The sequence below is a fragment of the Muntiacus reevesi genome, chromosome 4 (assembly GCF_963930625.1).
Source record: "Muntiacus reevesi chromosome 4, mMunRee1.1, whole genome shotgun sequence".
NCBI lineage: Eukaryota > Metazoa > Chordata > Mammalia > Artiodactyla > Cervidae > Muntiacus > Muntiacus reevesi.
Genome location: NC_089252.1, coordinates 147408353 through 147480441, shown reverse-complemented (window position 1 = coordinate 147480441; position 72089 = coordinate 147408353). Strand labels below are relative to the sequence as shown.

At 39.1% G+C, this 72089-nt stretch overlaps 3 protein-coding genes, 1 non-coding gene and 1 pseudogene across 4 annotated transcripts; all 5 read left to right on the top strand.

Annotated features, from left to right (window-relative positions):
• The first annotated feature begins 13532 nt into the window (after positions 1-13532).
• LOC136168133 (U6atac minor spliceosomal RNA) lies at positions 13533-13655 on the top strand. Its single transcript, XR_010663281.1, has one exon. It is a non-coding gene; the product is annotated as a U6atac minor spliceosomal RNA (small nuclear RNA).
• A 6069-nt stretch (positions 13656-19724) lies between these two features.
• LOC136167549 (olfactory receptor 8S1-like) lies at positions 19725-20654 on the top strand. The gene has a single exon (XM_065935072.1). The coding sequence runs from the start codon at positions 19830-19832 to the stop codon at positions 20652-20654; it is 825 nt and encodes a 274-aa protein (XP_065791144.1). The 5' UTR covers positions 19725-19829.
• Positions 20655-34865: 14211 nt separating this feature from the next.
• LOC136166099 (olfactory receptor 8S1-like) lies at positions 34866-35801 on the top strand. The gene has a single exon (XM_065932144.1). It carries the CDS (start codon positions 34866-34868, stop codon positions 35799-35801), a length of 936 nt encoding a protein of 311 aa, XP_065788216.1.
• A 7877-nt stretch (positions 35802-43678) lies between these two features.
• On the top strand, positions 43679-57452 carry LOC136167548 (ubiquitin-conjugating enzyme E2 E2-like; annotated as a pseudogene).
• Positions 57453-62842: 5390 nt separating this feature from the next.
• On the top strand, positions 62843-65525 carry LOC136167547 (olfactory receptor 8S1-like). Its single transcript, XM_065935071.1, has 2 exons — positions 62843-63615; positions 65363-65525. The coding sequence occupies exons 1-2, from the start codon at positions 62843-62845 to the stop codon at positions 65523-65525; spliced, it is 936 nt and encodes a 311-aa protein (XP_065791143.1).
• Positions 65526-72089: the final 6564 nt, after the last annotated feature.

Genomic DNA, 72089 nt, shown 5'->3' with positions numbered 1-72089 from the left:
TTTACTCATCAAAACTGCAAAGATTGAGCTTTCTGTTATGTTGCCTCTTCCTTCTCGTGCTCTTTGCTCTTGCTCAGTCGTGTCCATCTATTTTAGAACTCATGTCTCCCATGTCTTCTGCACTGCTGGCAGATTCTTTACCACTGAGTCATTGGGGAAGCCCCCTTCCTGCCTCAACACAGAGTCAAATAGGGTACACAAAAGATCCTAGAGCTTGCCTGAGTATCACATCTTGTTATTGAAAAGTCAGTTCAGTTCAGTTCAGTCACTCAGTCATGTCCGACTCTCTGCAACCCCATGAATCACAGCACGCCAGGCTTCCCTGTCCATCACCAACTCCTGGAGTTTACTCAAACTCATGCCCATGGAGTCAGTGATGCCATTCAGCCATCTCATCTTCTGTCGTCCCCTTCTCCTCCTGCCCTCAATCCCTCCCAACATCAGGGTCTTTTCTAATGAGTCAACTCTTTGCGTGAGGTGGCCAAAGTACTGAAGTTTCAGCTTCAGCATCAGTCCTTCCAATGAACACCCAGGACTGATCTCCTTTAGGATGGACTGGTTGGATCTCCTAGAGGCATATATTTTAAACTTCCACTTGAAAAGTCTATGTTCTATTGATTGGGAAAGAATATGAAAGCATTCTCCCACAAGCACACTAATAAGACAACAAATTAATTAGGGTGAAAAGTTAACATACATAGGTGGTTTGATTTCTCAAAAAAAAAGAAAAATAGAATAAAATTTACCAAAAAATCAATCTGAAATGCTTAATAATGAAAGATTCAAAACAGTCTTTATATTTCATTTAAAAATATTTAACTTTAATCAATAGCCCACCAGAAGGTTTGTGATCAAATCAGATTGGAGGAATTACAGCTACAGTAATTAGCAATAAAAGAATAATTACCATATTACTTAATAAGACCATGTAATTTCTCCCCACTGCAGCTAGATAAGGATAGATATAAGATTTAAATTTTTCTTGAGGAAAGAAAAATCTACAAATATTGGCAATGATGAAATTTTCTACCTGGAAAATCTAAGAATTCCATTAGAAATGAAAAATTAGTAGTACTCGAAGAGACTTAAATGATGCAAAAATCTTAATATATTGATACAAAAATTGTTATACACCAAAATCTAGTTAACAGACAAAAAGTATGTTAATGTAGAAAATTATTTATTGCTATTACAACATCAACATAAAATCCCAGGATTAAACTTAACAATGAACCCTTAAAACTATATGAACAACACAGCAAAACTGAACTGCTATTAAAGATACTTAATATAAGATTTCTTTATAAAGTGTGTTTTCATCTTCAAGTGACAAACATTAACATAAATCATAATATTTATCACTGAATTATCAATAGCTGTTGGGTTCCTTGGTGGCTCAGAAGGTAAAGAATCTGCCTGCAGTGCAGGAGACCCAGATTTGACCCGGGTTGGGAAGATTCCCTGGAGAAGGGAATGTCTACCCACTTCAGTATTCTTGCCTGGAGAATTCCATGGACAGAGGGGCCTGGTAGGCCACAGTCCATGGGGTTACAAAGAGTCAGACAGGACTGAGCAACTAACACTTTCACTTTCATGGAGATAGATAGTTCTAGAATTGGTTGAATATCTAAATAGAATCATCAGTGATTCAGGTTCCTTCCATCCATTTGCTTTGCCATCCTTATACGTAAGGTTTCATCCTCAGCCTTGTCTGTGCCATTTCAGCACAACACAAAACAAAGCTAAAAGGAAGGAACTATGAGTTTAGTGAGTTCTTAAGCTGTATTTAAATGAAACCATTCTAAATAGTAAAAATCTAAAACCCTCGAAGTCTTCAAGTCTTGATGAGGAAGTGGCACAAATGAGCTCACAAACATTGATAGCGAGAATGTGAACTGGTTCAATCATTTAGGGGAAATCTGTGGTAAATCAAAACCACATACTAAGATCTATTAATTATACTCCTACATATACATGAAAAGAAATGAGTTTAATTATCCAGAAGAGACATTATTAGAATGTTTGTGACAGTTTTATTCACTGTAACCAAAATATGTAATAAACCCAAATATCTACCACCAGCAGAATGAGTAAATAAATTCGTACATATAGTATATTTATACAATGGAGTACTCTATAGCAATTTAAAAAAACTGGAAACAACAAATAGATGAAGCTCATGGATATTTTGTAACAGAAGCCAGACAGGAAGAGTACATATTTTATAATTTCATTTATATGATGTTAAAGGGGCTTCCCTGTTGACTCAGATGGTAAAGAATCTGCCTGCAATGCAGGAGACCTAAGCTTCAATTTCTGGGTCAGGAAGATCCCCTGGAGAAAGGAATAGCTACCCACTCCAATGATCTTGCCTGGAGAGTCCTATGGCCAGAGGAGCCTGGCAGGCTACAGTCCACAGAGTCGCAAAGAGTCAGACATGACTGAGCAGCTAACACTTTTGCTTTCACATGATGTTAAAGACTGACTGGAAAAGTAACATTAATACATTTATTAGTGGAACCAGGATATTGGCTATCAATGGGGAATGGATTGACTGGGAAGCAGCATGAGGGAGCTTCCTAAACTGATGGAAGGTTCTGTATCTTGATCTGTGTTGAGGTGCACACATATATCAAAATCCATCAAGCTGTATCTTTAAGATGAGTACACTTAATCACTTCTTTTGAGACTGTCTCAAGAACACCTAACAAGAGTTCTACCTTATAAAAAAATTTTAAGCGCAGAATATGGTAATGTTAACTACACTTTGTTAAATACACTTCAATAAATAAGCAAATTAAACTACACCAAAATCATATTCCCAAGTATGATCTCTACTACTTGTGGAGGTATATCTGCACTGTCTGTCGTACATTGGTAGGGAGATGTGTTTTTGAAGAAGGCAATGTTAAGTTTTACAACTTCTTAACAAAATTAATGAAGAACTATGTAACTAATTTGGACTGACAGATCACAACCAGGCCAAGGGCACATCTACATCACAATTCCAAGTATTGTATTTTGATGGGACAGCGCATTTATTGAACCCATTCTTCCCTTTTTCCTGACTGTTGCTCTCACTGTTTGGGAGGGCTTGCCTCTAAATTTTGCCAAACTGAACTGAGCCTATACTGCTCTATCAATGGATGCATCATCCTTGTGTACTTGGCTAGGAGACCCAGAGGAAACTTCTAGTAGCTATTTTACTGGATACGAAAGCATAAACAGCTTCTTCTCTGAGTTCTGAAAGAAGCCCAGAACTGAATATATGAAAGACCTAAAGAGCCATTGCTGGAATCAATGAGAAAGTGATCCTCCTCACAAATCAGGACAAGTGCTAATAAATTAACAGACTCATAATAACATTGATACCTATTCCATTAACACTTAAAAAACAAATTCTTAAATCTTGGTCATTAAATAGAGAATAGTGCCTCTTAATTCAGTCATCATCTTTGGTCACCCTTTAATTTATATTTTGGACTTCCCTGGCAGTCCAGTGGTTAAGAATTTGCACTTCCATTGCAGGGTGCATGGTCGGAAAACTAAGATCCTGCATTCCGTGCAGAGTGGTCAAAAAGTAAATAAATGAAAATAAATTTAATTTATACTTAAAGACCTTTAAAACAGGTTAACACTTTATTTCCTGCTTCACCAATGGAAAAATAAAAGGCCAGGTCAAGTCCCCAAACAGAATAGTCATATGACCTCCCACTCTTAGAATGCTTCCTATCTCTGGCCTTCCAAAAATCTTGCCTGACAGTGAAGAATCCGAAAATTCTATATAAAAGGCATAGCAAACTGCTAGGTGAGTTTGCAAGGTATTTCATGACAGACCGTGAAAAGAATTTTCTTTTTATTGGAGTAGAGTTGATTTATGGGGTTGTGCTAGTTTCAGGTGTAAGCAAAGTGAATCAGTTATACATATATATGTATTCATTTTTTTCAGGTTCTTTCCCCATATCGGTCATTACAGAATACTGAGTATAGTTCCCTGTGCTATACAGTAGTTCCTTGTTAATCATCTATTTTATACATAGCAGTGTAGAACAGGCTGACAGCCTACAGTCCATGTGGTCACAAAAGAGTCAGACATGACTTAGCAAATAAAGAACCACAATATATGTTCATCCTAATCTCCTAAATTGTCACTTTCTCCCACATGTGAAAATATATCTGTGAGAAAAGAATGAAGATGCTCACAATATTGTAAAGTAATGAACCTCTAATTAAAATAAATTAATTAATTAAAAAAAAAGAATGAAGGTGCTGAGTTACAGAAGCAGAAAGCATATATTAGACTCCATTTTGTTTTTATAGGTCCCTCCACAATGTAAGTGAGTAGAAGACATTCTCCTGACTTTCCTTGATCTTAGAATGCATGGGAAGGGAAGGGGAGAGTAGCTCCCTATTAGAGGAGGCTACTGAAGGCTATAAGCTTAATATGAGAGAGCAAATGCCTGCAAAGTGTCCCATGAGGGGAATAAGATGTGGTTGAATGAGAAGAATCAGAATGCCCAGTCTTGCCAGAAAATGAAAGGGGAAGATTCACATCATGATAGATTTCCCAGAGAGAGAGGAGTGGGGGAAATGCCTGAGGGCAAGAAGGGCTGAACTTACTCTAGAGTAGGAGGGCAACACAGGACAAAGACAAACACTGAGAAACAGATGCTACTCCTCAATAACATCACAGTCCGTGCCAGGCCAGGAGCATAACACTGACCCCTGGAAAGAGACAAAAAGGTGGAAGTCATGAATTATAATAAGTTTTACATTTTAAATGAGAAATTACTAAATGTCATTGCATTCATAATCAAGTGACTCAACTAAACTTATATATCACACCTAAATGACTGCTTGAAAGATAAATTATTATCAGATATAAAAAATAAAGTTACATAGTTCCACTCCTGAGGCTACAGATTTAAAAAATTAACATACACAGCCCATCAAGCAAAGGTATGATGGTATTGATATTATGCAAAACATCTTGCATTTATAGCCAAGAAACAAAGATGATGAACTTTGTGGTGTGCATACAGATAACTGAAAATTATTTCAGTCACAGAAATAAAGGCCAAGACTGTTTCTGCTGATGACCCTCAAGAAGCACTTAAAAGATAACAAGACTCCCTGATTCAGGGTACGAGAAAGATGAGTATGTTGTCTTTGTCTCTGGGGATTAGGCAGCAGTCTTTTGCTTTAACTGAAACTCAGGGGCAACCCACTCCAGTATTCTTGCCTGGAGAATTCCATGAACAAAGGAGCCTGGCAGGCTACAATCCATGGGGTCGCAAACAGTCAGACACAATTAACTGACTATCACTCACTCATGGTCCTATGCTCTGATATTTTTACTTAAATGACTTTGAGCATGATGCTGAACCTTTCCTGCCTTGGTTTCCTAATCTGTAAACTAGGTTGATAATATTACCTATTTATAGGGTGTTTATACTGATTAAAGTATAGCCCTATAGGTTAAAAACTTAAAATAGTACTAGACCCATATTGCTGTGCTATGCTTGGTCACTCGGTCATGTCTGACTCTTTGCAACCACATGGACTGCAGCCCACCAGGATCCTCTGTCCATTGAGATTCTCCAGGCAAGAATACTGGAGTGGGTTGAAATTCCCTCCTCCAGGGGATCTTCCCCACCCAGGGATCGAACCCAGGTCTTCCACATTGCAGGCAGATTCTTTTCTGTCTGAGCCACCAGGGAAGCCCATACTAATTGCTAATGATTATTGGCTATTTTTCAACTTCTTAAAGAGTATTTGACCTTTCCCTTTACCCATGTTTACTAACTATATTCAGACAGGTTTACTGTTCATCAAATACTGATACTCCCCTCCCTCTATTTTTAGGATTGGCATGATTTCCCAACTTCTACTGAATGGGACTTGGCCATTTGGGTTGCTTTGACGAGTGAAATGTGAGGAGAACTGACAGTGTACCAGTCTGAGTAGAAAATTTAAGGGACTGTGCCTTTCAATTTGCTTCTTAAATGCTTATCCTCTGCCACAAAAATAGCCACTCCAGGTAGCTACTGATGCTCATCCTGGGTACCAGAATGAGAGACACACATAGCTGAACCGAATCTGATACCAAATGAGCTCAGCCAAACCAGAACCAATCCGAGATGGATACCATATTCATGAGCAAGAAATAAATACTTGTTTTAATTCTTGAGGGTTTGAGGTTATTTGCTACCAGAGTGAAATGTGATAAACCTAATATATATTCACCACCTAACCCCAAGTCCTAAAGCAGTTCTAGCTTCAAAATAGCTTAAGTGCAAAATCCTATAGTCTTTTGCAACATGTATCATTCCAAAGCTCTCAGCTATATTTGACTATGGCCATTAGAAAGGCTCTTCTACCCATTCCTTAATGTTGGCATACTCTAAGATTCTGTTTATTGTTCATGGTTTACCTCACTCTACTCACTCTCAGTAGGAGTTCAGAGCCAATCTTGTGGTTTAATTTCCAGCCTAATGCCAACGCATGCATCCCAGACCAGAATCCTTCCTAGAGTTTATGGCTTTATTCATTTGGATTCTTGATAGCTCACTCTTTACATTCTATTGATGTCCCTGTATCAACAAGCTTAAAATATATTATTTCCCCCTTAAGTTAATTTCTTGAATTATTTGGTATCTCAGTCATTAGTGATATTATCCATTCAGCACCCAAGTTGGGAAACCTACTAATCACCCTCCTCTTCTTGCTCCCTCACTTCCCAAACCAACTACCACCAAGTCCTTCCAACTTTATCTACTAAACAGTTCTTGAAATGCTTCAATCCTCATTATCCTTACTCTAATCAAGAAAAAATTTCTCTTGACTCAGTCTCTTCACCAATATTTGCCATTGTCTTCATCCTTCTCTCTCTTTGGTACTGAGCTCAAAGTCTTCCTCTCAAATCTCAGTCCCTGACATAATAGGAAACATTAGCATTTATTAATAAATCATACAATAACTTGATCTCAAATTCTATAACATACAACTCTTTACTGTCCTTCAACTTGATTTCAGCTCTGTGCCTATATGCTGACCTCAAAATATGACCATCCATCTCATCTGAGTGGTCTCACCTCTGTAATCTTCAATCTCTGATTATAATCTCCTTTCTTCCAGCCTCTTATATTTTTACTTACATTACAGATCTCTAAATATTCCAGTTCTTTAGCCCATTCCTTTCATCACCCTATCACTCATCAGAGCTTCACTTAATTTCCTTCTATCCTGAACCTATGGCAAATCATTTTAGTAACTCTTATGACTGTGCCTTCAATAGCTTTGCCAGCTTATTCTTTCATTGCATTCACGAGTCCCATCCACCGTCCCCATTTCTGTATTCAGAACATTAACCTGTATGGAATTTGGATTTTGCTTCAAACATAGCCTGATGCTATGAATTATTCTTTCTCATAAACTTAACCAGGGGCCCAGCTGTAATAGCATAGAACAAATCTAACTCCATGTTTGACCTGTTTCTTTAACTTCTGTGCTCTTTTGCCTGTGCTCAGTCATACTGACTTTGCATCTTTTGTAAAAGAATGATACCTATAGCCTGAAACATACAGGAGAGTCCATTCTCAAGGCTCTGACCTTTAAATGTATACCACTTTTCATTTGAGGGAGGAGATAGATGAGCTTCAGGCCAGACTCTTAGAACTAGCCTCCTGTTTGCATTTTCTGAGACAGAAAATAGGGGGACTCCATGTTAGGCATTTTAAGTAACAACAGAAAGAAGTAACAATTTCTTGTATCTTCTTATTATAGAAGTAACAAAAGAAACAGGGTAAAACAGCCAGGCTTTGTCTCTTGTGGATACTTTAAGATTACAGTTCTGGCAAGGACAAGAGAGGGGCTAAACCCAGTTTGAGTAAAAGATCAAAAGGTCACATATTTCCCCTCCCTGGGGCAAAGGAGACCCTGCACAAGCACAGAAAGGCTCATTGAGGGTCAAAAAGGAGGGGGGCATCACCCACAGTCAGTGATGGCAACCCACGACCAAAGGCCCCTGGGCTGGAATCCATCTTTGAAAAAAGTTGTGCACACATATTGGAGAGAGCCCTAGGGCAGGTTAGGGGTGGAAAAAGAAACTAGATAATTGGCCAAAGGTAAACAAAGACCTGGAAGAACAGCCCTATGTGAGTGACTTAACCGCCTCTTTACTGTGCTCCTCCTCATTAGTGGGGAAGCCCACACCCTTACTCTCCAGAGTGTGTATCTCTGCCTTGCTTCTGTCTTAACGAAACAAAATGTTTCTCTATGTGCTCTCCCACTTGTTGTGCTATGGCTCTAATAACAAACTTTACACTTGCTTTTACAGTTTTCCTCCTTGAGAAATGCGTTTTTCAACGGGGGCAACTTTGCTTCTCGCCTCTAGCCCCTGGTGGGCTGGCAGCTAGGATTTCTGGTTTTCATCCAGCTACCTAGGTCCAATTCCTGGCAGGGAATTATGATCTCACTTCAAGCCACTGCTCACTGCTACCTCTCTGAGGTCACATTCATATAGAGATAAAAACCTGCAGAACAGAGAATAAGATTTATTTTGTTACTGTATATAGGACCTGATCTACGTGGACAGATGCAAGAACAAATGATTCCTGCACCAAGAAGTTTGCAACCACCACCATGCCCCCTCCTTCAGCTTGCCTTTAAAAATGCTTTGCTGAGAGCCTTTGAAGGGTTCAGGGTATGGGGGGCATAAGCCACCAATCTCTTTGCACAGTCCTGCAATAAACTTTTCTCTGCTCCAAACTCCAATGTTTCTGTATTGTTTGGCCTCACTATGTGTTGGGTACACAAACCTGCATTTGGTTACATTTTCATTTCTACAAGTATCCATGTGCCCATGTTCAGCTCAGTTCAGTTCAGTTCAGTCGCTCAGTCGTGTCCAACTCTTTGCCACCGCATGAATCTCAGCATGCCAGGCCTCCCTGTCCATCACCAACTCCCGGAGTTTACTCAAACTCATGCCCATCGAGTCGGTGATGCCATCCAGCCATCTCATCCTCTATCGTCCCCTTCTCCTCCTGCCCCCAATCCCTCCCAGCATCAGGGTCTTTTCCAATGAGTCAATTCTTCGCATGAGGTGGCCAAAATATTGGAGTTTCAGCTTCAGCATCAGTCCTTCCAATGAACACCCAGGACTGATCTCCTTTAGGATGGACTGGTTGGATCTCCTTGCAGTCTAAGAGACTCTCAAGAGTCTTCTCCAATACCACAGTTCAAAAGCATCAATTTCTCGGCACTCAGCTTTCTTCACAGTCCAACTCTCACATCCATACATGACCACTGGAAAAACCATAGCCTTGACCAGACAGACCTTTGTTGGCAAAGTAATGTCTCTGCTTTTCAATATGCTATCTAGGTTGGTCATAACTTTCCTTCCAAGGAGTAAGCATCTTTTAATTTCATGGCTGCAGTCACCATCCACAGTGATTTTGGAGCCCCAAAAAAATAAAATCTGACACTGCTTCCACTATCTCCCCATCTATTTGCCATGAGGTGATGGCACCAGATGCCATGATCTTAGTTTTCTGAATGTTAAGCTTTAAGCCAACTTTTTCACTCTCCTCTTTCACTTTCATCAAGAGGCTTTTCAGTTCCTCTTCACTCTCTGCCATAAGAGTGGTATCATCTGCATATCTCAGGTTATTGATACTTCTCCCAGCAATCTTGATTCCAGCTTGTGCTTCTTCCACCCCAGCGTTTCTCATGATGTACTCTGCATAGAAGTTAAAAGAGCAGGGTGACAATATACAGCCTTGATGTACTCCTTTTCCTATTTGGAACCAGTCTGTTGTTCCATGTCCAGTTCTAACTGTTGCTCCCTGACCTGCATACAGGTTTCTCAAGAGGCAGGTCAGGTGGTCTGGTATTCCCATGTCTTTTAGAATTTTCCACAGTTTATTGTGATCCACACAGTCAAAGGCTTTGGCGTAGTCAAGAGAGCAGAAATAGATGTTTTTCTGGAACTCTCTTGCCTTCTCGATGATCCAGCAGATATTGGTGATTTGATCGCCTGGTTCCTCTGCCTTTTCTAAAACCAGCTTGAACATCTGGAAGTTCATGGTTCACATATTGCTGAAGCCTGGCTTGGAGAATATTGAGCATTACTAGCATGGCAGATGAGTGCAATTGTGCAGTAGTTTGAGCATTCTTTGGGATTGCCTTTCTTAGGGATTGGAATGAAAGCTGACCTTTTCCAGTTCTGTGGCCACAGATGAGCTTTCCAAATTTGCTGGCATATTGAGTGCAGCACTTTCACAGCATCATCTTTCAGGATTTGAAATAGCTCAACTGGAATTCCATCATATCCACTAGCTTTGTTGGTAGTGATGCTTTCTAAGGCCCACTTGACTTCACATTCCAGGATGTCTAGCTCTAGGTGAGTGATCACACCATTGTGATTATCTGGCTCGTGAAGATCTTTTTTGTACAGTTCTTCTGTGTATTCTTGCCACCTCTTCTTAATATCTTCTGCTTCTGTTAGGTCCATACCATTTCTGTCCTTTATCGAACCCATCTTGGCCTGAAATATTCCCTTGATATCTCTAATTATCTTGAAGAGATCTCTAGTCTTTCCCATTCTGTTGTTTTCCTCTATTTCCTTGCATTGATCACTGAGGAAGGCTTTCTTATCTCTCCTGGCTATTCTTTGGAACTCTGCATTCAAATGGGAATATCTTTCCTTTTCTCCTTTGCTTTTTGCTTCTCTTCTTTTCACAGCTACTTGTAAGGCCTCCTCAGACAACCATTTTGCCTTTTTGCATTTCTTTTCCATAGGGATGGTCTTGACCCCGTCTCCTGTACAATGTCACGAACCTCCATCCATAGTTCATCAGGCTCTCTGTCTATCAGCCCTTAAATCTATTTCTCACTTCCACTGTATAGTCATAAGGGATTTGATTTAGGTCATACCTGAATGGTCTAGTGGTTTTCCCTGCTTTCTTCAGTTTAAGTCTGAATCTGGCAATAAGGAGTTCATGATCTGAGCCACAGTCAGCTCCTGGTCTTGTTTTTGCTGACTGTATAGAGCTTCTCCATCTTTGGCTGCAAAGAATACAATCAATCTGATTTCAGTGTTGACCATCTGGTGATGTCCATGTATAGAGTCTTCTCTTGTGTTGTTGGAAGAGGGTGTTTGCTATGACCAGTGTCTTCTCTTGGCAAAAGTCTATTAGCCTTTGCCCTGCTTCATTCTGTACTCCAAGGCCAATTTTGCCTGTTACTCCAGGTGTTTCTTGACTTCCTACTTTTGCATTCCAGTCCCCTATAATGAAAAGGACATCTTTTTTGGGTGTTAGTTCTAAAAGGTCTTGTAGGTCTTTATAGAACCCTTCAACTTCAGCTTCTTCAGTGTTACTGGTTGGGGCATAGGCCTGGATTACCGTGATATTGAATGGTTTGCCTTGGAAACGAACAGAGATCATTCTGTCGTTTCTGAGATTGCATCCAAGTACTGCATTTCAGACTCCTTTGTTGACTATGATGGCTACTTCATTTCTTCTAAGGGATTCCTGCCCACAGTAGTAGATATAATGGTCATCTGAGTTAAATTCACCCATTCAAGTCCATTTTAGTTCTCTGATTCCTAGAATGTCGACATTCACTCTTGCCATCTCCTGTTTGACCACTTCCAATTTGCCTTGATTCATGGACCTAACATTCCAGGTTCTGATGCAATATTGCTCTTTACAGCATCAGACCTTGCTTCTATCACCAGTCCCATCCACAACTGGGTATTGTTTTTGCTTTGGCTCCATCCCTTCATTCTTTCTGGAGTTATTTCTCCACTGATCTCCAGCAGCATATTGGGCACCTACCGACCTGGGGAGTTCCTCTTTCAGTATCCTATCATTTTTCCTTCTCATACTGTTCATGGGGTTCTCAAGGCAAGAATACTGAAGTGGTTTGCCAGTCCTTTCTCCTGTGAACCACCTTCTGTTAGACCTCTCCACCATGTTATTCACATTTAAAAATAAAATAAATAGCAATTCCCTCTCAACTCTGTTGCCTTCAGCCCTATCTCTCTCCTGTCTTTAAAGTGATTCTCATAGAGGGTAAAGGTGATTCACCATCCAGGTACTGTCAAGACACAAAGATGAATAAAGACACAGCATCTGCCTTTAAAAGAGAACAGTGGATATATAAACAGGTAGATATTATATCACAATAGTGTAATTTCAATTTCAGATTCAGTGCACAGAGTACTAGTAGAACTCAGATGATAGATAATTAAATAATTTGGGTGGGGAACATCAGGAAAAACTTATTTAAAGCAATGGACTTAGTCTCAAGGGATAATTCTTCAACTAATGCCTCTAGATTCTTCCATCCTAATTGTGTTGATACAGTTTGGCACTACAGATGATGTCTTTCTCTTGAAACTTTGCTTTTTCAAAAAAAAAAAAAAACAAACACTTTTTATATGGACAGTTTTTTAAAAGTCTTTATTGAATTTACTACAAAATTGCTTCTGTTCTATGTTTTGCTGTTTCAGTCACAAAGCATGCCAGATCTTAGCTCCCTGACCAGGGATTAAACCCACATGCCTTACAGTGGAAGGTGAAGTCTTAACAACTGGACCACCAGGAAAGTTCAGAGACTGTGCTTTTTGAATCTCCTGGCTCTCTCTCCTGATTCTAAAGACAACTCCACCAGGCTATTTGCAGTTTCCACTTTTTAAACTACCTCTTTAAGTGATGCTATTCCCCTTGTATCTGTCCTTGGGAATCTTATTTTAATACCCTTCATTCTTTCCTGGTATTATAGTTGGCCCTTGAACTACATGGGTTACCTTACATGCAGATTTTTTTCACTACATACTACTACAGTAGTACACAATCTCCATTTGGTTGAATCTGCTGATGTGGAACCAAGGATATAAAGGGCCAAATATACTAGTTTTGGGACTTCCCTGGTGGCTCAGATGGTAAAGAATCCTCCTGTAATGTGGGAGACCTGGGTTCGATCCCTGGGTTCGGAAGATTCCTGGAGGAGGGCATGGCAACCCACTCTACTATTCTGGCCTGGAGAATCCCCATTGACAGAGGAGCCTGGTGGGCTACAGTCCATGGGGCCGCAAAGAGTCGGACATGACTGAGCAACTAAACACATACTGGTTTTCGACTGTGGGGAGGGTTTGTTCTCTCACCCTTAACTCCACTTTTTTCAAAGGTCAACTGTGTATTATTCACCACCATGATTTCCACTACCAGAGTACATTCAGTTATACCTTCAAGCAATAAATATTTATTAAAATACCTACTATGGCATCCCCATACATTATACACACTAGCAACATGAAACTCTCACAGTTCTTCAGTTTGATGCCTGGTTGGTGGCATAAATTAGATTGTAAACAATAGAAAAACCTAAGACATGAATACCATGTGCTGCAATGGTCTCATCTTCTATAAGCCAGTTTCATTTCCTCATTTAAGAAAAAAAAAAGTTAAACCAGATCGAACTTCTGCAAACATGTTTTAACTCTGAATATATTAATCAAAAAATCTGTGTTGTAAAAAAGCAAGATATTAGCACTACTCTTCACAAAAATGGAAGAGGCCCTCAGGTCTGTTCAACAAATATATGGTTAGTGATTGCCACTTATTTCATGGCAACATTCATAGTTTTACACCTATTTATTATTTTTTCATAGGACAATTAGCCATATAAATTGTTATTGTTGTTTCAGTTGTTTCTTAAGGGATAATACATATATTCTTTTTTTTTTTCTTTTTGGGTTTTGTCATACATTGACATGAATCAGCCATGGAGTTACATGTATACATATATTCTTAACTTATCAGCCTAATCAGCATTGAAATTCTATGACTTCATTACTTATATATGATCACTTATACCTCCCACCTTCTGTTTCACTTCACACTATTCAATGTACAAATGTACACTATCCAAAGATAATGAACTTACAGCATTATATTTTAAAAACTTATATAAAGACAAAAACAGAAGTGAGTAAAGTAGAACCACCCTGGATTAACTGGAGGATTGAAAAGTAACCTCATTCACCTAACTGTTCCTTTCTCTTACTCCCAATAGTTAAAGGGAAAGCCGCTCAGGCGTGTCTGACTCTTTGAGACCCCATACTGGAGTGGGTAGCCTTTCCCCTCTCCAGGGGATCTCCCGACCCAGGGATCGAACCCAGGTCTCCCACATTGCAGGCAGATTCTTTTCCAACTGAGCTATCAGGGAAGCTACTCCCAATAAGGCTACATAAAACTGCCATCACTCAACCACCTGTTTCCTTGGCAATTACATAGAAAGAGTTTTTCTCTCACAAATAGCATCAAGTTCAAAAACGTCAGAAACGTTAAAGGCTTTCATCTCGTGTATACCTCTTATTTACAGATGCAATACAGTCCATGAGCAACATTTTCCAAACAACACAAAAATCAAGCCCAACTGACTTCTATTACAAGGGGAAATGTTTGCTTCCTAGAAATGAGGTATCAATTTGATAACAGGAAGTCAAATATTAAAGAATGAGTTAGGATTGGATTTAATGTCTCTCAGAGGATAAAAATGCAAAAATAATGCCTATTTCCATCCAGTGAGTTAGTGAAAGTCACTCAGTTGTATCTGACTCTTTGCGACCCCATGGACTATACAATTCATGGAATTCTCCAGGTCAGAATACTGGAGTGGGTAGCCTTTCCCTTTTCCAGGGAATCTTCCCAATCCAGGGATCGAACCCAGGCCCACTGCAGGCAAATTCTTTACCAATTGAGCTATCAGGAAAGCCCCTAATTTTCATCTAGGAGGGCTTAAACAAATGACAAGAAACATGTATTATTTACCAATGAAGCCCATCGTCTGTCAGTACCAAGCACAACAACAAAATGAGGAAGTACTCAATGAATAAATATCTGTTGACCAAACATGGTGTTAATTAAATTAAGAGACATGTATGTCCTCTGTGTTTTCTAGTTGTATGCAAATCCATTCAAATGTCGATAATGTGATCTAACATATCTCAGATAAGAAATCAAAAAGAAATGCCTAAATTGATTTTAGACATTCTAATAGCATATGGCAGAAATTATTAATACTAATTCATTATATTCTTGAACTATTAACTCTTTAACATAGTATTTAAAAATGCATTGTATGCTTGGACTATAGAAACTCTACAAAACCAAGGCCCAGTAATTTTCCTAGGTGGGGTTATCTCCTCTCATTTAATCAATGTAAAGGGCAATCTTGATGTATAAAGAAAAACTCTCATTCACACTAGCAAATGACCTGGAGTTCAGTGATATGTCATACCTCAGAGTCACTGAGAATTCCTAAAGGGCCTTCACAGTCCCCTGTGGTCATTAGGAAAATGTCCCTTTTCCAGCAGATTAGTTGTTTTAATCTGTTTCTTATTTTCCCCTTTTCAGTCCCAGCTAACCTTGGTGGCTCAGGTGGTAAAGAAGCTACCTGCAATATGGGAGACCCAGGTTCGATCCCTGGGTCAGGAAGGTGCCCTGGAGAAGGAAATGGCAACCCACTCCAGTATTCTTGCCTGGAAAATCCCATGGACAGAGGAGCCTGGTGAGCTACAGTCCATGGAGTCACAAAAGAGTCAGACATGGTTAGAGACTAACAACCTAATAATAGCTTCTTCCAGGCTTTCAATGATTGCCTTAAGTGAGAAATGTCAACCACGGCGCTGAAGAGGATCCCATGTGCCTCCTAATAAAGTTGACTTTCTGGTTAACTGAAAACTGTGAGCTTAGTTAGTTCAAAGTTTGGCATCAGACCAAGACTTCAGAGAATACAGGGCAGTGACCCAGCTTCCCCTGGGTGCCTGACCCAACCCCTCTGTGATTGCATGAACACAGATGGCCTTCTGATTGGTTCCATAGAAAGCTCTTTAAGTGGCGCCCGTAGAATAGCATCAGAATCACAAAGGCAATAATGAAAAGAAGGCACTTTACTGCACTTGATGTCACAAGAGAAGATTTCCAAGAAATGTACGTGAGTTGTACAGAATTTGAACTTCTTTAGTGAGATTGTTTTTCTCCTTTCATATAGTGGCCAGTATTGTAGAATGATACTTCTTTAAGATATACAGAAGAATAATCCAGAATCTGTGATATTTCCAATATTGAGAAGTTGAACTACTCAAATGCCCATTCATTCATTGGCAACGAAAAGAAAAGGCCATCTGGTGTATCAAGTATCAAACTCCTGTGACTGGGGTTCTCCTATGGAGAGACTTTACCACTGATGTGTCAGCCTGTGAAAGGAGAGACAGAAAACTCTGGAGCTATTCCCACCCAAAATATCAAAAACCCAGTAATATCCTCCTTCATTTTCTGATGGTCCCATATTTTCATTCCTGGAAAGTTCGCCATGTGTTTTAATCTGCTGATGATCCTCTCCTCCACTCCTAACCACAGTCACTTGGTGACACATTCCATTCATTCAAAAGTCTGAGGCTCCTACTATGCCCATCCCTGGTTGCTGAGCTAGCAATGGTAACTTCCCATTCCTTGGAATGGTACCTTCCTTGGAGGGTACCCAGGTATAACTACTCTCCCAAAGATGTAATTGTTCCAATTGTTCTGCTGCCTTGCACAGCTTATCAGAGAGGTCTCTCTTCCCTCCATGCATAACACTGAGGGCCAGTATATCTTACAACTTCGGCATAAAACCTCTCATTGCAGAAAGGTGACACCTGGAATGAGATGTCACAGATAGATACTGGATTTCTAGGGCTACTAATTCCCCCTAATTGGCAAGAATTCCATTAGGGTGATGGCAGGAAATATTTAAACAGATCTGATTCCCATGGAGACAGTGTGAATAGTGCGAGCGAGCATAGGAGCAGACAGCTCTAACAATCTCCAGTGGGTGAAGTTGTCTTCAGTCTCTGACTAATTCGAACACTTCTATCTTTCTCTGCTGATCAAATACCTCCCTCGTGCACCTGAAGTCTGAATTTGCCCCTAAGCTTTGAGGTCCCTTGAGCCAACCTGTCCAGACTGACCCTACACACACACACCATTAATGCATGGATTCATTCCAAAAATGTCTGTAAGCAACTACTGTGGGCAAGGCTTATCTAGAACATCTCTGAAATTCTCTTTTCACAAAGTTTACCCTTCACCATGATCAACTGCCCCACCCTTCACTTTCCACAGTTTTCTCATGTTTTCACTCTTGTGAAAAAAATCAGACCAGCCTCTCACAGTTCAGCATGAAATGAAGCCGGTATCGTCCACTTGATAAGTAAATGAAAACTTGTAACTGATGCTTTGATTCAGAATTGAATGGAAAGACTTTATCAGGGTTTAAAGAAACTGACTACATCTGTGTAAGGTGTTGTCTAGGATGGGGAAGTTAGGTCGCCTCCTTTCTCCATGATACCCTCTAAATCACATGATGCAATAGTTGATGCCTTCATGCACAGTAAATATGGATGCAACAGTAGAGACAAAATAGTCCTCCAGAAATACCACACTGACTAAACACAAGAGATTCCAGACATATTCTTACCTACTGAGTCTGCCATGAACACTGTGGTCAGGTCTCCCTGTGAATAAAGGCGGAATGATGAACACAATTTTCAGGATAGGTTGCAAATATCCAAATAATTTAGGTACTTTAAAATAGTTAAGCTTTGCAAAAAAAAAAAAACAACTCCAATTCATTATTTTAATTGACTTTAATAGGGTTTATGAGAAAGTTTTGCTTCCAACAATATTTACATATTTATCCATGCAGAATCCTCAAAAGTAAATTCTTCAGTTGCCAATGCTTCATTAATACTGGATCCAGGTTCTACAGATACACAAGGGTAAGCACTGCCCTGTTTGTCCAGACCCCCCAAGTAACATTCACTAATTTAAGATGGGCTTAAGCTGAGAGCTTTGTTAATGTGATCAGAATTTAAGCTTCTCAAGATTATTCAGTTTATGGTCATAGATTGCTGGCAAGGACAGAGTGACCAAAAACACGTGCTCTGTGAAAAAAAGCAATTTTAACATTTTTGTGAATTCAGAAAGTTACCTTGAGTTAGATGGTAGAGTGTTAAGCAGAAGAAGAAGACTGGTCAGTCAGCCTAAAATGACCAAGACAGGCAGGAATCTTCATATTATGAGACATGTCCTAGTACATAGAACTATGAATTAGGATTCAAAATTATCCAGAGTATAGCATTGCTTCCCAAATGTACTGCTCACCATCCTGGTCCTCATGAACAACTAAGTGAGATTAAGGGCAAGAGGATGAAAGTTAGGGTTAAGAAACAACTGTAGTAATATTTCACCCAACCTTAAAAGAGCAATAAAGGAATAATGCACCCATATCAAAACTGGAAGGAGCTTCTTCCATTATTGCAAAAGGTCTGTGCCCTCTAAAGACTGATGTATCATTAGGAATTTTGCAGTGACATGAAATAACATGATTCATGTTGATAACAGCATCCTTGAAATTCAGTAGCAGAACTTCTGCCTGGCATTAGTGCTATTTGGACATTTGGAAAAAAGGGAAGGAAATTATGCTTGGATGTGTGGGAGTCTTGTCTGAGGCACCCATGAAATACCATATAGAAGTTTCTAGACTCATACAAAAGGCATAACTGAAGCTAACACAGAATGGAAATGAAGTATAAGAACAGGTGGCTTATGATTGCTGTCATTATGATGGGATCCATGTTCACAAGGGGTTCACAGTCTGGAGGGAAAAACTGAGATGTGTGTTAAACATCAAATGAGAAAAGAAGCAAATTTCAGACTCTGACATAACACAGGGAACCTAGTATTCGAACAGAGAGCAGTAGGCAGCAATCAAGACAGGCTATAGGAGAAAAGCTCAGGCTGGAAGGGCCATGAGAATGTAGATCAACTAAATTAAGAAGGAGGACATTTGAAGTGGAGAAAAGTATAAGCATAGACAGAGGAAAATACAAACCAATCTGATATCAAAAGTAACTTAAAACTTTGGAAAGTTAAGGAAAAACAAAGATGAACTCCAACTGTAAGAGTAGGAAAACAGTCTATAATGCTATGCACTAAAATTAGATCTGACTTAGCCAAAATAATTGAATTTATTTCCTGGTTCTTATACTGTTTCTCAACGTGGCATTATAAAATCTTCATGAATATCAGTTTCATCATGAATAAAAGGGATATGAGTGACTGCCAAAATAAATGACAAAATCACAGTGAGAATAAATGGAAAGTGATTAAGTAGAGACCCTATTCATAAAAATCTCATTAAAAATTAACATCCTATTAAATTTAAAAGCTACTAGATGACCATGAGCAAAGAAATAATGATAGGGAAACAAGGAGCTGAGAGAAGATTTAGAACCACTGCTGCAGATAATGGTTTTCAAAACTAAATGATTATAAGGATTTCTAAACTATAAGAAGAATTCAACTGAAATTAAATACTACATATGAGTAGATGAGCCAGATACAATCATTTTTTCAGTTAAAATCCTACAGAAAAAGAATAGGATTCTTTGAAGTATGTGAAGACTAGGACACAAAAACAAAAATAAAAAATCAAGATGACACAGTGACACACAGTGAGGACAAGTTTGAGATGTTATAACCCAGTATTCGGGGAGACCAGGGAGGGATGGTGAGGAAAAGTGATGATGACATAAAGAAAGGGACAATTACAAGTGATCTCATTTCTCTGTCTATTGTCCTTCAAGGAAACAGCCTCCACAAACGGCCCTGAGGAACCACAGCACCATCACCGAGTTTGTCCTCACGGGGCTGTCAGACGACCCCCGCATCGAGGCTCTGCTCTTCGTGCTTTTCCTGGTGATTTACCTCCTGACAATGATGGGAAACCTGACGATGCTGCTGGTGATCAGGGCTGACTCCCACCTCCACACGCCCATGTACTTCTTCTTGAGTAATCTATCATTCCTAGACCTCTGCTTCTCCTCTGTCACTGTGCCCAAGCTCCTGAAGGACCTCCTGTCTGAGAGGAAAACCATCTCTCTCGAGGGCTGTCTGGCTCAGGTCTTCCTTGTGTTTTTCTCTTCAGGAACTGAAGCCTGTCTGCTCTCGGTGATGGCCTATGACCGCTATGCTGCCATCTGCCACCCCCTGCACTATGGCCAGGTGATGAGCAACCAGCTCTGTGTGAGGCTGGTGTTAATCTCATGGGGCCTGGCCTCTCTCAATGCAGTCATCATTGAGCTCTTGGCTATTAATCTGGATTTCTGTGATGCTCAAACTATCCACCACTACTCCTGTGAGCTGCCCTCCCTCTTCCCTCTATCTTGCTCTGATATCTCCATCAATAACAGTATCTTGATCTGCTCAATCTTACTCCATGGATCTCGAACCCTCCTCCCAATAATCTTCTCTTATGCTAGCATTGTCTCCACCATCCTGAGCATCAGCTCCACCACAGGCAGAAGCAAGGCCTTCTCCACCTGCTCCTCCCACCTCATTGCAGTGATCCTGTTCTTTGGCCTAGGTATGCTTCGCTATCTCATGCCTTCCTCTGGTTCCTTGCTGGATTTGCTCTCTTCCTTACAATACAGTGTGATCACACCCATGCTGAATCCCCTCATCTACAGCTTCAAAAACAAGGAGGTAAAGGGAGCTGTGAAAAGGACTTTGGGGAAATATCAGCACTATTGCACAGGTTGAACTAAGTAACATTTACCCAGCATAACTGGAAAGACTAAATTTCTTCTTATGTTCCCTCCTGTTTTGTTTCCAACCTCTCCCCTTACACAGAGTCAAGTAGGATTGAGGAAAGAACCCACAGCTTCCCTGAAGATCCCAGGTAATCATTACAAAGGAATCCTCACTTTTGAGACCTATCTGGAAATTCTATGCTATACTGAAGTGGGACACAATGTGAAGAAACACTTACACAAAGCCCATCAATAATACAACATGATTATTAGGGAGAAAAAAACAGAGATTATTTGACTTCTCAAAAGGCATAAAAGTCACAAGAATTTCTACTTAAAATGATTCATAAAAAAAGATTAAATGATTCTTCCTGTATTTGATAAATGCTTCATAATAAAATGCCAGATTTGGAGAATGACATTTGAAATAACCAGAAAAAAGTTATTATAGCTCATATTACTTATCAGAATTATGCAATTTCTCTACAATGAATTTATATGATGATAAGATCCAATATTTAAATTTCCACAGAAAGAAGCAAAACATATGAATATGAATATGTATGAATTTGAAGATGACATAATTCTATGGAAAGCCTAAAAACTCCTCATAGGAAAATAAACTTATTGGCACTCCAAAGAATTTAATAGACAAAAAACTAATATTAATACAACCAGTACTATTTCTATATACTAGCCACTGTTAAATAAACAAAAAATATGATGCTTCAGGCAGAAAAAGATCCATTTACTATTAGAAGATCAACAGAAAATCCTCAGGATTAAACTTGATAAGTACTTATAGCAAATAAGAATAAAGTAAAAAAATTAACTAAATGATATAAAAGATGCTTAAATTAACATAGGATATATTTTTAGACATACTCTCCCCTGCCAGTTTTATGCAATCAACAAAAGAAAAACATTGAATTTACAAGCAATCTGGAAATCCATAGTTCTATACTTGATTCCATAGAACCATTAGTGATTCAGTCTTTTGCCTTCTATTGAATACGTCATCTTCATATATTAGGTTTTACTCTAGGCATTATGCTTTTAACAACACATAACATAGCTTTTTGTTTTTTGTAGAGATATTTGTATATTCTGTTCTTGAACTTTATATAAATGAAATTATTCTAATCCTAAAATTAAAATACTGGACGTATTCAAGACTTGATGAGGCAGTGGAGCAATCAGACTCACATATATTGGTAGTGGAATAGTAAATGGGTTCAATCACTTCAGAAAAATATTGGGCGGTATCTACTAACTGCACACTATACGTCTACTCTAAGATTCATTAATTATATTCTTAGGTAAATATGAAGAGAAATGAGTAAACATATTCAGAAAATACATTAATAGAATAGTCATAACAGTTTATTATTGCAGCCAAAATCTATAATAAACCTAAATGTCCATCACCTGGAGAACAGATAAATAAATTCATACATGTAGTATATTTATACAGGGAAACATAATACAACAAAATTTTAAAATTGCAAACAATAAGTGATTAAATCTCACAGACACTATGTAACAGAAGCCAGATATAATGGGTACTTATTTATTATTTTATTTATCTGAGGTTAAAAAGCAGAGACATTACTTTGCCAACAAAGATCCATCTAGTCAAGGCTATGGTTTTTCCAGTGGTCATGTATGGATGTGAGAATTGGACTGTGAAGAAAGCTGAGTGCCGAAAAATTGATGCTTTTGAACTGTGGTGTTGGAGAAGAGGCTCTTGAGAATCCCTTGGACTGCAAGGAGATCCAACCAGTCCTTCCTAAAGGAGATCAGTCCTGGGTGTTCATTGGAAGGACTGATGCTGAAGCTGAAACTCCAGTACTTTGGCCACCTCATGCGAAGAGTTGACGCATTGGAAAAGACCCTGATGTTGGGAGGGATTGGGGGCAGGAGGACAAGGGGACGACAAAGGATGAGATGGCTGGATGGCATCACCGACTCGACGGACATGAGTTTGAATGAACTCTGGGAGTTGGTGATAGAAAGGGAAGCCTGGCGTGCTGCAATTCATGGGGTTGCAAAGAGTGGGACACAACTGAGCAACTGAACTGAACTGAACAGGATTTATTCCAGGACTGTCAAGATGGCTCAATATTCATAAATACACAGCATTAACAAGAGGAAGAATAAAAATTACATGATCAATTCAGCAGACAAAATTCAACATCCATTCATGAAAAAAAACTGTCATCAAAGCTGGTTTAGGAGGAACATTTCTTAATGTAATAAAGGCCATTTATGACAAACTCATAGCTAACATCATACTCAACAGTGAAAAGCTGAGTTTCGTGAAAAAAATCAGGAACAATACAGATGCTCAGTCTTGCCACCTCTAACATATATTGGATCCTACCCACAGCAATCAAACAAGAAAAAGAAATAAAATGACATCCAATTTGGAAGGAAGGAAGTAAAACTGTCACTATTTACAGATAACATGATATTATATCTAGAAAACCTTAAAGTTTCCACTAAAAAACTATAGAATTAATACATGAATTCAGTAAACATACCACTACAAGACCATAACACAGAAATTGATGCTTTTCTATTCACTAATAATGAACCATCAGAAAGAGAAAGCAATGAGAGTCCCTGACTGCCTCGTGCCTAGGATTTGGGGCTTTCACGGTGATGGCACAGTTTCCATCTGTGGTCGGGAGCTAACGATACAAAAAAAATGGAAAGACACTCCATGTTCACAGATTGGAAGAGTTAATACTGTTTAAATGCCCATACTACCCAAAATAATCTATAGATTCAAGGTAATCTCCATCAAAATATACATGATACACAAGAATAAGAACAAACAATCTTAAAATGTGTATGGGAGCATTTTTAAAAACCCAAACAGCCAAAGAAATCCTAAAAAAATAAATAAATCTATCACACTCCCTGACTTCAGACTATATTATGAAGCTACAGGAATCAAAACAACCCAGTACTGGCACAAAAACGGACAGAGACCAATGTAGCAGAATAGAATGGAGAGTAGAGAGCCCTTGCATTTATGATCAATTACTCTATGACAAAAGGAAGCAAGAATATATAGTGGGGAAAGACAGTCTCTTCAATAAGTGATGCAATAAAGTGATACAGCTATGTGTAAAACAATGAAATAAGAACATTCCTCACACCATCTTCAAAAATAAACTCAAAATGGATTAAAGGCCTAAAATGTGAGACTGGATACTATAAAACTCCTAGAGAAAGCATAGGCAGGATACTCTTTGACATAAAACACAGTAATATCTTTTTGGATCCATCTCCTAGAGTAATAGAAATAGAAACAAAAGAAACAAATGGGATCTAATTAAATATAATAGCTTTTCCGCAGCAAAGGAAACAGAAACAAAACAGAAAGACAACCTACAGAATAGGAGAAAATATTATTTGCAAAAAATTACATCAACAAGGGCTTAATTTCTAAAATATACAAATAGTTCATGCAGCTCTACATTTTAAAAAAACACAGTCATAAAATAGGCTGAAGACCTAAATAGATATTTCTCCAAAGAAGACATACAGGCACATGAAAAGATGCTCAACATCAGTAAGTATCAGAGAGTGTATGTGTGCTCAGTCGCTCAGTGGTGTCTGACTCTTTGCGACCCCATGGAGCCCACCAGGCTCCTCTGTCCATGAGGTTTTCCATGCAAGAATACTGGCGTGGGTTGTCACTCCCTCCTCCAGGAGATCTTTCCAACCCAGGGATCAAACCTGCATCTTCTGCACTGGCAGGTGAATTCTTTACCACTGCCCCACCTAGGAAGCCAAATTATCAGAGAAATGCAAATCAAAACTACAACATCAGAATGTACCTCACTCCAATCAGAATGGCCATCCTCAAAATAATGCTACAAATAGTAAGTTCTGGAGAGGGTATGGAGGAACAGGAACCCTCTTATGTTTTTGGTGAGGATGTAATGTGGTGCAGCCACTGTGGAGAACAGTATGGAGGTTCTTTAAAAAACTAAAAATAGAGTTACCACATGATCCTGCAATCCCATTATGAGGTTGCACAACCCAGAGAAACTAATTTGAAAAGATACATGTGCCCTAATGTTCATAGCAGTGCTAGGTACAGTAGCCAAGGCATGGAGGATACCTAAACGTCCATGAACAGATGAATGGTTAAAGAAGATGTGCTATATGTATGTGTATATATACATACACATATATGTTATAGTATACATGTATGTGATGAAATATTACAAAGCCATAAAAAGAATGAAACAATGTGATTTGCAGCAACATGGATGAACCTAGAGATTATCATACTAAGTGATATTTATATAAACTGAATCGCTGTGCTGTATAGCTGAAACTAACACAACACTATAAACCAACTGTACTTCAATTTTTAAAAATTAAGCCAAACTGGCCTCTATTACTAGGAGATATGCTTTCTTCCTATTACTGAGACATCTATTTGATCAAATGTTAAGGAATGAGTTCCACTCGGATTTATCCCTCAAAATGATGAAATTACAAAAATAATGCCAATTTCCACCTAGAAGGTCTTAATTAAATGACAAGAAACATGTAATATTTATCTTGACACCTGATTATCTGTTAATACCTAGCACACACACCAAAATGAGGAACATTTTGTTAAACAAATTTGTGTTGACCATATGTGGCCTTGATTAACTTATTGGAGACACATCTTCTGTATATTTTGACTTCAGTTCAGTTCAGTTGCTCAGTCGTGTCCGACTCCCTGTGACTCCATGAAACGCAGCACGCCAGGCCTCCCTGTCCATCATCAACTCCCGGAGTTCACCCAAACTCATGTCCACGAGTCAGTGATGCCATCTAAGCATCTCAGCCTCTGTCGTCCCCTTCCCCTCCCACCTTCAATCTTTCCCAAGATCAGGGTCTTTTAGAATGAGTCAGCTCTTTGCATCAGGTGGTCAAAATATTGGAGTTTCAGTTTCAACATCAGTCCTTCCATTGAACATCCAGGACTGATCTCCTATAGGCTGGACTGGTTGGATCTCCTTGCAGTTCAAGGGACTCTCAAGAGTTTTCTCCAACACCACAGTTCAAAAGCATCGATTCTTCGGCACTCAGCTTTCTTCACAGTCCAACTCTCACATCCATACATGACCACTGGAAAAACCATAGCCTTGACTAGACAGACCTTGGTTGGCAAAGTAATGTCTCTGCTTTTTAATATGCTGTCTAGGTTGGTCATAACTTTCCTTCCAAGGAGTAAGTGCCTTTTAATTTCATGACTGCAGTCACCATCTGCAATGATTTTGGAGCCCAGAAAAATAGTCAGCCACTGTTTCCCCATCTATTTACCATGAAGTGATGGGACCGGATGTCATGATCTTAGTTTTCTGAATGTTGAGTTTTAAGCCAGCCTTTTCACTCTCCTCTTTCATTTTCATCAAGAGGTTCTTTAGTTCTTCTTCACTTTCTACCATAAGGGTGGTGTCATCTTCATATCTGAGGTTACTGATATTTCTCCCTGCAATCTTGATTCCAGCTTGTGCTTCATCCAGCCCAGCACTTCTCATGATGTACTCTGCATGAAAGTTAAATAAGCAGGGTGACAATATACAGCTTTGATGTACTCCTTTTCCTATTTGGAACCAGTCTGTTGTTCCATGTCCAGTTCTAACTGTGGCTTCCTGACCTGCATACAGGTTTCTCAAGTGGCAGGTCAGGTGGTCTGGTAGTCCCATCTCTTGAAGAATTTTCCACAGTTTATTGTGATTCACACAGTCAAAGGCTTTGGCACAGTCAATAAAGCAGAAATAGATGTTTTTCTGGAACTCTCTTGCTTTTTCGATGATCCAGCGAATGTTGGCAATTTGATCTCTGATTCCTCTGCCTTTTCTTTCTTTTTTTTTTTAATTAATTAGTTTATTTATTTTACTTTACAACATTGTATTGCCTTTTCTAAAACCAGCTTGAACATCTGGAAGTTCACGGTTCATGTATTTCTGTATGTTTTAGTTGTATGTAAATTCCATTAAAATGTTGAAACATATCTAACATACCCCAGATAAGAAATCAAAAACATTAACTTTAGACATTTTAATGGCACCTATAAATTATTAATAGTAACTCATGTATTCTTAAATTACTAACTCCTTCAAATACTATTTAAAATTTTATTGTATCCTTGGAATATAGAAACTCTACAAAATCAAGGCCCACCCAATAATTTCCCCAGGGTAACATTTTCTCCTCTCAGTCAATAAAATGGACAATCTTGTTGTATAAAGAAAAACACTTCCCAACACTAAAAATGACTTGGAGCTCAGTGATACATCACAGCTCAGAGCCACTGAAAATTCCTAAAAGGTATTCCCAACCCCACAATGTCATGAGGAAAATGTCCCTTTTCCAGCACATCCATTAATTCTTTAATCACTTTCTTATCCTCCCCTTTACAGTCCTCTATAACCTAGTAATGGCTTTTCTAGGCTTTTAATAACTGCCTTTAGGATAAATTTCAAATAGATTCCTGAAGAGAATCCATGTGCTTCTTAATAAGTTTTAATTATGGTTAACTGGAAACTGTGAGGTAGTGAATCCAGAGCTTGGCTTTAGGCTGGGGCTTCAGAGAATACACAACAATGGCCCAGGCTTCCCTGGGTGCCTGACCGAATCCATAGCTGCCTGAGCACAGATGGCCTTCTGATTGGTTCAATTAAAGCATGTTTTCTTTAGTTATGCTCTTAGAAGAATATTCAGAATCCCAGAGAAAATTAAATAAAGGCAATTTACTGCATTTGATATCATGTGAGGAGATTTTAAAGAAGTATATGACAGTTGCATGGAATTTGAGCTTCATTAGGGAGACTGTTTCTCTCTTTGCATATTGTGACTTGCATTTCAGAATGACATCACTCTAAGATTATAGAAGAATAATCCTGAATTTGTGACATTTCCAGTGCTTCTAGAGCTTGAACTACTTTAGTGCCCATCACTCATTGGCAGCAAAGAGAAAAAGCTACCCAGTATGTGAAGCATCAAATTCCTGTGACAGGGGTTCTCCTATGGGGAGATTTTGCCACTGATGTGTCAGCCTGTGACAGGAAAGACAGAAAACTCTGGAGCTTCTCCCTCCAGAATATCAAAAAGAGAGTAATACTGTCCTTGATTTTCTGATGGTCCCTGTATTTTTCTTCCCAGAAAATTTTCAGTGTATTTTAATCTGCTGATTATCCTCCCTTCCACTCCTAACCACTGCCACTGTATGGTGCATTCCATTCATTCAAGACTCAGGCTCCTTCTTCACTCATACCTGCCACCTGAGCTACAGATGGTAACTTTCCATCCTTGGCATGGTACCTCCTCTCTTTGAGTGGACCCAGATATCACTACTCTCCTCAATGTGCAATTGTTCCAGCTGCCTTGTACAGCTTATCAAAAAGGTCCCTCTTTCCTCCATGCATAACACTGAGACCAGGACATATTATAACTGGGGCATAAATCCTCTCACTGCAGAACATGACACCTGGAATGAAATAAGGATATGACAGATAGATACTAGGTTTTGACAAGAATTCCATTAGGGTATGGCAGGAAATATTTTCTACTAGTTAAACAGATCATTATTCACAACAGGAACGGTGTGAATAATGCAACGCAGCACAAAAGTAGAGAGCTCGTGAACAATCTCCAGTGGCTGAGGTTTGTCTTTAGTCTCTGCCAAATTCCAGCACTGCTATCTTTCTCTGCTGATCAAATTCCTCCCTTGTGCACCTAAATTCTGAATATTACCCCTAAGCTCTCAAGTCCCTGTAGCCAACCTATCCAGGCTGACCCCACACACACACCATTAACACATGTATTCATTGCTAAAAAACCAGTGTGGGCAAGGTTTTTCTAGACTATCTTTAAAATACTCTTTTCAAAAGTTTTAGTCTTCATCATGATCAACCATACCACACTTCACTTTCCAATTTCCTTCTGTTCTCACCCTTATGTAAATCTGACTCAGTCTCTGGCAGCACAGAAGGAAGTGAAGTCAGTATATTCCACTCAGTAAGTAAATGGAAACCCAGATTTACACCACAGCTTGAACCAGAAGTGAATTGCAAGCTATTCTATTAGTCTTTTTTTTTTTTTATTCTATTAGTCTTTAAAGAAATCTATCAACCTGTGTAACAGTGGAAGAATGTGTAAAAGTGAAATAATGAAACCATTCTCAGAAGAGCTTGAAAACATCCAAATAATTGAAATACATTAAAATAGTTAAACTTTGCATAAAATAACTGCAATTTATTATTGAAATTTTAATTGCCTTTAATAGGTTTTATGAGAAAGTTTTGCTTTCAGCAATCAGTTCAGTTCAGTTCAGTCACTCAGTTGTGTCCAACTCCCTGTGACCCCATGAACCACAGCACACCAGGTCTCCCTGTCCATCATCAACTCCCGGAGTACACCCAAACCCAAGTCCATTGAGTTGGTGATGTCATCCAATCATCTCACCCTCTGTCATCCCCTACTTCTCCTGCCCTCAATCTTTCCAAGCATCAGGGTCTTTTAGAATGAGTCAGCTCTTTGCATCAGGTGGCCAAAGTATTGGGGTTTCAGCTTCAACATCAGTCCTACCAATGCACAGCCAGGACTGATCTCCTATAGGGTGGACTGGTTGGATCTCCTTGCAGTCCAAGGGATTCTCAAGAGTCTTCTCCAACACCACAGTTCAAAATCATCAATTCTTCGGCACTCAGCTTTCTTCACAGTCCAACTCTCCCTTCCATACATGACCACTGGAAAAACCATAGCCTTGACTCTATGGACCTTTGTTGGCAAAGTAATGTCTCTGTTTTTTAATATGCTGTCTATGTTGGTCATAACTTTCCTTCCAAGAAGTAAGCGTCTTTTAATTTCATGGTTGCAGTCACCATACACAGTGATTTTGGAGCCCAGAAAAATAAAGTCAGCCACTGTTTCCACTGTTTCCCCGTCTATTTTCCATGAGGTGATGGCACCAGATGCCATGATCTTAGTTATCTGAATGTTGTGTTTTAAGCCAACTTTTTCACTCTCCTCTTTCACTTTCATTAAGAGGCTCTTTAGTTCTTCTTCACTTTCTGCCATAAGAGTGGTGTCATCTGCATATCTGAAGTTATTGATATTTCTTCCTGCAATCTTGATTCCAGCTTGTGCTTCATCCAGCCCAGCACTTTTCATGATGTACTCTGCATAAGTTAAATAAGCAGGGTGACAATATACAGCTTTGATGTACTCCTTTTCCTATTTGGAACCAGTCTGTTGTTCCATGTCCAGATCTAACTGTTGCTTCCTGACCTGCATACAGGTTTTCCAGGAGGCAGGTCAGGAGGTCTGGTATTCCCATCTCTTTAAGAATTTTCCAGAGTTTGTTGTGATCTACACAATCAAAGACTTTGGCATAGTCAATAAAGCAAATGTAGATGTTTTTCTGGAACTTTCTTGCTTTTTCAATGATCCAGCAGATGTTGGCAATTTGATCTCTGGTTCCTCTGCCTTTTCTAAATCCAGCTTGAACATCTGGAAGTTCACAGTTCACATCCTGTTGAAGTCTGGCTTGGAGAATTTTGAGCATTACTTTGCTAGCATGTGAGATGAGTGCAATTGTGCAGTAGTTTGAACATTGTTGTTGCCTTTCTTAGGGATTGGAATGAAAACTGACCTTTTCCAGTCCTGTGGCCACTGCTGAGTTTTCCAGATTTGCTGGCATATTGAGTACAGCACTTTCACAGCAACATCTTTTAGGATTTGAAATAGCTCAACTGGAATTCCATCACCTCCACTAGCGTTGTTCGTAGTTATGCTTCCTACGATGTGTATATCAGTCAGGTGAATTTGAGTAACATGCCCTCTCTTTGTTACTTATACATAAGTTGCACTAAAATGTTGATGATTTTCATCTGCCTCAAATAAGAAAATTTTTTTACTTTAGAAATTTTGTAAACCCATTGTATATTTTAAAGCAATTGATTATATGCTTTACATATAAAGTGTGTGTGAATATATATATGTACTATATATATAAGGTATATATATATATATATATGGTATATATACCTTAACAAACTCTTTTTAAAATTCATTATATACTAACAATAGAAGCTCTAGAAACTTAAGGTTTAATTTCCTCAGAATGGTTATCTGCTCTCATTTAATTATTATAGTAGAGAATCCTATTGCGAAAATATGGAAAACTCATATGTACACTCAGAAATGACCTAGAGATCAGTACTGTGTCATAGCTCAGCTCCCGTGGCAATCCCAGACATTCCCAGCTCCATGTTAACTAAGGAAAATGTCAGCTTTTCAGCAGATATTACTTAAAGACTTTATTATTCTCCTTTCTCCCCCACCCCTCCCCCGCCAAGGCTAGTAAGAGTTCTCTTCTAGGTTTTAAATAATTGCCTTAACCAGAAACTTCAAATACTGCCCTGGAAAGAATCCCCTGTGCCTGCTACTAAGTTTAACTTTCCAGTGAACTGGAAACTGCAGTTAGAGAGCCAAGAGCTTGGCTTCAGGCTGAGACTTCAGGGAATACAGGGCAATACCGCAGCTTCCACTGAGTCCCAAACTCAGCCCTTGGCTGCAGAAGCACAGATGGCCTTCTGATTGGTTCTGTTAGAGAGTTCTTTCTTTAAGTGATGCTCTTAAAAGAGTATTTAGAATCACAGAGGAAATGAATGAAGAGAAGACAAGTTACTGTACTTGAGATCATGTAAGAAGATTTTAATGAAATACATGTTGCTCAAAATATGAGTTTCTTTAGAGAAATTTTATTTATCTTTCTATACCATGCCTTGCATTGCAGAATGACAGCACTCTAGGTTAAGTCATTCAGGGAACAATCCTGATAACTGTGGCATACCTATTGCTTCTAGAGCTTGAAGCATTCTAATTTCCTTCACTAGCTGATGGCAAAGAGAAAAAGCTATATACTCAATAATAAAGAGTCAGCCTTTCGTGACAAAGGTTCCCTTGTAGGGAGACTTTACCTATGACCTGTCTATCCAAGATGGACAAGACAGAGTATGTGAAGCTGCTTCCGCCAAGAAGGACCAGGAGAATGGTAATATCTTCTCTGATTTTCTGGTGTTTCCCCTATTTTTCTGCTTATAAAGTTCTGTGTTTGTTTTAATTCTGCTGCCTATCCTCTCCTCCACCTCCTCCTCCTGCCACTTCATGATACAGTTCATTAGTCCAAAACCCAGAGGTTCCTGAGCCGCCCATTCCTCACCCCTAAGGTAGAGGTGGAAATATCCTACTCCTTGGCAGGCCATCTCCCCTGGATGGGACTCTGACACCTGCTTCTCCAAATGGGGCATTTGTACAGCTGCCTTGGACACCTCCTCTGAAAGGTCTTTCTTCCCTCTCTGCTTAACACAAAGGACAGTAACACTTTAAAGCCTGGGCATCAATCCTCTCCTGTTTCAGGATCTCAAAAGATTGCAGAAAGCTGAAGCCTGGAATGAAATGAGGGTATCAGTGATAGATATTACAATGTTTGAGGTACCTATTTATCTGCTTGCTCAGTACTCCAGTTACAAGAACTGTAGTAGATTTTTTCCATGATTGAAATCACACTCATATCTAGTCACTTCGGAGATATTGTGAACAGTGCAAGGATGCATAGGAGAGGAGAGCCCTGACCAGCAGTTTAAATGGATGAAGTTTGCCTTTGGTTCTTCCTGCTTCCAGGGCTGATATCCTTCTCGAAGTTCAGGTTCCTCCCCCATTTACCTAGTGTCTGACTGTTACCCCTCAACATGCTGGATCCCTCACGTCACCTCGTCCAGTCTGACCTTCCACACACACACCCTTATTCACTTCTTCATTCCAGAAACTTCTCTTAGTAGCCAGTTCAAGCACGGCTCTTCACCAGACACCTAAAAAGTCTCTCATTTTATAGAAACCAGGTGTCAAATAACTGATCCAGACAAGTTCAGGTAACTAAGATGATATCTCCATCAGAGTTGTTCCTCTTAACTTTGGGCTTAATCCCAAATTGGTGAAAAACATTTGGATTTTCTCTATTAAACAGATGAATTAGGGAAGATGCTTATTTTAGTGAACCTTCTGAGAACTATAAAATCAGAGATATAGCCAGTATCCTACTTCATCTCTTTGTAAGAGATATAGATCATATGGCCAGATGTGCCATGGATAGGAAGTGTCTGTGTTGGCAAAATGGTGACACAGGTGCTTGTCTAAGACACTTCTGAAATTCACTTTTTACATCTCCTACCCATCCACAGTTAACCTCTCAGTTTCTCCCTTTTGTCTTTTTCTGCTCTCACTCAAAATATTATAAACATTATATATTTAAATATTATAATATATTTAATTATACAATATATTATAATACAATATATATTATATTATATAATTTAATATAATATAACATTATAATATTGTAGTATATATTTATATATTATTATTATAAATATTATATATTAAAAATATTATAAATCTGGCATCAATCTTCTATACTTCAGGATTCAATGAAGCCAATATCACCCCTTCCTAAAAATGACTGCAAATTTGGTTTATTTTATGCTTAATTATAGAATTTAAATGAAAAGAGTTGTTCCTAATCATTAAAGAAATTTCAGATATCAATTTGAGATGCTATTTAGAGATGGCAAGGGAGTAGGATATTCCTTTCTAAGTGATAACTTGAAAATCATGTAAAAGAAGTAGCTGCCACCTTTATTCACACAAAATGTGGGTGTCAGGCAGGACAAAGTGATTCTCTGCAAATGCTACCGTGTTCTTAAGAAGAAAGCTTGGAGCCCCTGTGAACACTGTGGACATTGGCCAGGTACCCTTTTGTGAATGAAAGTGGAGGAATGGAAACAATTTTCAAGATAGCCATTCAATAAACATTTTAAAATATATAAATCATTGGAAAGACTTGCTTTCACTCATCATTTATTTTGCCTATAGAAATTCAAGATACTGCTTTCAACAGTATTTACATTTCATCCATGCAGGATCCTCAAAAGACATTTCTCCAGTTGATTATGCTTCACCATCACCGGGTCTAAGCTAACATCCCAAAGACGTTCAAAGGTGAACACTGCCCTCTATTCTGGCACACAGGTAACCTAGACTTGAGTCTAACATGGACTTCAGCTTGGGTTTATGGGGTTGTTAATGAAATCAGAATTCAAACTTCTCTTGACATAAGTTAGCATCTGGTAATGGACTTCTGGCAAGCTGGAAGGGCCAGAAACAGGGTTCTCTGAATCAGCAAGATTATGTTCTTGTGAGGACAGAAGACTACTACAGGATCAGACTGTGGATTGACAGACAAAAACAGAATACCTGTAAATTAGCCTCAAAAGGTCCAAGTGAGGCAGGAATCTTCACCTAAGACAGTGACTTACCATGTAGTGCCAGAAATTAGGCTTCAAAATGGTTCTTAGTATCATCATTAACATAAACTACTAACCATCTGGTCCTCTTGTACACAGCTGGTACTTTGAGTAATAGGATGCAATAAAAGTTTAAAGGAAAATTATGAGACTCTTTCCACTTTGACCCTCCTGGGAAAACAGAATAATGTATCCACAACATGAATGCAAGAGCTTCTTATAATCGCTCGTGGATTATAAAAAAACGAGAGAGCATCAAAGGGTGTTGCAATGACATGAGACAGCACACCTGTGTAGATAACAGCATCCTTGAAATTCAACAACAGTAGCTCCTATGCAACACAGATAGACTGCATAGCAACATTGAAATATTGCTGGCAGGCATTACTGTAACTGAAGCCACTGGAGTAAAAGGATGAGAATGCTCAGAGTCATCATCAATCTTAGTAAGGTTTTAAACAAAAAATACATATATGATTGAGAAACTGAAAAGAGAAGAAAATGTTTAGAAAATCACTGCAGATACGTGATAGAATTTTTAGGATTTCTAAACTGTAAGATGGATGAAGCAGAATCTAAATACTATGAATGTGTAGGTAATCCAGAGATATTCATTTTTATAGGAATCTCTGAGGTATATGAAGACTGAGACCCAAGAGAAGTGATAACAAAACAGGATGTAAACACTTACTGAGATACAGATAGGGCAGCTTTGAGATGTCTGAGCAGAGTCTAGGCAGAGTACAGAGGAACATATAAAAAGAGGAGTGAAACTCTGAAAAAGGCAGGACATCTCATCTCTCTATTTTATTTCAAGGAAGTAGCCTCCACAAATGGCCCTGAGGAACCACAGCACCATCACCGAGTTTGTCCTCACGGGGCTGTCAGACGACCCCCGCATCGAGGCTCTGCTCTTTGTGCTCTTCCTGGTGATTTACCTCCTGACAATGATGGGAAACCTGACGATGCTGCTGGTGATCAGGACTGACTCCCACCTCCACACGCCCATGTATTTCTTCTTGAGTAATCTATCATTCCTAGACCTCTGCTTCTCCTCTGTCACTGTGCCCAAGCTCCTGAAGGACCTCCTGTCTGAGAAGAAAACGATCTCTGTCGAGGGCTGCCTGACTCAGGTCTTCTTTGTGTTTATCACTGCAGGGACTGAAGCTTTTCTTCTCTCAATGATGGCCTATGACCGCTATGCCGCCATCTGCCACCCACTGCTCTATGGCCAGCTGATGAGCACCCAGCTCTGTGTAAAACTTATACTGGCCTCATGGGGCCTGGCCTCTCTCAATTCAGTCGTCATCGTGCTTTTGGCTGTTAACCTGGACTTCTGTGAAGCACAAACCATCCACCACTACACCTGTGAGCTACCCTCCCTCTTCCCTCTGTCTTGCTCTGATATCTCTATCAATATCGACATCCTGATCTGCTCCATCTTACTCCATGGTCTTGGAACCTTCCTCCCAGTCTTCTTCTCTTACGCTCGCATTGTCTCCACCATTCTGAGCATCAGCTCCACCACAGGCAGAAGCAAGGCCTTCTCCACCTGCTCCTCCCACCTCGTCGCAGTGATCCTGTTCTTCGGTTCCGGTTTGATTCGCTATCTCATGCCCACTTCCGGTTCCTTCCTGGATTTGCTCTCATCCTTGCAGTACAGTGCAGTCACGCCCATGCTGAACCCCCTCATCTACAGCCTAAAGAACATGGAGGTGAAGGCAGCTGTGAAAAGGACTTTTGGGAAATACTTGCAATATTTTAAGTAGTAAACAAGAACACAGAATAAAAGGAAATGAGTTTGTGTTGCCAAGTGCTTGAACTTAAGGTAGAATTCTAGACCACTAACTCTAAGGAAGCCCTCTACCACCCTCTCCTCTCCCCGGCTATACGGAGAATGAAAAATAAAATACAAGAAACTTGATCTCGTTTTTATCTGTTTTTCTTTCTACCCTCTGCTCTGTTTTTCCTTCTACCCTCTCACACAACCACCATCACTTCCTTTCTAGAATTCAGTTAGATGTTGTATCTCCTGAATTAATCATTTATGTATTTTATCTCGACACTTTGTTTTTTGTCTTACTGATAAACTTTGTTAAGGATTTTATTCAATTTATTGTCCTCTATAGTATTTAACTATTTTTATTTTCTCTTTATAATTTTGAACATCTTAAACATATACTTATGAATTTAAACCATAAGAGCAAAGCATGTTGACAGCTCCCATGAAAGATTACAGATTTATTTTACTTTAACAGTCTCCATCTTCTCTCTGACACTTTAATTCACTCCCTTCCTGCTTTTTTTCCCTACTTTCTGGGATTATTGTTTCTGGGTATCATTCATGTTCTGGGATTATTGTTTCTGGGTATCATTCATGAATTATTACTTTACATTATATGACTTTTTTTTGAGGGAAGGGCTTCTCCAATGGCTTAGTGGTAAAGAATCCACCTGCAGTGCAGGAGACACAGAGACATGAGTTCAGTCCCTGGGTTAGGAAGATCCCCTGAAGAAGGAAATGACAACCCACTCCAGGATTGTTGCCTGGGAAATCCCATGAACAGAGGAGTCTGGTGGGCTACAGTCCATGGAGATGCAGAAGAGCTGGACATGACCAAGTGACTAAGCATGAGATGTGACTTTTTAATCAATTATATTATGGAGTTTAGTTGTAATTTCTATAGTTCTTTGGTCTTATTCTAATTTTAAAATTATTTAGTGCTGACAAGTATTCCTTTTACAGAACATTTATCCAGTTTTACTTCCCTTTTCATTAGAGCACAATGGTTAGGTGCATTGTTTTAAGATTCATACCCTTGCTCTGCCCATATAAGCTTTATGACTCCAGTAAATTACTTAACATTTCTGTGTCAACTTCCTATAAATAATACAGCAATATCCATTCATCTGCTGCTGATGGACATCTAGGTTGCTTCCATGTCCTGGCTATTATAAACAGTGCTGCGGTGAACATTGGGGTGCACGTGTCACTTACTTTTTTTTTTTTTTTTTTTTTTTTTTTTTTTTTTTTTAATATTATTTTATTAGTTGGAGGCCAATCACTTTACAACATTTCAGTGGGTTTTGTCATACATTGACATGAATCAGCCATATAGTTACATGTATTCCCCATCCCGATCCCCCCTCCCACCTCCCTCCCCACCCGACTCCTCAGGGTCCTCCCAGTGCACCAGGCCCGAGCACCTGACTCATGTATCCCACCTGGGCTGGTGGTCCGTTTCACCATAGATAATATACATGCTGTTCTTTCAAAACATCCCACCCTCACGTTCTCCCCCAGAGTTCAAAAGTCTGTTCTGTATTTCTGTGTCTCTTTTTCTGTTTTGCATATAGGGTTATCGCCACCATCTATCTAAATTCCGTATATAGTCCATCAGCAGCAGATGAATGGATAAGGAAGCTGTGGTACATATACACCATGGAATATTACTCAGCCGTTAAAAAGAATACATTTGAATCAGTTCTAATGAGATGGATGAAACTGGAGCCCATTATACAGAGTGAAGTAAGCCAGAAAGATAAACACCAATACAGTATAATAATGCATATATATGGAATTTTAAAAGATGGTAACAATAACCCTATATCCAGGACAGAAAAAGAGACACAGATGTATAGAACAGACTTTTGGACTCTGTGGGAGAAGGCGAGAGTGAGATGATCTGAGAGAATAGCATTGAAACATGTATATTATCAAGTGTGAAACAAATCACCAGCCCAGGTTGGATGCATGAGACAAGTGTTCAGGGCTGGTGCACTGGGAAGACCCAGAGGGGTGGGGTGGGTACGGAGGTGGGAGGGGGGATCGGGATGGGGAACACATGTAAATCCATGGCTGATTCATGTCAATGTATGGCAAAAACCACTACAATATTGTAAAGTAATTAGCCTCCAACTGATAAAAATAAATGAAAAAATAAATAAATAGAAGTAATTGAATGCTACAAAAAAAAAAAAAAAAAAATAATACAGCAATAATATCTACATTATAAAGACACTGTGAGTATTAAATGAAATGAACATAGAGAGTATTAGAGCACTAATACCCAACATTTGAGTGTTACCCATCATTATTTATAAGTTATTTCATTCTGCTTTTATTTTGTTGTAATGTGCACTCATCTAGATTTTCTTAAAGAAATGGAAATTATTAAATCTAAAGGCTGCATGTCTGTGAATCTCTTTATTTTGGAAGGTAGCTATGCTCACCACTGTACCACCAACACTGCACAATCTCTTTATTTTGATCCTACATATAAATGAAAACTCCTAATTGTAGAACTTGGGAGTTCTCATCATTTTACCTCTGTATAGATGGTATATTATTATCTGGTATTTAATGTTCTTTAGAGTGTAAGGACAGCAGGAGATTTTTGTCACCAACAAAAGACAGAAAACAAAGTAACACAAAGACAGCATAAAATGATTTTTTAAAAGTTACATCATAGAAAATTTCAAGATGCATATAAGAATAACAGAAATATAAACTCATCAAATAAAAGGAAAAGACTGATGAAAGAAATTCAAGAAGACACAAATAAACGAAATGATAGGTTGGATAGGAAGAATTAATATTGGAAATACCTAGACTACCTAAAGTTATCTACAGTTTCACTGGAATCTCTAGCAACATTTTAATGGCATTTTTCACTAAACAGAAATACTAAAATTTGTACGGAACCACAAAAGATCTCAAATAGCCAAAGCAATCCTGAAAGAGAAACATAAATCTGCAGAAGATATCACACTTCTTGACTCCAGACTTTATTGAAAAGCTACAGTAATCAAAACATTATGGTACTGGCATAAACCCCACCTTCGCGCTTCCCAGGTAGTGTTAATGGTAAAGAACCCATCTGCTAATGCAGGAGACAGAAAAGACATGGACTCCATCCCTGGGTTGGGAAGATCCCCTAGAGGAGGAAATGACAACCCACCCCAGTATTCCTGCCTAGGAAATCCCATGGACAGAGGAACCTGGTGGGCCACAGTCCCTGGGGTTCCAAAGAGTCAGACATGACTGAGAGACTGACTAACACACTGGAATAAAAACTGACACATAGGTCAATGGGACAGAATCAAAAAATAATCCCTCACATGTATGATCAACTAATATTTGACAAGGGAGCCAGGAATATCCACTGGAGAAAGGACAGCCTCTTCCATAAACGATATTGGGGGGAAAAGGGTATTCACGTGCAGAAGAATAAACTTGGATGATTATCTCATAATAATAAATTAGTTGCTCAATCATGTCTGACTCTTTGCAACCCCATGGACTGTAGCCCACCAGACTCCTCTGTTCATGGAATTCTCCAGGCAAGAATACTGGAGTGGGTAGCCATTTCCCTCTAGAGGGGATCCTCCTGACCCAGGGATTGAACCCAGGTCTCCTACACTGCAGGAGGATTTTTTACCATTTGAGCCACCAGGGAAGGTATTTGAACATCAAATACAAAAATCAACTCAAAATGGATATAGAGAATTATATACATACAATGGAATATATTATTCTGCCACCAAAAAAAAAAGGAAACCCTGCCATTTACAACAACATGGATGGATCTTGAGGGCATTATGCTAAGTGAAATAAGTTAGAAAGGGAGAGACAAACACTGTTATGATCTCATTTCTGCTCATTTCTATGTGGATTCTAAAAACATCAAACTCATAGAAACAGAGTTTAGAGTGGTGGTTGCTGGGGTTAACAGGTACATAAATGGGGGTATGTTGGGCACAGGGTACAAACTTCCAGTTATAGCATGAATAAGTTCTGAGTTTCTAGGGTAGAGCATAGTGACTACAGTTAACAATACTTTATTGTATACTTGAAAGTAACTGTGTGACTAGAGCTTTAATGGTCTCATTATAACAACATCAACAACAAAACGGTGATTATGTGTGGTAGAGAATATGATAACTAACTTTATTGTGGCAAAACATTCTGCAATATATACATGGACCGAATCATCATACTATATACATTGAACTTACACAATGTTATGTGTCAATTATATCTCAATAAAGCTGAGGAAAGTTCAGAACAAATTAAATACTTAAATGTAAGTCATGAAACCATAAAACTAATAGAATAAAACATACATAATACACTTCTTGGCTTTGACCTGGGCAAAGATTTTTTGATATGATGCCAAAAGTACAAGCAACAAAAGCAGTGACAGGAATAACTGGAACAGCATCAAAATAAAAAGCTTCTGCAAAGTAAAGGAAACAGTCAATGAAATGAAAAGGCAACCTATAGAATAACAGAAAATATTTGCAAACCACATGCCTGATAAGGGGTTAGTATCTGAAATATATAATAAATTCACACAACTCAATAGCTACATAGATACCTAAACAGATTCATACATAGATACCTGATTTTAAAATGGGCAAAAGATCTGTAGAGATATTCCTCCAAAGACATATAAATAGCCAACATATACATGAAACCCCATGAACCTCATGAAACCTTGAGAACCCCATAAACAGTATGAAAAGGCAAAAAGATATGACACTGAAAGATGAACTCCCCAGGTTGGTAGGTGCCCAATACGCTACTGGAGAAGAGTGGAGAAATAATTCCACGGGAAATAAAGAGAAAGAGCCAAAGTGAAAACAACACCCAGTTGTGAATATGACTGGTGATGGAAGTAAAGTCTGATGCCTTAAAGAACAATTTTGCATAGGAACCTGTAATGTTAGGTCCATGTCAGTCATGTCTGACTCTTTGCAACCACATGGACTGTAGCCCACCAGGCTCCTCTGTCCATGGGATTCTCCAGGCAAGAATACTGGAGTGGGTTGCCATTTCCTTCTCCAGTCAAGGTAAATTAGAAGTGGTCAAACAGGAGATGGCAAGAGTGAACACCAACACTTGGGTGCAATCTCAAAAATGAAAGAATGATTTCTGTACATTTCCAAGGCAATCCATTGAACAAGTAATGCTGAAGAAGCTGAAGTTGAACAGTTCTATGAACACCTACAAGACCTTCTAGAACTAACACCCCCCAAAAATGTCCTTTTCATCATAGGGTACTGGAATGCAAAAGTAGCAAATCAAGACATACCTGGAGTAACAGGCAAATTTGGCCTTGGAGTACAAAATGAAACAGGGCAAAGAAAAACAGTTTTGCCAAGAGAACGCACTGGTCATAGCAAACACCCTCTTCCAAAAACACAACAAAAGACTCTGCACATGGACATCACCAGATGGTCAACACTGAAATCAGATTGATTATATTCTTTGCAGTCAAAGATGGAGAAACTCTATGCAGTCAGCAAAAGACTGGGAGCGGACTGTGGCTCAGATCATGAACTCCTTATTGCAAAATTCAGACTTAAATTGAAGACAGTAGGGAAAACCACTAGACCATTCAGGTATGACCTAAATCAAATCCCTAATGATTATACAGTGGAAGTGACAAATAGATTCAACAGATTAGATCTCATAGACAGAGTACCTGAAGAACTATGGACGGGTTCATGACATTGCACAGGAAGCAGTTATCAAGATGATCCTCAAGAAGAAATGCAAAAAGGCAAAATGGTTGTCTGAGGAGGCCTTACAAATAGCTGAGAAAAGAAGAGATGTGAAAGGCAAAGGAGAAAGGGAAAGATATACACATTTGAATGCAGAATTCCAAAGAATAGCAAGGAGAGATAAGAAAGCCTTCCTAAGTGGCCAATGCAAAGCAACTGAGGAAAACAATATAATGGGAAAGACTAGAGATGTCTTCAAGAAAATTAGAGATACCAAGGGAACATTTCATGTGAAGATGGGCACAATAAAGGACAAAAATGGTATGGACCTAAAAGAAGCAGAAGACATTAAGAAGAGGTGGTAAGAATACAAAAAAGATCTTCATGACCCAGATAACGACAATGGTGTGATCATTCATCTAGAGCCAGACATCCTGGAATGCAAAGTCAAGTGGGCCTTAGGCAGCATCACTACGAACAAAGCTAGTGAAGGTGATGTAATTCCAGTTCAGCTATTTCAAATCTTAAAAGATGATGCTGTGAAAGTGCTACACTTGATACGCCAGCAAATTTGGAAAACTCGGCAGGGGCCACAGGACTGAAAAGGTCAGTTTTCCAATCCCAAAGAAGGACAATGCCAAAGAATGTTCGAACTATCACACAATTGCACTCATCTCACACTCTAGCAAAGAAATGCTCCATATTCTCCAAGCCAGGTTTCAACAATATTTGAACCGTGAACTTCCAGATGTTCAAGGTAGATTTAGAAAAGGCAGAGGAACCAGAGATCAAATTGCCAACATCCACTGGATCATTGAAAAATCAAGAAAGTTCTAGCAAAAACATCTTTTGCTTTATTGACTATGCCAAAGCCTTTGACTGTGTAGATCACAACAAACTCTGGAAAATCCCTCAAGAGATGGGAATACCAGACAAACTTACCTGCCTCCTGAGAAATCTGTATGCAGGTCAAGAAGCAACAGTTAGAACCGGATATGGAACAACAGACTGGTTCCAAATTGGGAAAGGAGTACATCAAGGCTGCATATTGTCACCCTGCTTATTTAACTTATAAGTACAGTACATCGTGCGAAACCCTAGGCTCAGTGAATCACAAGCTGGAATCAAGATTGCTAGGAGAAATATCAATAACCTCAGATATACAGATGATACCACCCTTATGGCAGAAAGCAAAGAAGAACTAAAGAGCCTCTTGGTGAAAGTGAAAGAGGAGAGTGAAAAGGCTGGCTTAAAACTCAGCATTCAAAAAACAAAGATCATGGCATCCGGTCCCATCACTTCATGGCAAATAGATGAAGAAATAATGGAAACAGTGAGAGGCTTTTTCTTTCTTTCTTTTTTCCTTTTTGACTCCAAACTCACTGCAGATGGTGACTACAGCTGTGTAATTAAAAGATGCTTGCTGCTTGGAAGAAGAGCTATGGTAAGTCTAGACAACATATTGAAAAGTGGAGACATTATTTTGCCAGCAAAGGTCCGTCTAGTCAAAGCTATGGCTTTTCCAGTAGTCATGTCTGAATGTGAGAGTTGAACTATAAAGAAAGCTGAGTGCCAAATAATTGATGCTTTTGAACTGTGGTGTTGGAGAAGGCTCTTGAGAGTCCCTTGGACTCCAAGGAGATCCAACCAGTCCATCCTAAAGGAAATAAGTCCTGAATATTCATTGAAAGGACTGATGCTGAAGCTGAAACTCCAATACTCTGGCCACCTCATGCGAAGAGTTGACTCATTGGAGAAGACCCTGATGCTGGGAGGGATTGGGGGCAGGAGGAGAAGGGGACGACAGAGGATGAGATGGTTGGATGGCGTCACCGACTCAATAGATATGAGTTTGAGCAAGCTCAGGGAGTTGATGATGAACAGGGGAGCCTGGTGTGCTGCATTCCATGGGGTCGCAAAGAGTCAGACACGACTGAGCGACTGAACTGATCTGATGCACACAGGAAAGAGAGAGATTTTAAAAAAAAAAAAAAAGAGGCAAAGACAGAGTTAGAGAGACTGAGAGACAGTAAGAGAGGAGGAATGAGTAGAAGTCACAGACTTTTCATAAATCAGTCCATATGTTAGAACCCAGTCTCATTGTCCATCCACTAAGAACAGCGGGGATTATACAAGGATGTGTGACCAGGAACCAGGAACCCTGGGAGCCACAGCGGGGGCAGCCCACCTTATAGGACAAGGTGAAACACTTGGATCTGAATCTAAACACAACAACGGGACCTGGAAGGCTGTAGGCCAGAGAGGACAATGTCTGAATTTCATTTAATTTCAACCTTCCCATAGGAAGACTGGGAAACGGGCAGGAAGGGGAGTGAGTGACTTTCCCTAGGCTTGTTGCAGTTGTAATCTGTGCCCTTTATGTAATCCTTCCTTTGCTAAGTCTGTCCATGAGCCATGTGTGATACCAGCCTATGGGCTTTACAGGCAATGTAGGTGTTTATAAGTCTATACACTTGATGGTCTCCTGCCGGGGTAGAGCCTCAGCAGGATCCAGGGGTACCCTCAGGATGAACGGTGTTGGCAAGAGAGAGAGACAGAGACAGAGACCAGACTGGAGGTATGCAGCAGGGTCTGGTGGTGCTTTATTTTTTACTGTAGCTTTTATACCCTAAGTTATTATATTTCTAAGGGGAAGATAAGCACACAGAGTTAGTTTAACTTTACATCAGCTTGTCCTTCACGAAACCAGGGTGTTTTCTGCATACTTCTTTGTTTATGTACATTATCTTCTGGCCTTGGGGCCTATTGACATTTTATGATTTAGGTGAATGCGAAGCTGTTTTCCCTAATCTATTCTTTATTGTTCCATTTTGCCTTGAGCTTAACAGAAAACAGAAAAGTTGCAGTCTCACATCACAGCAGGTTGCAACATAGTAGAAATACAATCCTGTTAACACAAAGGTCAGTCCTTTTGCAGAAGTTATCAGTTAAATTTATCTAAAAGGTTTACCACACAGAGACTCTGCAGCTCCGGTGAGGCAGCCCCTGTTTAGCATTCCTGGTTAAAATGAACAATTCTAAACTCTTATTCTTCTAAATCTTTAACTATAACTACTTTTAGAATAATACTTTTGTGTTCTCTAATAGGGCGTCCTCACCCCCCAAAGGGCTCTGTGCCTGTCAGAGCCTTTTGTGTGATCAAGTTTATGATTAAGGTGTTGTGAGCAGTCATGTGCATTAGTACATTTGCCAAGCAGGCTAGAATGCCAGCAAAGGGGTCTAAATTGAAACACTCCTTTCATCCTGGATAATCTTATAGGATACCACCGTCCGGGGGACATATTGATTAAAGCTCGAAGTTGATTCTGTTTGGAGAGAGGTAGGGGAGGGCCTTCTACCTGTGTCACAGAAATTAGGAAGTAGTCTAATATAGCAAGCATCAGAAAGAGAGATATCATCTGTAAGGTGAGCGCCGGGGCAGCTTTTCAAAATCCCTGAAGTCCTGATCTGCCTTGCTTGTCAGGTCTTCTCCTCACGACCTTCTCATGGGTGGGATCTCGTGTGCTGGCTCCCGGCAGTCTTCCTAGGAAGTAGACACCAGAACAACCTCATTGTGCAGATGGGCGGCTTGGGGACCCTAAGAGGTATGTTGCTTGTCAAGGGACACATCACTGATGAGAAGGAGAAGCTGGGTCTGAACCCAGCTATGTCCTTAGAGTTGGGGTCCTTATTGCACCCAGGCCTCTCTGAAACCATGGAGTGGGTTGTATTAGTATCACTGTGCACAGACATGGCATGGGGTTGGGGATGAACAGTCATCAGCACAGAGGTACCCTTGGGAGTTTTATGTAAGTGGTAAACCCAGATAAGGGGGTCCCAGGAAGTGACCTCAATTCCCTGGCAATGAAACCAAAGAACTCAAGAGAACTCAGTAAGTGAACAGAGAAAAACAAAAAGAAAGAAAGTGAAGTCGCTCAGTCATGTCCGACTCTGTGACCCCGTGGACTGTAGTCTACCAGGCTTCTCTGTCCATGGGATTCTCCAGGCAAGAATACTGGAGTGGGTTGCCATTTCCTTCTCCAGGGGATCTTCCCAACCCAGGGATTGAACCCGGGTCTCCCACAATGCAGGCAGACACTTTACCCTCTGAGCCACCAGGGAAGCTAGGGCTTATCAAATGTAAAGTTTGCTGCAATTCAAATAACCCTCTGCTCAATTTCATATCACTAAAATTATACGAACACTTAAAATTTGTATTTTATTTTCAGTAGTCAGTATGCCCAGAGCAACTATCTAGGTGCTACAGAAAATAAATGGTATTTGCCTACAATTTACTTGTAATAATACATTAGGTAAAGACTTGTAAATGTGAAAAAGGAATAAAATAATAAAACTTAAGCCTTTTTAATTTGCAATTCTAGACCGTTAAGTACATTCACAACACTATACAACCATCATCACTGTCTAGGTTCAAAACACTTTATTCTTGCAAATAAAACCCTTTATCTGATGCATGCAGTCCCCAATTCCTCCCTCCCCTAGCCCCTGGCAACCCCTAATCCCCTTTCTTTCTCTGTTTCTTTACATATTCAATGTTTCCTACAAATGAAATTATACCAAAGGTGGTTTTTTGTGTCTGCCCACATATTTCAGAACTGGTGATTTTTTGGTTTTATTTTTATCTGAAATAGTATTTTTGTTACTTGAAAGGGAAATCCAGATGGATTAAAGATGAAATGTACAAAATGAAGTCCTTAGTAAATATATGCATAAAATTGGCATACACACATGGTTCTAAGTGTGACACCAAAGGATATGAAACAGTGTACTTCTCCTATAAAGGAAAAGTCATGTGACAAAGAACATATGGAAGAGAAACAGACTCATAGACATAGAAAACAGACTTGTGGAGAAAACAAGATGGTGCAGGAGTAGGTGGACGTGGAGTATATCTCTCTCCACGGATACATCAGAATACACCTTCAGACACAGAAGTGTATGCAGAACAGCAGCTGAGAGCAGACAGGAATGGAAATGAAAATATGGAAAAGAATATATAGAACCACTGGAAAAGAATATATAGAACCACACAAAACTCAGTACGATGAAGGAAGTAGGGGTTGGGGGGGGGAGGGGGCGGACAGGAGTGTTAGTAGGACTGGACCTGCCCTTGGCGGGTAAGGGAACTGAAGCATGGGTCTGATCCCCACATCGGGGAAACTGTCTGAATCAGAAGAGAAACATTTAAGACTGAGAATGAAGCAGCTGATCTGTGGCAGCCTAAATGGAATGAGAATGAGACAGTTCTTGCCACAGCCATACATACCCTGGACAGGGACGCAGGTACCCTGGAAGGTGCAGCAGCTAGGAGATGGAGGTTAGGGATTGTGAAGCAATCCCAGGGTGAGGGCTGCTGTTGACTGCAGAGAGAAGGATCGAGGGAATGTGAAGGAGGAGACTGGTGGGAAAGGCCTGTGGAGGAAAGCCGGGCAGCCATGGAAGCAAGGCAATACTGCTGAGTCACATATAGGGGTGGAGCCATAACCATAGCTTCTCTCCCCACATGCCAGCATCGGCAGCTGAACAACAGAGAGTCTGGCCCATCAAACACCTGAGGCACTGAGCTATAGAGTAGGACCTCACCGAGGGTGCCCCTTTAAGTATCTGACGTGCCCCCCAGTCAGGGGGGCCCCTCTATGTGCCTGACACAGGGAACAACAGAGGAGGATCCCAGGCAAGGGAGCCCTCTAAGCGCCTGAACGGGTGGAGTTAGGAAGAAAGACTGGCCAAAGAGACCTTCCAAGTGCCAGCTACAAGAGGCCTGTAAAAAGACTCTGATAGTGCCATAACTCCTGCGCCAGAAGCAGTCCGTGTCCCTGCACTCTTAGCACCACCACGGTCCCTGCAAGCCAAGCAGCTGCGCCACCTTCACATTCAACTCTCACTGGGGCAGAGCTGCCACAGGCAAAATAAGTCTCACGTCTACACACACAGGGTTGCTTCGGTTGTGCCCAACTCTTTGCAACCCTGTAGACTGTGTCCTGCCAGGCTTCTCTGTCAGGGGGTTCTCCAGGCAAGAATACTGGAGTGTATTGGCCAATACTGGTTGCCATGTCCTTCTAGAGCACTATATTTCCTGCTGCCCTAGCCGCCAACTCCCCTGAGTACCTGGTGCTGGCAGAACCCCTGCGACCCAGGCAGCTGCACCACCTCCACACCTGGCCCTCACAGGGGCAAATCCAAATCTTCAAGGGCAGCCTCAGGAGCAAAGTCCAGTGGATGACCCACATGAGAGGTGGAAATAAAACCACAATTGAAACCCAGGGGCAGTATGGCTAAGAAGACCCAAAACCTTCCCATCAGCTGTACAAGCTGCAGATTAAATCCATATGATCAACTAGGCAGACTCTGTGTCTATGGAATATATAAAAGGACACTGAGAGCTCCCACAAAAGAAAATGCACTAGTTCTGATGGCTGTGGACATTGGAGGCAAGAAGACAGAGGAGAAGGACCAGATTAGAATCTGAGCTGCCCCCAGAGCAGGTCCAGACATCAGCACGGTGTTGGAGGGCATCCTAGCGAGGTGAGGTGGACTGTGACTCCATGAGGGAAAGGACTCTGACAGCAGTGACTCAAGAAAACATTTATTATTCTTATGTTTTGATTTGTTCTATAGATTCTTATGGATTTTTTCTTTTCTTTTTTTTTCTTTTTTCCCTGCCTCTGTTGTAGTTGTCAATTTTATTGGCACTATGAAATCTAATTAAACTTTTAAGCTTTCTTTTTTTTTCTTTCCTCAGTCACATTTTTTATTGTTGGTATAAACCTCTGCCTCTACATTGGGCTTTTGCGGTTCTGTGGAGTTTTCCTTTTTTTCTTTTCTCTTTTTTTAATTTTAATTTTGAAACCTATTATTATTTTTATACATTTATTCCGTTGTTTGCTTTTCTTCTTTTTCCCTTGCAGCTAATGTATATAAATCTTCTTTATCTACCTCTATTTAACTTTGCATATCTATTCTTTTTTTCCTTTCCTCTCAACATATTTGTTAATTTTATTTTCATTGCTTTATTCCTCAATTGGTACCTTGTTTTAGTTTTGTTTTCCAGTTTGTGCTTTAGTAAGTTTTTGTTCTTAACCAGTAGATATAATTTTTGGTTTCATTTGTTTGCCATGTCAATCTATTGTACTTTATTTTTGTTGGACTGTTTTGGTTTTGTTTATGGGTGCATATGTATATGTGTATATTCAGTCACATTTTTTATTAGTGTTATAAACCTCTGCCTATACTTTGGGCTTTTGCAGTTCGGTAGAGTTTTCCTTTTTTGTTTGTTTGTTTTCTTTCTTCTTCCTTTTTATCTTCTTTTTTCTTTTCTCTTTTTTATGATTTTAATTTTTAATTTTTTTAAACCTATCATATTTTCTCTACATTTATTCCTTTGTTTGCTTTTCCTACTGTTTTTTTCCCCTTGCAGTTAATCTTTAATGTATACAAATCTTCATCTACCTCTATTTAACTTTGCATATCCTTTCGTTTTTCCTTTCCTCTCAACATATCTGTTAGTTTCATTTTCAATGCTTTATTCCCCACTTGACACTTGCTTTCAGTTTTCTTTTCCAGTTTTTACTTTATTTAGTTTTGTTCTTAACTGGGGAATATAATTTTTGATTTCCTTTGTTCACAAGGTCAATCTACTGTACTTCATTTTTGTTAGACTGCTCTGACTTTGCTCATAGGTATATATGTATATGTGTATATTCCCTAATTTTAATTATTATTTGCCTGATTTTGCAACTTCCATTTGTCTGAAGTTCATCTTTGGTTTCTTGTTTTTGGGTATTTGTATTAACCTCACTTAATGCCATAGCAAACCACTTGTGGAATCTTCATTCCTGACCGAGATCAAGCCCAGAGCCTTTGGAGTGGGAGCACTGACTCCAAGACCCTAACTAGCAGAGAACAAACCCTAGGTATTATCAAATAGTGAGAACTCACACAAAGGAAACCACTTGAATACAAGATTCGGCATCACCCAACCACCAGTAGCACCCTGTGCAGGACACCTCATCTAAACAATAAACAAAACATAAATATAAACCCAATTATCAGGAGACAGGATCATCACCTCACTCAGCCTTGTCCAGCAGAGGAAAGACAAACAAACAAACAAAAAAAAAAAATTGGCACAAATCTCACCCTATGTGAAGTTTACATAAACCACTGGACCAAACTTAGGAGGGCAGAAGCCAAAAGGAAGAAAGAACTCAACCCTGAAGCCTGCCAAAAGGAGACCTCAAACACAAAAAGTCAAAAAAAAATAATAATAATGAAAAGGCAGAGAAATACTATACAAATGAAGGAACAAACTAGAAACACAGAAGTCCAAATAAATGAAGAAGAAATAGGCAAACTACCTGAAAAAGAATTCAGAATAATGATAGTAAAGATGATCAAAAACCTTGAAAACAAAATGGAGAAAATGCAAGAATCAATTAACAAAGACCTAGAAGAATTAAAAAATAAACATACAGAAACAAACAGCACAATTACTGAAATTAAAAATACTCAGCAGAGTATCTGAAGCAGAAGAATGAATCAGTGAGTTGGAAAATAAAATGGTGGAAATAACTCCTGAAGAGCAGAATAAAGTAAACAGAATGAAAAGAACTGAGGACAGTCTCAGAGACCTCTGGGACAATAACAAATGCGCCAACATTTGAATTATACGGGTCCCAGAAGAAGCAGAGAAAAAGAAAGGGTATGAGGAAATTTTTGAAGAGATTATAGTTGAAAATTTCCCCAGCATGGAAAAGGAAATAGTCAATCAAGTCCAAGAAGCATGAAGAGTCCCATACAGGATACATCCAAGGAGAAACATGCTAAGACACATAGTTATCAAACTAATAAAGACTAAACACAAAGAAAGAACATTAAAAGCAGCAAAGGAGAAACAACAACATACAAGGGAAACCCCATACACTTAACAGCTGATCTTTCAGCAAAAACTCTGCAGGCCAGAAGGGAATGGCAGGATATACTTAAAGTACTGAAAGGGAAAAATCTACAACCATGACTACTGTACCTGGCAAGGATCTCATTCAAAATGGATGGAGGAATAAAATGCTTCTCAGACAAGCAAAAGTTGAGAGAATTCAGTACCACCAAGCCAGCTTTCCAACAAATGTTAAAGGGACTTTTATAGTCAAGAAATACAAGAGAAGGAAAAAGATCTACAAAATCAACCCCAAACAATTAAGAAAATGGTAATAAGAACATATATATCAATAATTACTTTAAATGTAAATGGATTAACTGTTCCAACCAAAAGACACAGACTGGTTGAATGGATACAAAAACAAGATCCATATTTATGCTGTCTACAAGAAACCCACTTCAGACCTCAAGACACATATAGACTGAAAGTGAGAGGATGGAAAAATATATTCCATGCAAATGGGAAGCAAAAGAAAGCTGAGTAGCAATCCTCATATCAGACAAAATAGACCTTAAAATAAAGAAGATTAAAAGAGATAAGGAAGGACACTACATAATGATCAAGGGATCAATCCAAGAGGTAGACATAACAATTGTAAATATCTCTGCACCCAATATAGGAGCACCTCAATACATAAGACAAACACTAACAGACATAAAAGGAGGAATGGACACTAACACAATAATAGTAGGAGATTTTAACACCCAATTCACACCAATGAACAGATAATCAAAACAGAAAATTAATAAGGAAACACAAGTTGTAAGTGACACACTAGATGAGATGGATTTCATTGATATCTTCAGGACATTCCATCCAAATGCAGAAGAATACACCTTCTTCTCAAGAGCACAGGGAACATTCTTCAGGATAGACCACAACTTGGGTCACAAATCAAACCTCAGTAAATTTAAGAAAACTGAAATCATATATAGCATCTACTCCGGCCACAATGGTATGAGACTAGATATCAATTACAAGAAAAAAAATGTAAGAAACACAAACACATGGAGATTAAAAAACACATTTTTAAATAACCAACAGGTTACTGAAGATATCAAAAGGGAAATCAAAAAATTTCTAGAAACAAATGACAATGAAAACATGACAACTCAAAACCTATAAGATGCATCAAAAGCAGTTCTAAAAGGAAAGTTTATAACAATACAATCCTACCTCAAGAAACAAGAAAAACATCAAATAGACAACATAACTCTACACCTAAAACAACTGGAAACAAAAAAAGAACAAAAAAAATCCCAAACTTAGTAGAAGGAAAGAAATCATAAAGATCAGAGCAGAAATAATTGAAAACAAAATGAAAGAAACAATAATAAAGATTAATAAAACTAAAAGCTGGTTCTTTGAGAAGATAAGCAAAATTGACAAACCTTTAGCCAGACTTATTAAGAAAAAAAGAGAGAAGAATCAAATCAACAAAACTAGAAATGAAAAAGGAGAGGTTACAACAGACAATGTGGAAATACAAATGATTATAAGAGATTATTATGAACAATTATATGGCAATAAAATGGATAACCTGGAAGAAATGGACAGATTCCTAGAAAAGTTCAATCTTCCAAGACTGAACCAGGAATAGAAATTAGGAGCAACCCAATTACAAGCACTGAAATTGAAGCAGTGATCAAAAATCTCCCAAAAAACAAAAGCCAAGAACCTGATGGCATCTCAGGAGGATTCTACCAAACATTTAGAGAAGAGCTAATGCCTATCCTTCTAAAACTCTTTCAAAAAACTGCAAAGAAGGAACATTTCCAAACTCATTCTACAAGGCCACCATCACCCTGATATCAACACCAGACAAGACAATACAAAAAAGGAAAACTACAGGCCAATATCACTGAAGAACATAGATGCAAAAATCCTCAACAAAATTTGAGCAAACACAATTCAACAACACATCAAAAACTCATACACGATGATCAACCTGGGATTATTCCAGGGATGCAAGGATTCTTCAGTATATGCATATCATTCACTGTGATATACCGTATTAACAAATTGAAAGATAAAAACCATATGATAATCTCAATAGATGTAGAAACAGCCTTTGATAAAATTCAACACCCATTTACGATTCAGTTCAGTTCAGTTCAGTCGTTCAGTCATGTCCGACTCTGCAACCCCATGGACAGCAGCAAGCCAGGCCTCCCTGTCCATCACCAACACCCGGAGTTTGTTCAAACTCATGCCCATTGAGTCAGTGGTGCCATCCAACCATCTCATCCTCTGTCGTCACCTTCTCTACTCGCCTTTAATCTTTCCCAGCATCTAGGTCTTATCAAATGAGTCAGCTCTTTGCATCAGATGGCCAAAGTATTGGAGTTTCAGCTTCAGCATCAGTCCTTCCAATGAATATTCAGGACTGATTTCCTTCAGGATGAACTGGTTGGATCTCCTTGCAGTCTAAGGGACTCTCAAGAGTCTTCTCCAACACCACAGTTCAAAAGCATCAATTCTTCAGCACTCAGCTTTCTTTATAGTCCAACTCTCACATCCATACATGACTACTGGAAAAACCATAGCCTTGACTAGATGGACATTTGTTGGTAAAGTAATGTCTCTGCTTTTTAATATGCTGTCTAGGTTGGTCATAACTTTTCTTCCAAGGAGCAAGCATCTTTTAATTTCATAGCTGCAGTCACCATCTGCAGTGATTTTGGAGCCCAAAAAAATTAAGTCTGTCACTGTTTCCACTGTTTGCCCATCTATTTGCCATGAAGTGATGGGACCAAATGCCATAATCTTAGTCTTCTGAATGTTGAGCTTTAAGTCAACTTTTTCACTCTCCTCTTTCACTTTCATCAAGAGGCTCTTTAGTTCTTCTTCACTTTTGCCCATAAGGGTGTTGTCATCTGCATATCTGAGGTTATTGATATTTCTCCCGGCAATCTTGATTCCAGCGTGTGCTTCCTGCAGCCCAGGATTTCTCATGATGTACTCTGCATATAAGTTAAATAAGCAGGATGACAATATACAGCCTTGATGATGTACTCCTTTTCCTATTTGGAACCACTCATCATTAGAGAAATGCAAATCAAAACTCAATGAGATATCACTTCACACTGTTCAGAATGGCCATCATCAAAAAGTCTACAAACAATAAATGCGAACACATGTGGATCCATGGCTGATTCATGTCAATGTATGGCAAAAACCACTACAATATTGTAAAGTAATTATCTTTCAACTAATAAAAATAAATGAAAAAAATAAAAATTAAAGAAAAAACAATAAATGCTGGAGAGGGTGTAAAGAAAAGGGAATGCTCTTGCACTGCTGGTGGGACTGTAAATTGATACAGCCACTATGAAAGATGGTATGGAGATTCCTTAAAAAACTGGGAATAAAACCACCATATGACCCAGCAATCCCACTCCTAGGCATATACCCTGAGGAAACAAAAATTGAAAAATACACATGTCCCATTGTTCATTTCAGCACTATTTACAATAGCTAGTACATGGAAGCAACCTAGATGTCCATTGGCAGATGAGTGGATAAAGAAGTTGTGGTATACATACTCAATGGAATATTACTCAGCCATAAAAAGCAATGCTTTGAGCCAGTTCTAATGAGGTGAATGAACCTAGAACCTATTATACAGAGTGAAATAAGTCAGAAAAAGAAAGATAAATATCATATTCTAATGCATATATATGGAACCTAGAGAAATGGTACTGAAGAATTTATTTAAGGGCATCAATGGAGAAACAGACATAGAGAATAGACTTATGGACATAGGGAGGGGAGGAAAGGGTGAGATGTATTTGGAAAGAGTAACATGGAAACTTGCATTACCATATGTAAATTACATAGCCAATGGGAATTTGCTGTATGGCTCAGGAAACTCAAACAGGGGCTCTCTATCAACCTAGCTAGAGGGGTGGGACGGGGAGGCAGATGGGAGGGAGGTTCAAAAGGGAGGGGTTGTATGTATACCTATGGCTGATTCATGTTGAAGTTTGACAGAAAACAACAAAATTCTGTAAAGAAATTATCCTTCAATAAAAAAATTAATTAATTAAAAAAAACAGACTTCTGGTTGCCTAGGAGAAGTGGGGGGTGAGGGTTGGATTGGGAGTTTGGGACTAGCAGATGCAAATGATTATACAGAGAATGGATAAACAACAAAGTCCTATTGTATAGCACAGAGACCAATATTCAATATCCTACAATAAATCATAATTGTTATATGCATAGAGAGATACTCAGCTCAATAGCAACTAAAAAATATTAAGTTAAAACAGCAAAGAGATGGCATTCCACACCTGATAGATGACCAAATATTAGCTAAAAATTATTTATGAAAGAGAAACCTACAAGGATTATAGTGAAAGTTACATCATCTCCATTGCATGACTACTTGATCAAATTATACCTACATATACACTATGATCCAGATATATTCAGTCAGTTCAGTCAGTTCAGTTGCTTAGTCGTGTCGACTCTGCGACCCCATGAATCACAGCACACCAGGCCTCCCTGTCCATCACCAACTCCTGGAGTTTACTCAAACTCATGTCCATCGAGTTGGTGATGCCATCCAGCCATCTCATCCTCTGTTGTCCCCTTCTTCTCCTGTCCCCAACCCCTCCCAGCATCAGGGTCTTTTCCAATGAGTCAACTCTTTGCATAAGGTGACCAAAGTATTGGAGTTTCAGCTTCAGCATTCATCTGGGTATAGTTCTCTAAAATATTATCATATAAATTCTTGAGGAAACATGTATTAAATGTTTATTGTAGACAATCCTGTCAAACTTCCAATGTTCCACACTCTTGGCCTGAACTTTCTCGGCTTCCTTTTTGCCCTCCCTGCCTCTTCCTCACCTCCTCCAACAACCATAGCATCCAGGGACTGGGCTGAGCAGGCAGCAGAATTTTCCAAGAAATAACTTCTCCAAGATGTCCAATCTGGTGAACGACTCATGATGAAAGCCACAGGCCAACGTGCTAATTCAGACATGGATTGGCAAAATCCAACCACTCCAGAGCCTGAAAACAAGTGCTCGGGCCTGGTGCACTGGGAAGACCCAGAGGGATCAGGTCGAAAAGGAGGTGGGAGGGGGGATCGGGATGGGGAATACATGTAAATCCATGGCTGATTCATGTCAATGTATGACAAAAACCACTACAGTATTTTTTTTTTAATTTTATTTTATTAGTTGGAGGCCAATTACTTCACAATATTTCAGTGGGTTTTGTCATACATTGACATGAATCACCCATAGAGTTACACGTATTCCCCATCCCGATCCCCCCTCCCACCTCCCTCTCCACCCGATTCCTCTGGGTCTTCCCAGTGCACCAGGCCCGAGCACTTGTCTCATGCATCTCACCTGGGCTAGTGATCTGTTTCACCTGTGATAATATACATGCTGTTCTTTCGAAACATCCCACCCTCACCTTCTCCCACAGAGTTCAGAAGTCTGTTCTGTACTTCTGTGTCTCTTTTTCTGTTTTGCATACAGGGTTATCATTACCATCTTTCTAAATTCCATATATATGTGTTAGTATGCTGTAATGTTCTTTATCTTTCTGGCTTACTTCACTCTGTATAATGGGCTCCAGTTTCGTCCATCTCATTAGAACTGATTCAAATGAATTCTTTTTAACGGCTGAGTAATATTCCATGGTGTATATGTACCACAGCTTCTTTATCCATTCGTCTGCTGATGGGCATCTAGGTTGCTTCCATGTCCTGGCTATTATAAAGAGTGCTGCGATGAACATTGGGGTGCACGTGTCTCTTTCAGATCTGAAAACCACTACAATATTATAAAGTAATTAGCCTCCAACTAATAAAAATAAATGGAAAAAAAAAAAAAGCCTAAAAACAAGTGAGGAAAATTTCTGCCACCCAGGAGAAGAAAAGCACCACACTCTAGCAAAACTCCTGCTAAGTTATCCACTAGCACCATAAGAACTCAGGAGGAGTCAGCTGAAATAACATTGATTCTCCCCTCCTAACTTCACTGCTGGGCCAATGGAGACAACATTGATGAGTGGAGATCGACCACACTTGGTCCACCATATTCTGTATGTGAAAGTGATAAGTTCTTTCTGGATATCACATTTTCATCTTATTGTCCACACCAAAGATTTCTTTCTAAATTTTTTATTTTATATTGTAATATAAGTTGGCTAAAATGTTGTGCTAGTTTCAAGTGTAGAGCAAAGTGATTCAGTTATACATATACATGTATCTCTTCTTTTTCAAACTCTTTTCCCATTTAGGTTATTATGATTATGGAGTATTGAGTAGAGTTCTCTGTGCTGTGGGTCACTGTGGGTTATCTATTTTAAATATAGCAATGTGTGGCTTCCCTGGTGGCTCAGTAGTAAAGAATCTGCCTGCCAATGCGAGACTCGTGATTGATCCCTGATCCAGGAGGATCACATGTGCCTTGGAGCAAATAAGCCAGTGTGCCAGAATTACTAAGCCTGTGCTCTAGAGTCCATGAGCCACAACTACTGAGTCTACACGACACAACTACTGAAGTCAGCATACCCTAGAGGCTGTGCTCCTCCACAAAGGAAGCCACTGCAACGAGAAGCCCATGCACCACAAGAAAGTAAGCCCATGCACTTCTAGAGAGTAGCCTCTGCTCTCTGCAATTAGAGAACACAGCAATGAAGACCCAACACAGTCAAAAATAAATAAATAAATTTTTTTTTAAATATAATACTATGTTCTGCACCAGAACCTATAACAGCAACATCCACAGTCCAGGAATCATCTGTCTGGACATCCTTAAAGACAAACAGAGTATATTTGACAATTTCAAAGGTTTTGCTGTCAGTTTGTTCTCTTTTGACTGACTGCAACCCTGTAGATCCTCTGCTCAGATGGATAGACACTCAGTATTTGATCAACAGAGCAGAAAATGACAGGATAACTGGTAAGTGGACTAAGAAACATATAACATAAATCACATAATTTGTGTGCAATGTTAAGGAACTGAAGGCATCTTATAAGGATGCTGCAAATCTTCAGTCTCTGCTTACAAACTCTGTGGACATCTTACACTGATTCTACTCTCTGCTTTGTCCTTTGAAGACTGGGAGACTCCCCCAAAACATAAATGCTACCTAGAACAGAATTTTGTAGCTATAGACACTTATGTTTAAAATGCCTACTTGCAAGTTCTGTTTCTTTCCTCTGTAAAAACATTTTTATATACTAAAAACACTGATTTTTTTTTTAAAACACTGATCCTTAAGTCTATAAAATATTAGAGTGCATTTTAGCCTAATTCATTATTTTCATGAAGTTATAAAAGAATGGAATCAAGATTGCCGGGAGAAATATCAATAACCTCAGATACGTAGATGACACCACACTTACAGCAGAAAGCGAAGAAGAACTAGAGAGCCCCTTGATGAAAATCAAAGAAGAGAGTGAAAAAGTTGGCTTAAAACACAACATCCAGAAAACTAAGATCATGGCATTTGGTTCCATCACTTCACAGCAAATAGATGGGGAAAGAGTAGAAATAGTGACAGACTTTATTTTGGGGGACTCCAAAATCACTGCAGATGGTGACTGCAGCTATGAAATTAAAAGATGCTTGCTCCTTGGAAGAAAAGTTATGACCAACCTAGACAGCATATTAAAAAGCAGAGACATTACTTTGCCAACAAAGCTCCTTCTAGTCAAAGCTATGGTTTTTACAGTAGTCATGTATAGGTGTGAGTTGGACTGGAAAGAAAGTTGAGTGCCAAAGAATTGATGCTTTTGAACTGTTAACAAAGAAATTGTGCTTTTGGAGAAGACTCTTGAGAGTCCCTTGAACTGCAAGTAGATCCAACCAGTCCATCCTGAAGGAAATCAGTATTGAATATTCACTGGAAAGACTTATGTTGAAGCTGAAACTCCAATACTTTGGCCACCTGATGTGAAGAACTGACTCACTGGAAAAAAAAACCCTGATGCTGAGAAAGATTGAAGGCGGGAGAAGAAGGGGAAGACAGAGGATGAGATGGTTGGATGGTATCACCAACTCAATGGACATGAGTTTGAGTAAAGTCCGGGAGCTGGTGATGGACAAGGAAGCCTGGCATGCTACAGTCCATGGGGTCGGAAAGAGTCGGACACAACTGAGTGACTGGACTAAACTGAACTGATAAAAGACTAGGAATTATGTAATTTGTATTAAAATGCAGATATATTTCTGAGTATGAAGTTTAAGCTTTTGCAAAATAAAAAAGTTCTACTTTTTACTTTTGTCAGTTCATAATAAGATTTCCTATTACCATCTGTAGCTCAGAGAACACCTAACGTACACCTCAAACATAACAGACACGCTTCTGAAGGCACTAAAAAATTGTTTTTTGCAACCTTATTTTTGGTGGTGGGAAATTGGAGATAAACTGGAGTTAGTTAGGCAATCTGTTTTAGAAAGATAAAGGCTAAGCTGTTACAGAAGAGATCCCAAAATAAAATGAATCAAACAAAATAAAAGATTATTTTCTCTTAAGTCCAGAGATGTATTAGAGAGTCCAGAGTGAAAAACCCAAGTTCCATCGATATTGTTGCTTTGTTAGTTCCTAGGTATTTATTCAATCAACCATCATTCAGCCAGTATCCCTGGCAAAGACTGATAATTTCTCATCAATACTTATCCTTCCCTTCTACCTTTGAACATGTCCATGTCTTAGACACTTGACTATTCATTTAATATAGAGACCACATTTTCCGGTCCCATGTGGTCAAAGGTGCATAACAGTAAATGAGTTGATAAATGACGAAGCTGGATAATGGATACAGAAGGGTTATTACACTATTCTTCTTACTCAGCATATTAAAAACAGAGACATCAATTTCTGACAAAGGTCTGTACGGTCAAGGCTAGGGTTTATCCAGTAGTCACATACAGTTGTGAGAGTTGCACCATAAAAAAGACTGAACACGGAAGAACTGATGCTTTCAAATTGTGGTGCTAGAAAAGACTCTTGAGAGACCCATGGACATTAAGATCAAACCAGTCAAACCTAAAGGAAATCAACCCTGAATATTCATTGGAAGGACAAATGCTGAAGCTGAAGCTTCAATACTTTGACTACCTAATGCGAAGAGCCAACTCATTGGAAGAGACCTTGATGCTGGGAAAGATTGAAAACAAAAGGAGAAGGATGAAATGGTTAGATGGCATTGCCAACACAATGGACATGAATCTGACCAAACTCCAGGAGATAGTGGAAGACAGGTGAGCCGGGCATGCCACAATCAATGGAGTTGCAAAGAGCTGGACACAACTTAGTGACTGAACAACAACAATCCTTAAATTTTTTGATAATAAAAGATTTGTATGACAGTTAAACTTTTTAAGCTTTTTTACCTTTGTAAAATTGAAGTTAGATGATTTAAAATGTTCTGTTAATTTCTGCTATACATCAAAAGATTCTGGAATACATACATATATACATTCTTTTTTTATATTCTTTTCCATTATGGTTTCTGACAAGATATTGAAATACTTCTCTCTGTTATACAGTTGGACCTTGTTTATCCATTTTACATATACTAGTTTACATCTGCTAACCCAAAACTTTTTACAGTTTTTAATCTATTTGGATTTTTGTGAATTGCAATAAATTAAAGAATCAATTTTGGATAACACAATAAATTTGTATTTTCTCCTGTTATCATGAAAATATCTTTAATATAGTTTTCACTTTTAAAATACTTAAAATACCTTTTCCATATTATATCTTTTATCACTGCACACTCAGTCGCTTCAGTCATGTCCAACTCTTTGTGACCCTATGGATTATAGCCTGCCAAACTCCTCTATCTATGGGATTCTCCAGGCAAGAATACTGGAATGGGTTGCCATACCTCCCTCCAGGGGATCTTCCTGACCCAGTGATCCAACCCACATCTCTTGAGTCTCCTGCATTGGCAAGCAGATTCTTTACTACTAACCCTACCTGGGAAGCCTAGCTTTTATCATTATATTTCTATAATCATAAATATTATTTACAATTTAACAAAAAGAGGACTTCCCTGGCGGCCCAGTGGACGTGAATCTGCCAATGCAGGGGACACAGGTTCAATCCCTTGTCAGATAAGACATCACATGCTTCAGGGCACCTAAGCCCACGCACCACAACTTCTGAGCTCTTCAGTCTAGAGCTCACAAGATGCAACTGCAGAGCCCACGTGCACCTCCTGAAACCTGCAAGCTCTAGGGCCCGTGAGCCACAATTAATGAAACCGTGTAATGAAACTACTGAAGCCTGTGTGCCTATAGCCTGTGCTCTGCAAGAGAAACCACCACAAGAAGAAGCAATACTGCAACAGAAGAGTAGACCCGACTATCCACAACCAGAGAAAGCGTGCGCATAGCAACGAAAATTCAATGCAACCAAAAATACCAAAGTAGTTTCCTGAGACATACATCAAATTCCCATTGGCTATCTATTTTACATACAGCAATGTAAGCTCCACAGGGGCTCTGTATCAACCTAGATGGGTGGGATGAGGGTGGAGGGGAGACAGGAGGGAGGTTCAAAAGGGAAGGGATACATGTATACCTATGACTGAGTCAGGTTGAGGTTTGACAGAAAACAACAAAATTCTGCAAAGCAATTATCCTTCAACTAAAAACAAATTTTAAAAAAATATTAAACGAATAAATAAATATTTTTTTCAGTTAACAAAAACAGAAGAAAAGGAAGGAGGGAAGAGAAGAAGGAAGGAATTCCAAGATTTAGAACTAAGAAATCTTAGAACTCTATATTTTTATCTTGAGAAATTCTTGGCCACCCAAGGGTACCTCTTAGATGATGCAACTCACTGAAACAAGAATAACACAGGGAAGAAATAGTTGGCCCAGGAACTCATTTAGATCAGAGCAGGCCTCCTACCTAAGAGCCTCTCCAGGGACCATCAACACCCTCCAAGGTCTAGAGCTGAGATCAAGTCCCTCTAGTCACTGTTAATTTGGAGGCAAAGTCAAGAAATCTTCCTGTTGGAAAGAATGACTATAGGGATATTTCCTTGCTCAGAAGCACCACCTCTGCATCTTCTAAAGGAAGGACAAAGTTCAGGGAAGCCCAGGAAGCCCTAACCATATTTGTGGCTTTTGCTCCAGTTGTTGGAAAGGATGCCATTCAAGTAGCCTCCACTAAGAGCATCTCTTGTTGGCCTAGAGAACACAGGTGAAGACAAATATTATTCTCATTCAACTCCATCTTCTCCTAAAACTATCCATTCTGAGAACTTGTGAGTGTAAAAGCCGTAAATAGAGATCAGATTCTTATTTATCATCCTCCTGAATTACCCTTCAAGGGGAGAGAGGTGAACACTTTTATCTTCCTTTGTTCTAAACTAAACTCTCTCATTGTTGTTCCACACGTTCTAGGTTGTCTTTTATCTCTCCTCTTTTTTCCTTTCCGATCTCTGTGATGCACAGAAGGTGCTCCAAATTTGACTTGATTTTATCCAAATCCTCTGGTAAAAACTCAGAGAATAGCACAGTCTTCATGGACTCTCATGTTAAATCCTGAGAGTACAGTGCAAACATTGGATATTATAACTTCACAGAAATCCCTTGGAGTTACAGATGTGCACAGCCATTGCCTCCAATTTGAGGGTTTCCTCCTATCTGGTTTCTGTGAAACCAGCAATTCTGGTGCCACTTCTGCTTGTGTTGACACAGAAGGGGAAAAGGTTTCCATTTAGTATCAGAGATACCCAAGAAAGACTGTTCCCCAATCTTCAGAATTTCTCAGCTGGAACAGACTTTAGAAATCATCTAGTTTTCTCGATTTGATTTTTGGTAAGAAACTCAAGTGAATTATTCATGAACTTACAGTGACAAAGGAAGGTCTTGTACCATGATCAGCTGTCACAATACCTCTGCCAATCATACAAACATGCATCATGGACTATAAGCCAGATGGCCAGCCAACATGTTTATTGCTTACTCACTATGCCAGTGAGCCTTCCTGTGGTTTGAACTCCATTCTTTTTGGAACTGGAAACAGTACTTCTCAGTGCACTGGTGGCTATTTCCAACTCCCTTTGTTTCCTTCTCCAGTCTCAATAATCTCTTTTTGCTCTCCTTCCTCTCTAAGTTTGATTCTCTATACTCTTCCTTCCCACCTTCTCCACCTTAGCCAATAGATTATTGCTCTGAGCTGGAAAGGGTTGATGAGGTCTGACATGGCAAGGTTGCCTCTGCTACAGTCTGTCCTGGGTCAGCCCTGAAACTTCATTCCTGACACTTTATCCCCAGTAATGCTCTGAGACTCATAGCACACTGGAACATTCTTTTCTGTTCTTGTCCCACTGAAGGAAAACTCGAATCCTCCATGGAAGTTGGGAACACAACCAGAGTCACTGTGTTTGTTCTCCAAGGACTATCCAACAACCCTCACATCCAGATAGTACTATTTGTAACATTCCTGGTGATTTACCTACTGACCCTCACAGGGAACCTGCTGATGCTGCTGGTGATCAGGACTGATTTCCACCTCCACACCCCCATGTACTTCTTCCTCAGTCACCTCTCCTTTCTGGATGCTTTCTATGCCTCAGTCATTGTGCCTAAGTTGCTGAAGAACCTGCTTTCCAAGTGGAAGACTATATCCTTCCTTGAATGTTTCACCCAGATCTCCTTGGTCATATTTTCTGGGGCCACTGAAGCTTGCCTCCTTTCAGTCATGGCCTATGACCGGTACCAGGCTGTGTGCCACCCGCTGCTGTATGTGGTGACCATGAACAAGAAGGTGTGTGCCGGCCTGGTGGGAGCCTCCTGGGCCATAGGAATGGGGACTGGCCTACTTAACACCATCCTCCTGGCTCAGCAGGATTTCTGTGGCCCCAAGCTCATCCGCAGTTTTGCCTGTGAGCTTCCTCCAGTGCTCCTGTTGGCCTGTTCTGACCCCTACGTGAGCATTGCCTCCATCCTGACCACCATGGTGGTCCTGGGCCTTGGTTCTCTTGTCCTATTGGTGGGTTCTTATACCTGTATTATCCTGACAGCCCTGGGAATGAACTCTGCCACAGGTTGGAACAAGATCTTCTCTACCTGTTCATCTCATTTTCTTGTGGTCACCATTTTTTATGGTTCAGGAATTTTCAGGTATGTCATTGCTATACCTTTGAATGTAAATGTAGGATATTTTTCACACTAAGTAAACTTGCTCTGTAGACAGAGCATTGCAGAGTAGCAGGAAAAGAATTGTACTAGAATCAATAGGCCTAGATTCTAGTTCTGGCTCTGTTGTTGGCCTGATGTATGAATTATTTTTAAAAAATCCATTTTCTTTCTGAGGCCTCAGCTGTCTACTCTGAAAAATAAGTTAATACAAGAAGTCAAGATTTTCTTACTTTCATTAACCTATGATTTTCAGAGTCATCAAAAGAAAATCACAGGGCCTCAGTGCTAGACAAGAAAATAAAATAAAATATATCATCCTTGAGACAGATGCCATTTCTCCTTCTTACTGGAAGTTCACGTCTCCAGATTATTTCTGGTTTATTTATTAGGCATCTACTATACAACAGCTGCTTTACATAATCAAGCCCAATTTTAATATGTATCACAACACAGGAGAAATATTATTAATGTCAACTTCTGATAAGAATCCTGAATTTCAGGAGTAACCAAGTACCTTACAAAAGTTGCCAGAACCAGCTAAGAATGGAACCTAAATATAAACCAAGTCTCCCTGACTTGAAACTGCAAGTTCTTTTCTACCATGTTTCTCTCAAACATAAACAGCTAGAGCTTTCTTCCTAGGAAACAGTAACTAACGGCCTGTGCTCTCTACTAATGAAATGGAGATGGAGTTGCACAAATTGCTCTATACTTTTCTCACTTGTTCATTACTTGGTAAGAAGTGTGGCATGGTAAAAAATAAAGAAAAGTCTAGGAGAGCTCATCTGAGCCTGAGGACAAATCTCTGCAGCTCTCTTTATCTCAGTTTCCTCATTTGCCACAAGGGGGTACAAGATTTCTCCTACCTACTTCACAGATATGTTAGGAGGGATAATTTAAAAATTAAAAAATGACAGTAAAATGAATACCTTTTTTAATCAAGCACTGCAAACCCAAAAAGAACATTCCAAAGATAATGGCATAATTGCAAAAAAAAAAAAAAAAATATATATATATATATATATATATATATATAAATGCTTCTTTGGGAAATACTCTCAGTAACACTTAAAAAGTTACATTCAAAATTTTAATCTTACTCTTTTGGATTCATATCTCAAGCTAAACACAAAATTTTTATGTTTCACTTTATTTACAAAGCTTAGCTTGTTTTCTAAGCCAAAGACAAACATACTAAAAAGGACAAAATTTTATTCCACTAAACATTATAAAAATAATGTGCTGTGATTCGGAGGTAACTCCTCATAAATGTTTGGGGGAAATGACAATATTATTGGACTAGCACATATTTTGTAAGGAATAATCATCGTAAGATGGGAACAAACAGCTGTGTATATAAGAAAAAGAAGAGGAAAAAATCCTCATATTGTCATCATAATTATTAAGGAAAAGTACTTTGAAAAGTGAAGTATTACAAAAATGCATGAAATTATTTTTGTTCTAATCTGTAGCACTTAATACGCTACAGAACTTCCTTTTTCCTTGGGGCAGTTCCTATGATGTTTTGTATAATTCATCTATGGAGGTGTTTAAAGGCAGAAACGACGACAGACTTCTCACTGATAATACAGTCATTTCTAGATGCTTCTATCAGTGATAGCTGACTCAGCCCTGAGCACCCTCTTTGTAGAGTCTGGGATGGGATGAACTGTGGCTCACAACATCATTGTGTGAGTTCATTTTTGTCCTTTGTGCAATTCTTTTCAAGGTACATGACTCCACCTTCCGGCTCAGCCCTGGAGCAAGTGCTATCCTTGCAGTACAGTGTGGTGACCCCACTACTGAACCCCCTTATCTACAGTTTGAAGAACCAGGAGGTGAAGGCAGCTCTAAGGAGGATGCTGGCCAGGAAGCTCAGGCTTACCTTCTAAGCAAGGCTCTACTGCTTCCTTATAATAAGAGGAAAAGTCACGGGAAAGAAGAGGAGACGGAGAGAGCTTCATCTCTAAGCTTACTTATTTAGAGATGTTTTTTAGCATGAAAAACAGAAGCCTCAGTTCGTCTGACCCCAGTGCCTTCCCAGTCAAGCAAGATGGGAAAACCTCCACAGAACTAATGGCAGCCATCCACAGAGGACCCAGTCACCACACAAGAAAATCTTCTCAATAAACATCTGGATGATCATCAAAAAACAGAACCACTATATATCCAGCAATTCCACTTTGGGGAATATACCCAAAGGAAATGAAAATGCTAACTCAAAAAGATATCTGCACCCCCATGTTCATGGCAGCATTATTTACAATACCCAGCACATGGAAAGAAACTAGGTTTCCTTAATGGATGAATGGATAAAGAGGCATGGGTAAAGTAATGGAATATTACTCATTCATAAAAAAAAGAAGAAACTCTACCATTTGTGACAACATGGATGGACTGTGAAGGCATTATTATGCTCAGTGAAACAAATCAGACAAAGACAGACAAAAACAATACGATCTCACTTACATGCAGAACCTAGGGAAAAACTGAACTCATAGAAAAAGAGATCAGACATGTAGTTACCCAGAAGTGGATGGTAGGAGGAAAGTAAAGTAATTAAAAGGTACAAATTTTCAGGGTAAGATAAGTACTAGGTGTAATGTACAATATGAAGATTGTAGTTAATACCATTGTATGATGTATAGGAAATCTGGTGAGTAAATCCTAAGAATTCTCATCACAATAAGAAAAGTTTTTACTTTCTTTTTCCTTTTGCTTTCCTTTATATTACATCTTTATGAGATGATGGAATTTTTTTGAGGAATAGAAAAGAGGTTTATCTCAGTCAAACTGAGGACTATTGCCCAAAAGACAGCCTTTCAGATAACTCTGAGAAACTGCTCCATTGAACCATTATTTTTAGTGTAGACATATACCTTATCAGAACACAGAATACCCATCAAAGATGACCTGGGAATATTCTTTCAAAGTTCCAAAAGAGATAGGTTTAGTAAATATTGAGTGAGATAGCAGGACCCTGGTGTCTAGGAAGAGAACCTTATCATCAAGAGATTAAATATGGATGTCATAAGAAGGGAGTTCTTTATCCTTATCTTCAAAACAGATATTCTTCACCTTAATGGTTAAAAATCAGACAAGCCATGATGTGTGTTTTTGATAGGCTCTTCAAGTTCACACAAACTTCAGGCTGAACCATGTATAAGTCAAAATGACTCCCTCAGAAGATGGCGGAGGAGTAGGATGGAGAGACCACTTTCTCTCCTAGAAATTCATCAAAAAAATAACTGAACGCAGAGCAAACTTCACAAAACAACTTCTGATCGCTAGCTGAGGTCATCAGGCGCCCAGAAAAGCAGCCCATTGTCTTCGAAAGGAGCCCCTCCCCGCAGCGCGACAGAACTAGCTACCTGAATAAGAATCCACCTCCGCCCCCTGTGTCAGGGCGGAAATTAGGCGCGGAAGAGAGACCGGCAACAGAACCCAAATAAACAAAGGGAACCGCTTCAGAAGGGACCGGTGCAACAGTTTAAAATCCCTGAAGAAACCACCGACTGACTACACCGGAAGGGCCGGTAGATATCGAGAAGTGTAAGCTGGAACAAGGAGCTATCTGAAGCTGAGCCAAACCCACACTGACCGCAACAGCTCCAGAGAAATTCCTAGATATATTTTTTCTTTTTCTTTTCTTTTTTTTTTTTTTAAGTAAGGAAAAAAAATTTTTTTTTTCTTTTTTCTTGGTTCTCTTTTATTTTCCTTTAAAAATTCCTTATTACTCCCCCATTACTCCTTAACTTTCATAGATTTTTACGATTTTTTTTAATTAGGCAAAATAATTTTTTTTCTCTTTCTTTCTTTTTTTCTTTTTCTTCCTTTTCTTCTTTTTTTTCTGTTCTTTTTTCTTCTTCTCTTCTATTTTCTTTTTCTTTTTCTCTTATTTCTTTTAAAGCCCTCTAGCACTCCTTTTACTACGCCTTAATTTTCATTTTCAATCCACTATAACCTTACAGAAGAAAGGGGAAAAAAAAAAAAAAAAGAAGAGAAGTCCTATTTTTATACCAAACTTCATATATATTTCTAAAATTTCTTTTGTGTGTTTTGGTTTTTGTTTTTAATATAGTATTTTTAAGAGTCTAACCTCTACTCTAGATTTTTAATTTTTGTTTTTCAGTATATGATATAAATTGTGAACATTTAAGAATCCAATATTCAGCTCCCATTTTTATTCACGAGTGTGTTGATTATTCTCTCCCAATCTTAACTCTGTTTTATACCTCAGAACACCTCTATTTCCTCCTTTCCCCTTCTCTTCCCAATCCAATTCTGTGAATCTTTGTGGGTGTCTGGGCTACGGAGAACACTCTGGGGTCAGACAACTTCGTAGATCTGTCTCTCTCCTCTTGAGTCCCCCTCTTTCTCCTCCTGCCCATCTCTATCTCCCTCCTCCCTCTCCTCTTCTCCATGTAACTCAGTGAACCTCTCTGGGTATCCCTAACGGGGGAGAAACTTTCCACCATTAACATAGAAGTTTTATTATCAGTGCTGTATAGTTGGAGAAGTCCTGAGACTACAGGAAGAATAAAACTGAAATCCAGAAGCAGGAGACTTAAGCCCAAAACCTGAGAACACCAGAAAACTCCTGACTACATGGATCTTTAAGTAACAAGTGACCGTACAAAAGCCTCCATACCTGCACCGAAACCAACCACCACCCAAGAGCCAATAAGTTTTAGAGCACGACATACCACGCAAATTCTCCAGCAACGCAGGAACATTGCCCTGAACGTCAACATACAGACAGTCCAAGGTCACACCTAACACATAGACCCATCTCAAAACTCATTACTGGGCACTCCATTGCTATCCAAAAAGAAGAGATCAAGATCCGCACACCAGAACACTGACGCAAGCTTCGCTAATCAGGAAACCTTGGCAAGCCAATCGTCTAACCCCACCCACTGGGTAAAACCTCCACAATAAAAAGGAACCACAGACCTGCAGAATACAGAAAGCCCACTCCAGACACAACAATCTAAACAAGATGAAAAGGCAGAGAAATACCCAGCAGGTAAAGGAACATGAAAAAAGCCCACCAAGTCAAACAAAAGAGGAGGAGATAGGGAATCTACCTGAAAAAGAATTTAGAATAATGATAATAAAAATGATCCAAAATCTTGAAAGCAAAATGGAGGTACAGATAAATAGCCTGGAGACAAAGATTGAAAAGATGCAGGAAATGTTTAATAAAGATCTAGAAGAAATAAAAAAGAGTCAATTAAAAATGAATAATGCAATGAATGAGATCAAAAACACTCTGGAGGGAACCAAGAGTAGAATAACGGAGACAGAAGATAGGATAAGTGAGGTAGAAGATAAAATGGTGGAAATAAATGAAGCAGAGAGGAAAAAAGCAAAAAGGATCAAAAGAAATGAGGACAACCTCAGGGACCTCTGGGACAATGTGAAACGCCCCAACATTCGAATCATAGGAGTCCCAGAAGAAGAAGACAAAAAGAAAGGCCATGAGAAAATACTCGAGGAGATAATAGCTGAGAACTTCCCTAAAATGGGGAAGGAAATAGCCACCCAAGTCCAAGAAACCCAGAGAGTCCCAAACAGGATAAACCCAAGGCGAAACACCCCAAGACACATATTAATCAAATTAACAAAGATCAAACACAAAGAACAAATACTAAAAGCAGCAAGGGAGAAACAACAAATAACACACAAAGGGATTCCTATAAGGATAACAGCTGATCTATCAATAGAAACCCTCCAGGCCAGAAGGGAATGGCAGGACATACTGAAAGTAATGAAAGAGAATAACCTACAACCTAGATTACTGTACCCAGCAAGGATCTCATTCAGATATGACGGAGAATTCAAAAGCTTTACAGACAAGCAAAAGCTGAGAGAATTCAGCACCATCAAACCAGCTCTTCAACAAATGCTAAAGGATCTTCTCTAGACAGGAAATGCAGAAAGGTTGTATAAACGTGAACCCAAAACAACAAAGTAAATGACAACGGGACCACACCTATCAATAATTACCTTAAATGTAAATGGGTTGAATGCCCCAACCAAAAGACAAAGATTGGCTGAATGGATACAAAAACAAGACCCCTATATATGCTGTCTACAAGAGACCCACCTCAAAACAAGGGACACATACAGACTGAAAGTGAAGGGCTGGAAAAAAATATTTCACGCAAACGGAGACCAAAAGAAAGCAGGAGTCGCAATACTCATATCAGATAAAATAGACTTCCAAATAAAGGATGTGAAAAGAGGCAAAGAAGGACACTACATAATGATCAAAGGATCAATCCAAGAAGATATAACAATTATAAATATATATGCACCCAACATAGGAGCACCGCAATATGTACGGCAAACACTAACGAATATGAAAGAGGAAATTAATAGTAACACAATAATAGTGGGAGACTTTAATACCCCACTCACAACCATGGATAGATCAACTAAACAGAAAATCAACAAGGAAACACAAACCTTAAATGATACAATGGACCAGCTAGACCTAATTGATATCTATAGGACATTTCACCCCAAAACAATCAACTTCACCTTTTTCTCAAGTGCACACGGAACCTTCTCCAGAATAGATCACATCCTGGGCCATAAATCTGGTCTTGGAAAATTCAAAAAAATTGAAATCATTCCAGTCATCTTTTCTGACCACAGTGCAGTAAGATTAGATCTCAATTACAGGAAAAAAATTGTTAAAAATTCCAACATATGGAGGCTAAATAACACGCTTCTGAATAACCAACAAATCATAGAAGAAATCAAAAAAGAAATCAAAGTATGTATAGAAATAAATGAAAATGAAAACACAACAACCCAAAACCTATGGGACACTGTAAAAGCAGTGCTAAGGGGAAGGTTCATAGCATTACAGGCACACATCAAGAAACAAGAAAAAAGCCAAATAAATAACCTAACTCTACACCTAAAGCAATTAGAGAAGGAAGAAATGAAGAACCCCAGGGTTAGCAGAAGGACAGAAATCTTAAAAATTAGGGCAGAAATAAATGCGAAAGAAACTAAAGAGACCATAGCAAAAATCAACAAAGCTAAAAGCTGGTTTTTTGAAAAAATAAACAAAATTGACAAACCATTAGCAAGACTCATTAAGAAACAAAGAGAGAAGAACCAAATTAACAAAATAAGAAATGAAAAGGGTGAGATCACAACAGACAACACTGAAATACAAAGGATCATAAGAGACTACTACCAGCAGCTCTATGCCAATAAAATGGACAACTTGGATGAAATGGACAAATTCTTAGAAAAGTATAACTTTCCAAAACTGAACCAGGAAGAAATAGAAGATCTTAACAGAGTCATCACAAGCAAGGAAATCGAAACTGTAATCAGAAATCTTCCAGCAAACAAAAGCCCAGGACCAGATGGCTTCACAGCTGAATTCTACCAAAAATTTAGAGAAGAGCTAACACCTATCTTACTCAAACTCTTCCAGAAAATTGCAGAAGAAGGTAAACTTCCAAACTCATTCTATGAGGCCACCATCACCCTAATTCCAAAACCAGACAAAGATGCCACAAAAAAAAGAAAACTACAGGCCAATATCACTGATGAACATAGATGCAAAAATCCTTAACAAAATTCTAGCAAACAGAATCCAACAACATATTAAAAAAAATCATACACCATGACCAAGTGGGCTTTATCCCAGGAGTGCAAGGATTCTTTAATATCCGCAAATCAATCAACGTAATACACCACATTAACAAATTGAAAGATAAAAACCATATGATTATCTCAATAGATGCAGAGAAAGCCTTTGACAAAATTCAACACTCATTTATGATTAAAACTCTCCAGAAAGCAGGAATAGAAGGAACATACATCAACATAATAAAAGCTATATATGACAAACCCACAGCAAGCATCACCCTCAATGGTGAAAAATTGAAAGCATTTCCTCTGAAATCAGGAACAAGACAAGGATGCCCACTCTCACCACTACTATTCAACATAGTGTTGGAAGTTTTGGCCACAGCAATCAGAGCAGAAAAAGACATAAAAGGAATCCAGATAGGAAAAGAAGAAGTGAAACTCTCGCTGTTTGCAGATGACATGATCCTCTACATAGAAAACCCTAAAGACTCTTCCAGAAAATTACTAGAGCTAATCAATGAATATAGTAAAGTTGCAGGATATAAAATTAACACACAGAAATCCCTTGCATTCCTATACACTAACAATGAGAAAACAGAAAGAGAAATTAAGGAAACAATACCATTCACCATTGCAACAAAAAGAATAAAATACTTAGGAGTATATCTACCTAAAGAAACAAAAGACCTATACATAGAAAACTATAAAACACTGATGAAAGAAATCAAAGAGGACACAAACAGATGGAGAAACATACCGTGCTCATGGATTGGAAGAATCAATATTGTCAAAATGGCTATTCTACCCAAAGCAATCTATAGATTCAATGC

Bases quoted from the DNA above. Each gene is read 5' to 3' on its own strand.
- LOC136167547 (XM_065935071.1), top strand. From the start codon at position 62,843: ATGGAAGTTGGGAACACAACCAGAGTCACTGTGTTTGTTCTCCAAGGA. The intron at 63,616-65,362 runs GTATGTCATTGC...ATTCTTTTCAAG, and splicing joins TATGGTTCAGGAATTTTCAG to GTACATGACTCCACCTTCCG.
- LOC136166099 (XM_065932144.1), top strand. From the start codon at position 34,866: ATGGCCCTGAGGAACCACAGCACCATCACCGAGTTTGTCCTCACGGGG.
- LOC136167549 (XM_065935072.1), top strand. From the start codon at position 19,830: ATGATGGGAAACCTGACGATGCTGCTGGTGATCAGGGCTGACTCCCAC.